We start from the raw sequence: 52,692 nt of genomic DNA on the forward strand, positions 1-52,692 counted from the left end.
CTCCTCTTGGATACACGAGGGCAAGGGCCATTCACATAAAATCTGCTTTGTTATCATGTTTACGCCATGAAAAAAAAAAACACTAAACTTGATAAGCATCAATAAAATGTGTTTCAGTTTTGGAGTGGACAGTGGTTGAAAAGGCACATGGACTCCAAAGTAAAACAATTCTTTAAGACTTAGAAGTTCAGAGCAGATTTTCACATTAAACTTTAACTTGTTTAAAGCTCCAAATGCGCATGTAAATATGTAGTCTGTAAGTGGAAAATGATTTTTTATTTTTTATTTTTGACAATGATAAGTGTGCGTGCAGGGCTGATATAAAAATGTAGAGAGAGCCACACCCCAGTCCAATGCTGAAATACCATGTTTCAGAACCTACTTCTGCAAGTTGGTATTGCTAGAGTAAAAAAAGAGGAAAAGAAAGCCGGGATAACCATAATCCACAGTTTCCTGTGTGGTACATCAATTTACTTGTTTTTTTAACATCTGCCTGAATGCCCAACTCAAAGCTAAACTCTTTCTTTTGTAATGGCAGATGATTTGAATAAATTTTGTCTGTTGGCGGTGAACTGTGAGCACAAAGCTTTTGTCTTCATCGGACACACCCAACCATATGAAAGTTTGTTGAACACACTTGATCATTTGTTGTTGAAATTTCCCCACACCTGCTGCCCGGCGTTTCTTTGTTTGTCGCAGCATTGTCTGTTACAAGTGGTTGCAGGTGAAATGGTGCACCTGGACGAGCCCGTGTAATGAATGCAGATTATTCAGGCACATATTGATTTAACTTCCCTTTAATATCAAACATGTGACACATTTAGTACGCTTGACTGTGGTTTGATCACTGAAGTGTTGCGCATTAAACTTTATAACTTCTCGGGTGGATGCAGGGGCTTTCTTTCTGACGCACTCATCCACACACTCATGGGAGATGCACAGGAGAGGACTCTCATCTCAGAGTGAGTCAGATGTGTGATTTTTTTCCTACTTGCTAAGCGTGATTCAAGATCATTTTGGCGCAACCATCTTCCACCATGGTGTGGAATCAGGGAAGCCATTTTAGTTTGTTCTGTAGTCTCATGGAAATCAGAAAATGGAAATGTTCCCACAACAGCCAAGCACCCAAGTCCTTGAACACATGACTCACTCATCCTGTGGATCACGGTGGAAGAGGGCTGTAACTTGAGCAAATAACTTTGACTTCACTCGCACCACAGCGGCAGTTACAAAAGTGCTGAAGGATAACCCTTTGATTGCTGAAGGAGTGGCGTTACCAAAGCTGTTTTGTAAGTCAAATATGAAATGACTCTGAGCAGAACCCATGCAGTTTTAATCGTTTTGAGGCAAGCTTCCTGCCAGATGGAGGCAGCATCAAGTCCACACAATATGCTGTGCCTGCTTTGTATTTAGAAGCCTCAGAGTTAAAAAACCAAACTGAAGCAAGCCACGAGAACAATGAGCTGTCTTATGCTGAAGGATAACCCTTTGATTGCTGAAGGAGTGGCGTTACCAAAGCTGTTTTGTAAGTCAAATATGAAATGACTCTGAGCAGAACCCATGCAGTTTTAATCGTTTTGAGGCAAGCTTCCTGCCAGATGGAGGCAGCATCAAGTCCACACAATATGCTGTGCCTGCTTTGTATTTAGAAGCCTCAGAGTTAAAAAACCAAACTGAAGCAAGCCACGAGAACAATGAGCTGTCTTATGCCAAAGAGCAACATTTTCTCTTCCAGTCCTGCCAACCTTCCTCCCCCTGGTCTTTATTTCTTACTTGGCCACACACTCACTACTTTTTCCTTCCTCTACTGATCCTCGTTTTCTGGACATTTTTTTTCTCTCTCTTCTGTGTGCTCGCATGAGGAGGGGTGGGGATTCTTGAAAGCAGTTGGATCAGCGAGGAGCCCTGTAAGGGAGGAACACAGAGAGCTGATGTATTGTTTCACCACACAAGGTCCCTGTGTGGCTGTCAGCTCGCAGTAGGAGCTCTGGGCATGGTATGCATGTGCTGAGCATCTGGTGTTGCGAGACACACATCTGGAAAAGGGTTAGGTAGTCAGTGGAGGGCTTGGAACAGCAAGGTGAAGCAATCTGACACAGTTTTCATGAAAGGAAAGCTACCACTGACATTCCTGTTGTGTGGGTTAAGCATGTCTATGGATTATGAGTGTGTAGATTTTGTGTCTTTAAGTTATCGTTAAAGGCCTTACATGTGTCTATTTTACACAAATCTGGACATATTTACAGCTCTGCTTATTGTCACAGGCCAGCTGGCCAAAACAAGAGCACATCACTCTTGTCACAGTTGGAGGGACATCTCTGGGCGGATAGAAACAACACTCAGCCACCACATAATCCCACCCTTAGACTTTTATGGGGTTTCCCTACACTCTAGTATGTTGCTGGGTTTTAAATTCCTCTAACACACTCACACGCACACACACAATAAATTTGAGCAATAAAAATGAGGTCAGGAAGATGGATTCTTAGTCAGCACCCAGCGCGACTTCAAGTCAAATGTCCTCTATTTTTGAGGCAGGGCCAAGAATGAAAATATGAAGTTTAAAGACTGCAACACATTACAGATAGTTACACATGCATATATACATGCTGTATATCATATTATATCCTCTTAGATTAGAAATGTGACCTTGAGATCTTCTGTTTGGTGAAAGGGTCTTTTCATGGCTTTAGTGCAGTCAAAGTGTGCGAGCTGCACATTTCTCTGCAGCTCTATAGCTCTAAAACGCAGCCCTAGAATGGAATGAGGGAGGTCAAAGGTGAGTATGTTGAGGGGAAATAGCTAAAGGAGGCAGGGAAAGAAAAGATTAGATCTTTTGCAGTAGTGACGAAGCACTTCGGACAACATAACACGAAACATCCGCTGCAAGTACCAGCTTTAAGTTGAAGCAGTTATTGTCATCCGTGAAGAGATTATTAATAAGTTGTTTGTTGGTGAGTTTGTGTTGCCCTGCAACAGAGTTTGTCGGTGTGAAAGTAGAGAAGAAAGTGCGTGACACAAGTCAAGAGAGAGGTATGGAGAGAAAACAGTCAGCCCCTGCACTTTTGGACATGAAACCCCAGAGTTGCTTCTGTCTCATGTTACCAGAATCTGGAGGTGGGGCGTGTTGTCAAACTAAGCCAAACTACAATAATGCACTGCCATGACTACTAAGGCAGAAATATTGCATGTTGGAAAAACATTCAAAATAAATAAAAATGTGTTCTCTTTAATAAACCTTTATAGTTGGTTCGCTACCCTACAAGGCTAGAGGACGGTGCATTAGGAAATATTACTTTCAAATGTTAGTCATAATAGCTCCACAGTTGTGGTTTGGGTGTGTACTCAACGTTCAGTGTTTAAAATAGCCCTAGGCTATCTTCACACGAAAAAACAAATGTGCGTTGCTAGAAATGTATTTTTTGCAGAACTAAAAACAGGTACCACTGTTGTCTCACTTCAGTTCAAAACGTTCTGTTAAGAAAGAAGTCGTTTAGACTTGTATTAGCAGAGGGGTACCCCCCACTTCACTCATCTGTTCTTCATGTACTGACTTGCTGGCCGTTTACATTATACTCATGTGAGTGAGCGCATCAACATTTTTAGCTATGACTGGAATGTGCAGCTTGGGATCATATCTGCCTGCACAACGGATGGAAGTGGAGTGAGAGATCAATAGCTGAAAACAGTTGATAGTGAATAGCTGTGAGACTCTGTGAAGAAAATGATCACAGTAATCTAATCAGATTCACAAAGGTGTGCATCAGTAATGTGTCAGATCACTTGCTTAATTTTCTGGGGGCAATGCATTACAACACTTGAACAACATAAATTTACCGGAGGTTTCCAGGAACTTATTAAGCCTGCTGTAGGGTGGTGACAACAAGACCAAACGTGCGGAAGGCGTTCCAAGCATCGGGCTGTTTAGATGACTCTTCTGTGCAGACAAAAAGGTCTGTTCAGGCTGAAATAGAAAGACAAGACGGGAGGGGGATAATCATCTTCTTTAAAAACTGTTATAATACTTTGTGTAAAAAAGTGGGGCAGAGTTCCTTACTACATAACAAACTGCTTTTTGGGCATGTGATATTTATCCATACACACACACAGGGCATTGCTATGGAAACATCCCTGCAAGTACCTGCCCCCTTGCTTATTATGTTGCTATAGTAGCCATCCCAGAATAGTCTTTTTTTTTTTTTTTGACTCACTCCCTCGTGTTTGTGACTCATAGCTTGCAGTGGAAACCACAACTCGATCTGTCTCTTATTCCCCTTTTTTCCTGACATTCTCTTCTCTACCAAAGGAACAGCTTGCCATTCTGAGTCATCAGCATGTGCTCGTTTGTGCCCTGTAAGTCAGCGTGTGCATGCGAGAGAGCAGGAACTGAGGGGAATTCCAAAAAGATTACCAATAGACGAGTTACTATGGTGATAGCAAATAACAGGCAGCGTGACCCGTGTGTTGCAAGATAGTTTATCTTGAGTACTGCACATTCATGAGCTGCCAGTGATTTCTTTCTAGTGTATCTCCACATAGGTACACTCTGCTCTCAATGATTTGCATACGTGGTAATACATTGCATCTGACGTAACAAATGATGCATGTGTTAATTCAGTTATGGGGAAACTTCTTAATGATGGGGTGATCAGTTTTCATTCCATAGGTTCGCTAATTTGCCAACAAGATGAAATTCAATTATCTGTGCTAATTAAATTGGTTAAATAGGTTTTTAAACAGGACTTTACCCAGTACTCAACTTGCAAAGCAATTTGAAAGGCGAGGAATTACATTCTACTTTTATTACAAGGATTTAAACTTCCCTGGCTTGAACAGTCTCAACACAGTTGAAGACAGTAGAGTGATTTTAATCTTGTTGAATTGCAGATATGTTTGGAAATAATATAAGCATTAGAATAAGCCATGTACACCGTCCTTACAGAAGTAACAGCAGGCATCATCCCAGTATTCAAATATTCCCTTACAAGTACATGGTTTGTATGTAAAAGTTCTTACCATGACAATGACAGTGTGAAGGCTAACTGCAGAGCATTATTATGAAGGTACAGCCCCCTTAGCTTTATGACAGTTTAGCATGAGCTCCCACTCACTGCTTACATTTTTGTTTCCTCATAGTACTGCTTTCATAGTATCATTTTCAACAGTAGCAGGTATCTGTTTCCTCAGCAATAGCCCTGTAAATGCATTACATATTACCTGCTCATCAAGTAACAGACAGACACATACATCTGTAGCCAGTCTGCAGCTCCACTACCATGGAACATTTAACAGCTAAGGACAAAACTTAAAAGATGAAAATTTGTGCTGTATATCCAAAGTTCAAATACAACCCCAATTCTTAAAATGTTGGGATGCTGTGTGAAATGTAAATAAAAACAGAATGCAATGACTGTCAAATCTCATAAACAAATATTTTTTTTCCACAATAATTCAAAGAAAGCTGAGACCATTACCGTTACCAAAAGTATTAGCTAATTTATGACCCCTATTTCAGTTGGGTTGGGGTTAACAAAAGACTGCAAAGGTAAGTGGCACTGCTGGAGGAATTTTTTTGCATCTACAGTTGTGGTCAAAAGTTTACATACACTTGTAAAGAATATAATATAATGGCTCTACCGAGTGTCCCGTTATTTCTAAAACTCTGATTTTTCTCTGATAGAGTGATTGGAACAGATACTTCTTTGTCACAAAAAACATTCATGAAGTTTGGTTCTTTAATGACTTTATTATGGGTTAACAGAAAAAAGTGATCACATTTGCTGGGTCAAAAATATACATACAGCAACATGAATTAGCAATTTTGGTGACTTACAAAGTTGTCAGTGAACTGAGCTTCATAGCATGGCCTCTTAACTTCTTGTGAGTGATTATGAGTGACTACAGCTGCTGACTTCTCTTAGGCCAGTTAAATAGGGCTCATTGGATACAAACGCCCACAAACGCTACAATGGGAAAGTCAAAGGAGCTTAGCATGGATCTGAAAAAGCGAATTATTAACTTGAACAAGTCAGGAAAGTCACTTGGGGCCATTTCAAAGCAGCTGCATGTCCCAAGAGCAACAGTGCAAACAATTGTTTGTAAGTATAAAGTGCATGGCACTGTTTCGTCACTGCCAAGATCAGGAAGAAAACGCAAGCTATCACCTGCTGCTGAGAGAAAATTGGTCAGGAGGGTGAAGAGTCAACCAAGAATCACCAAAAAGCAGATCTGCCAAGAATTAGAAGCTGCTGGAACACAGGTGTTATTGTCCACAGTCATACGTGTTTTGCATCTCCATGGACTGAGAGGCTGCCGTGCAAGAAGGAAGCCCTAGTTCCAAAAGCGGCACCTTAAGGTTCGACTGAAGTTTGCTGCTGATCACATGGACAAAGATAAGACCTTCTGGAGGAAAGTTCTGTGGTCAGACGAAACAAAAATCGAGCTTTTTGGCCACAATGCCCAGCGATATGTTTGGAGGAGAAAAGGTGAGGCCTTTAACCCCAAGAACACCGTGCCTACAATCAAGCATGGTGGTGGGAGTATTATGCTGTGGGGCTGTTTTGCTGCCAATGGAACTGGTGCTTTACAGAGAGTAAATGGGACAATGAAGAAGGAGGATTACCTTCACATTCTTCAACATAACCTAAAATCATCAGCACGAAGGTTGGGTCTTGGGCACAGTTGGGTGTTCCAACAGGACAATGATCCCAAACACACATCAAAAGTGGTAAAGGAATGGCTAAGTCAGGCTAGAATAAGGGTTTTAGAATGGCCTTCCCAAAGTCCTGACTTAAACCCCATTGAAAACATGTGGACAATGCTGAAGAAACAAGTCCATGTCAGAAAGCCATCAAATTTAACTAAACTGCACTAATTCTGTCAAGAGGAGTGGTCAAAGATTCAACCAGAAGCTTGTGGATGGCTACCAAAAGCGCCTAATTGAAGTGAAAATGGCTAAGGGACATGTAACCAAATATTAGTACTGCTGTATGTATATTTTTGACCCAGCATGTGTGATCACTTTTTTCTGTTAACCCATAATAAAGTCATAAAAGAACCAAACTTCATGAATGTTTTTTGTGACAAAGAAGTATCTGTTCCAATCACTCTATCAGAGAAAAATCAGAGTTTTAGAAATAACGGGACACTCGGTAGAGCCATTATATTATATTCTTTACAAGTGTATGTAAACTTTTGACCACAACTGTAGGTTCATCGGTAAAAGGTCAGTGAGATGACCTTAGAGAGGCAGAATTTCTCCCAAATAAAGATGGGCAGAGGGTCAGCAATATTCAAAAAACTGTCCACTAAGTCTGGAACAATTTCAGAATAATGTTTATCAAAAATCATAAAGTGTTTGAAAAACTCATTTATGACAGTACGATAAGATCAGCAGAAAATGTTGTGCACAAGGCAAGGCAGAAAATCAGTACTGGATGCCTGTGATCCTCGTGCCCTTAAGCAGCAGGCATGATTCTGTCATGGAAATCAGTGAATGGGCTCAAGAATACTTCCAAAAGTTATTTTTTTCTATGCAAAGATTTCACTATCCCACCTACAAATGCAGGCTAAAGCTCTGCCATGCAAAGAAGAAGCCATAATTGAACGCAATCCCAAAACATTGCCACCTTCTCTGACCCAAAGCTCATTCAAAATGGACTGAGGTAAAGTGGAAAACTGTTTTGTGCTCAAATGAACTGAATTTAGAAATGTATTTTCGAAAACATCAACATCACATCCTCTCGACTTAAAGAAGAGAAACAGTCATCTGGCTTGTCAATCACTACTCAAAAGCCTACATCTCTGCTGGTATGGGGATACATCAGTGCCTATGGAATTGGCAGCTTGCATCTGGAAAAGGCACCATCAATGCTGAAAGTTACATACAGGTTTTAGAGCAACATATACTCCCATCCCACCAATGCAATGCTAAACTGCACACTGCAGCTAATACAAACAGCATAGCTTTATGGATGAAGAATCAGGCTGCTGAACTGTCTTGCGTGCATTTCCCAGTGACTCTGAAAAATTGGTTTATGCATGTATTACTTCTAGGCTGGACTACTGTAATTTGTCATTATCAGGATGCCCTAAAAACTCCCTGAAAAGCCCTGAGTGGATCCAAAATGCTGCAGCAAGAGTACTGACGGGACTAGAAAGAGAAGAAATATTTCTCCTGTCTTCATTGGCTCCCTGTTAAATCCAGAATTGAAGTCAAAATCCTGCTCCTCACATGCAAGGTCTTAAATAATCAGGCCCCGTCTAATCTTAATGACCTAATGGTGCCATATCACCCCATTAGAACTCTTCGCTCTGAGATTGCTTTTAAAGTTAGGCTTAAAACTTTCCTTTTTTGCTAAAGCATATAGTTATGGCTGGATCAGGTGGCCCTGAATCCTCCCTTAGTTACGCTGCAATACTTCTAGGCTGCTGGGGGATTCCCATGATGCATTGAATGCTTTCTCTTTAGTCATCTTTTTCACTCACTATGTGTTTATACATCTCTCTGTATTTAATTATTTGTTATTATTAGTCTCTGTCTCTCTTCCACAGCAAGACTTTGTCCTGTCTTCCCCTCACCCCCAACCGGTTGCGGCAGATGGCTGCTCCCCCCTGAGCCTAATTCTGCTGGAGGTTTCTTCCTGTTAAAAGGGAGGTTTTCCTTCCTACTGTCACCAAAGCACTTGCTCACAAGGGGTCATATGATTGTTGGGCTTATCTCTGTTTTCTTTGTATTTGTAATCGTTTTCTTTGTAGGCTCTTTACCTTAGAATATAAAGCACCTTGAGGCAACTGTTGTTGTGATTTGGTGCTATATAAATAAAATAGTATTTAATTGAAAACATTTGATGCATCATGAAATGAAGGGCTGCTTATCTTCCAGATGACTATGGACCGTTGTTAATAGTTACAGTGCCATGAAAAGGTATTTTCCCCCTTACCTAGTTATAATTTTTGTCATAATTAAATGTTTCAGATGATCAAACACATTTTAATATTAGACAGAGATAAACTGAGTAAATACAAAATGCTGTTTTTCATTTATTAAATGGGAAAATGCAATCCAAACCCACCTGGGCATATGTGGAAAAGTAATTGCCCCTTAAAGCTAATAACTGGTTGTGCCACCCTTGGTGCCAAGAACTGCAATGTTTGCAATAACCAGTGATGAGTCTTTCACATCACTGTGAAGGAATTTTTGCCCAATCTTCTTTGAAGGATTTTTCTCATTCAGCCAATTTTGAGGGTGTTCGATCACAAATGCCCCATTTAAGATTGTCTTTTGCCCTTCTCCCCCGTCCCTCTTCTCAGCTGTTTCTCTTTCCCTCTTTCTTTCTCCCCTTCTTTCCCCCAGTCAAGTCTGTCCCGTATTCAGTAAGTGAAAATAAAATAAACAATAAAAGGTGAATCAAATGGACCATTACGGCAAGGCTGGGATGGTCAGTTTGGTAAAGTAAATCCGTTGGGCATCTTTCTTTGCCTTTAGACAACAATTCTGATGGCAAAAGAGCCAAACGGGACAGGCCAAAAAAAAAAAAAAAGAAAAAAAAGAAAAAAAAGAAATAAAGAACATGTTAACTTAAAAAAAAAAAATAAAAAAAAAGATTAGGCAGACGCATCTATTTTTGCTGAATCTCTAAGCAAATGAGGCCTGCTGTTCTTTGGATGTTGCCCTCGGTTCTTTTGTGACTTTCTGGATGAGTCATTGATGTGCTCTTTGAGTAATTTTGGTAGGACAGCCAATCTTGGGAAGGTTAATCAGTGTTCCCAGTTTTCTGCATTTCTGCATAATGGCTCTCACAGTGATTCCCTCAAGTCCCAAAGCCTAATAAATGGCTTTGTAAGCCTTTCCAGACTGATAGATGTCAGTCCCTTGGTGATCTGTTCTCGAGTTTCCTTAGATTGTGGTGTGATGGGTGTTTTTTCCCCCCCTCAAGCTTTTAGCCAACTTCACGTTGTCAAACAGGTTCTATTGAAATGATTTCTTGATTCAGCAGGTGTGGCAGTAATCAAGCCCGGGTTTGGCAAGTGAAACTGTATTCAGCTTTTTAAAAAATATGGTTAATTCATTCTCAGTTGTGGTTATTTGCATGACATCTCATTTAACTTTTTGCTTTGGCTGATACTGAAAACACATTCTAGTGGAATTTCATAAGTTCAAAGCTTGGTAAGAAGCTAAAATTCCCAGTCTAATCACTCAGCCTGATCATTCACATTCATCTAGAGTTAAATCTGCAGCAACTCTAGCGAATCCTCCGCAGCTAAGTTTGCAGCACTTGCACCAACACATTCAAGTTAGTTTTCTCATTATATTGCATCCCACTCCTGTAAGCAGAAGGTGAGGATTCCTCTCTTTAGCTCATGTGGCAGTAGTCCACATGTTCTGTATGAGTAGCCAACTAAAAAGTGGGCAAATTCGGCTCAAGTCACTTTGCTATTCAAAACCTTACAGATAGGACATATAGTGAAATCTAGCCATAGTTATAAAGGTGCAGACCCTGTCCACCATTGTAGAGGCAAGAGGGGTGTTCAGGTTAGACATTCTCTTGCCTGCAGTGGTTTTTCTTTACTAAAGCATGAACTGTGTCTGCTCAGCATTCGCAACATACCCCCATTTGTTTCAAATTTTTCAGTTGGGTCATGCCTTAAACTAACTGTGCAGATAAATGCCTTTTTTTTTTTTTTTTTTTTAAATCTCTGAGAGTCATGAGTTGTATTTAGCAAAGCTAGACCCGGATAGGTCAGGTCAGGCTTTGGTCTTTGCAATAATTACTGACGTTTCAGTTTTTCAATACCAAGTAATATGAAACTGATCAAAGTTTATGTGTGGAATTCAGGTGAGGGGGCGGAGCCTGTTTTCTTTTTTCTTAATAGGGTGATATGTTTAGCTTTGATTTTTACATCTGCATAAGCCATTTATACGGAAGTTCATTCAGTCCACTATAGTGAACCTTATATAATAAAAAAAAACCCAAACAAACAAACAAAACCCTTAGCCTCTTTCTGTTATTCCAGGAAGCTTTGGTTAGGTAAATCTCTCTTGTCGTTCACATGTTGGTGATTATCGGCTTACTGTTTCCTGTCTTGCAACTTTCAGCCTTTTGCAGGCCCTCTGCTCTCTGTTGGCCAGCCCGCGCCTCCATGCAGGCTCTTTTCTCTCCTGTCTGTGCAACTCTCAGTCTTATTGTAGGCTCTCTGCTCTCTATTGGCCAACAGCGGCTCTGAGTCTTAATGCAGGCTCTTCTCTTTCCTGCATTTTGCAACCCTTTCTTGTCTCCTATCATCTTTCTGCTGCAGGTTGGCCTCCAGTGCCCCTAAGCTGGCAGCCTCTCCTCTCTGCCCTTCAATCTCTCCTGTCTCCTTTGCCAGCTCTCAGCCTTATCACTAACTCTCTGTATCTCTCCTGTCGTACCTCAGCTCTGAGCCAAATCAAAGGATCTACGTCCCTGTCTTAGCTCTAGTCTGTCCTCATGCCTTATTACAATTTCTCTCCACCCTCCTGGCCCCCGATGGCCCTCGAGTCTTGTCGCAGGCTCAATTTCTACTCTGCTGCTTCATAAATTCATATGTTCCATTCCCTATAGATCAGATCTTCCTGCCACGGCAAGAATGCGTTCTTTTCTTTGGGTATCCTGCCCTAATACCTATCACTTCTGGGATTCTGTTCTGCTGTAATTGGCCATCGAAGTCTGACAGTCAAATACCTCAAATTGTATTTTCTACATCAATAAATCATGTTCAGTTCCTTCTAATGATCTCTCCTTATTGAAATGAAGCTTATGCATTAGTTCAATAAAGAATTCAAAATTCAAATTCAAATTTTATTTGTCACACACACACACAACCATACACAGTATGACATGGGGGTGAAATGCTTGTAGCTGTACAAGAAGATCTGTAGTCACACATCTGACTGCTTCCCAGGTATTGGCAGTCAAGGTGACGGTGACATCACTGGTCTACCCCAATCATCTTTCTGCCGGCCTTCTTCAGGCCAATCAGCTTTCACTCTGCGTGCTTTAAATCTTCCTGCGCATCCATCATTCTTCCTTGCAGACGCCTTTGTGCAACACACCTCTTTCCCCATCACCCTCTTTCCCTCATCACTGAGGCTCCATTCATGCCTCCATCTCCACCACCAGCGTCTAGACTCTGGTGGGTCCTGCCCTAATCAAAATCACAGCTGGGATGGCCATTGGAGTCTAACTGGCAAATACCTCAAATTTAATTCTATACATCAATAAATCATGTTTAATTCCTTCTCATGATCTCTCTTTATTAAACTAAACTTAACAAATATTGTCATTATACTTAATTATTTTTTGCGCACAGTATAATTGCAGAGGGTGCCTATATTAATAACTTATTAAAAAAACTTTTATTCTTTAGCAGTGCAATAGAATACAATTCTTTTAGATTTAGTGGGTGTTTTCCTTAAAGAAGTTCTTACTTCAATTTGATTTGCTTTCAGAATCAAACCATAGAAAAAGATAAAACATCCTAAATAAGTAAATAAAAAGAAACTGGCAGCAGCTGTAGGAACATAAGACAGGTCAGTGTTTGTTCTAATTATTTTTGCAGTTATTTTGAACTCATCTTCTACAATAGTGCATTCATTCACCAAAAACACAAGTGGAATTTGTGGTGAATTTCTTTTGACATTCTCCACTACTGACAATGCCTCTTTGACAATGTTTATCTCACTCTGTCTTCAGCATTGGCTGGAAAAACACTCAACACAATATCGACAATGTTGCATTGTGTAAAAAAAATCTAATGAAGCTACAAAGAACTTCTATTTGCTCACTTTCTGCGTACTGACCGCCTGCTTTTGATAAGCTCTCTGAATGCAAACCAGGCTTTTAAAATACTTTTGAGCAAACTTTTCAAGCAAGCAAAACTACAGAAAGTAATCTTGTCGTCAAATAGATGCGTTGAATTTCTTTTTTTCTCATTTTTTCTGGGATTACTGCCAGGGATGGTTAGTCATTACACTGAATACTCCATCCATCCATCCATCCATCCATCCATCCATCCATCCATCCATCTTCGTCCACTTATTTAACAGAAGTTTGAAAAAATCATAACAGAAGCATTTTGACAATGTCTCTAGAAATAAAAAGCAGCAAACATTGAGTTATATTCTTAAATGTGCTCTGGAATAGACATTTATCATATCTTGAAAATCATCTCAATACCTACAAACAAGATACTTACAGTACACTGCTGGCATGGTCTGAATCTAAGATCATAGTTTCCTTCAATATTTGTGATTTATTTTTTACAGATATACTATAAAATCTTTCTCTTTTTCCATCGTATACTACATTTTATTTGCAGCTTTCAAAGCCATTATACCATCCATTCAAATCAAATCAAATCAAAATTTATTTATATAGCACATATTAAAACAACAGTGTTGACCATAGTGCTTCACAGTCAGTAAAAACACGAGACAATTAAAACAAACAATAAAACAGGACAACAAACAATAGGTAACAACACAATAACCTAAAACAGCCAACTAGTTAGAATCAAAAGCCAAAGTAAAAAGATAAGTTTTAAGACGTGATTTAAAAGACTGGATAGACATTTAGAAAAAAAAAAAAAAAAAAAAAAAGACTGGATAGACTCGGCAGTACGAATATGTACAGGGAGGTTATTCCAGAATCTGGGTGCCACGGTTGCAAAGGCCCGGTCTCCTCTCGACTTCATTCGAGACCTAGGTTGTGCAAGGAGCATGTGATTGGATGATCTAAGTGCTCTGTTGGGATTGTATAAGTGGAGTAGTTCAGAGAGATAGGCGGGCGCTAAATTATTTAGAATTTTAAAAGTGAACAAAAGAATTTTAAAATCTATGCAATATTTAACAGGGAGCCAATGTAGTTTGGCTAAAATTGGAGTTATGTGTTCATTCAGTTTAAAAACCTGATATGTGGTTGGAAATCATTGATTGAGATCAGTCCATTGTGTATGATTAAGCCTGTGTTGCACAATCAGGTGTTCTACTCACACCTTCTTACCTATAGGCAGGTCCAAACAGCTGCTGAAAGAAATTTGATAGATTAAAAGTTATTTTGTCTGGTTGTTATGTTACTTTTATTCAGTCATATCACAAGTTACAGTTAGGCCAGTGGCATGTGACTTCCCTTATCCTGCGGGAGAAATTATTCATAACACGCACACAAACAATCACACGCAGACACACACACATACGCACACAAGCACACACACATTTATTCAACCGTCCATCCCAATCTAATCCTCTGATTTTACTCCTCTCTGCAGTCTGAGCTGCCCATGTTTTCATTGTAGTCATGGGCTGTGACTCATCGTGCGTCTGAGCCAAGCTATTTGCGCTGGTTCACACTGGCTGACACACCTAGAGCCAGGAAACACACCCATTCCCACATATCCTTGTATTCAAGTGAGTGATCTGCAACAAAACAGTGATACACAGAGGACATTGACTTTGCAAGAGCATGGAAGATATTTAGCACATTTCACAATTATCCAGTTTGAACAGTCCACATTTGAGTTGTCCCAGAGCTAACTGACTGCTCTGCTTATCTTTGTCTCCCTCTGACCTGCTGCAGTGAGTTCATTTAGAATAAAAGCAGATATATTTATAAGAAATTTATATGTGAACACCTGTATTATAGATAAACGTCATGAGTATCTGAAAAAATAACCAATGATATGATTTACTGATGAGTTATTAAATAACTGTAAACATTTAACTCCTACTGAAAAGTTTGTGAGCAGTGCATCGTTTTTGACAGGAGTAATCCTGATTGCTAGCAGACACATAACAGGAGTTGTCTGTCTGGAATCAGCATTTTCTGGTAGCTAAGACTGTTCTTTAAAGGCCACACCCCGTTGGCAAGAAAGGGAATCAAATAGGCGCTGTACTTCGAAAGTGGGTGAAATCTTATTCTGTTCAAGTTAAAACGTTAAATTCTGTGGAAAATACTATAAGCACTAGATGATTGCTTTAGTAGTTGTGCACTCATACACACAGTATACTTTAAACACTAAAGTAACGTTTTTCTTTTTGAAACTTTTGAAAAAAACTCTTTTGAAACTTCCCCTGAACATTTTTAAACACTGTTCCATCCCAAAGAGTAAAGCTTTACCCCACTTTATACACAGTTCTTTAGGATCTCTGCATGTCTTGCACATGTTTGGTGTTATTTCTCCACTTTTATCTCAGTGTGCTCACAATTACAGACATCTACACACGTCTGCGCACAAACAGCGGGCCTTCTTTTTTGTGGGAGAGCTGCACCCTGTTTTCGCAACAAAACAAAATCTGAGATCTCCTGACTCAAAGTTTCTAGTGTAGTAACATTAAAATATGCGTGTGTGCGCGCACAAGCACAAGCGTGTGAGTACCACTCCCCGGTTCACTCCCAACAAAAACAACACAGTAACTTCCTCTGTATGTAATCTATTCCTTGCATGTTGCCTTCATCTCGCTGAGTATGGGTGTGGCATATTGAGAAGGACACTGCAGGAATTTCAAAGACACTAGACACTGTTGTGAGAAGGGGAGACGCACATGTGTACACTTAAAACACACATGTGCATCCACAACCCACATATGAATTCTATTTTCAAAACTGGATGCACACATATACTCCCCCTAAAAAACCCAAACAAAAAATCCCATCCATCCATTTTCTTCCGCTTATCTGGGGCGGGGTCACGGGGGCAGCAGCCCAAGCAGAGAAACCCAGACTTCCCTCTCCCCAGCCACCTCCTCCAGCTTGTCCGTGGAAACAGCAAGGTGTTCCCAGGCTAGCCGAGAGATATAATCTCTCCAGCGTGTCCTGGGTCTGCCCTGGGGCCTCCTCCCTGCCTCCTGTCCTCCGTGAATCGCTACCTTATCGTGGTGGAGGGGTTTGTGTGTCCCAGGGATCACAGGGGCTATGTTGTCTGGGGGCTTTTGCCCCCTGGTAGGGTCTCCCATGACAAATTGGTCCTGGGTGAGGGACAAGACAAAGAGCGATTCAGAGGGAGCAGTTCACCCTCCCTGCCCTGGAGCCAGGCCTGGGGAGGGTACCCGAGGGCGAGCGTCTGGTGGCCGGGCCTTAGTCCATGGGGCCCGGCCGGGCACAGCCCGAAAAAGGGACATGGACTCATCTTCCTGCAGGCCCAACACCCGCAGGAGGCACCGTAGCCGTGTGGCGGCCAGGAGTTGAGGTCCTGACGGAGGTCCCCAGCTACCAAGACTGGCAAAAAATCCACAACCCTCCAAAATTACTGTTACTGATAAAAGCATGTGGCACAAAATATCCATAGCTATATACAGCTATGCTAGATGGTAAAAGCAGCCAAGAGTAATAAGATAAGATAAGATAAAATAACCTTTATTAGTCTCACACGTGGGAAATTTGTTTTGTCTAGCAGAAAGTGAACAGTGCAAAGTTATATATAGTTGTATATAAAATTAGAGAACACTGGAATACAATAAGAATAAGATACTGTACACAACTGTACAGAATAGAATAGAATGGAATAGAATAAAATACTATATACAATAGAATGAAATGAAATAAAATTATATATACAATAGGATAAAAATAAAAATAATGGATAAGTGATGGTAAAGGTTAGCTTGTGGTGAGCTACAAGAAACCAGCACATAAGTTATAAATTCTGCTCTGCTAAACACTGTAGTAACAGCTTTCACACTTGCATTAGTAGCGTTAGGAACGCCCAAATAAACACTTTTCGAAACATGTCCTTGAGGGGAGTACTTAAGTTCATTTAACAAAGCTGCTGGTGTACACTGGGAACAAAAATGGATGGGAATACCTTTTTTTAAAACATAGTGTTAGTCATGGCTTATCAGATGTTCTCATCTATAAGCCTGTTGGTGACACAGCCATACCCATAATCCCAGTATGATTTGTCAGAGGAACCACCCAGTGACTCTCGTAACAAGCTATCATGCCATCGCTTTGCGTGTCTGCATACCACATTGAAACATTTCATAGCTATGATCATTTAGAATGTTTTGGTTTTAATTCATAACGTTCAGTGTTTGGCTTTGCAGTACTTTTAACACAGTGGGATGTAAAAGAAGTACTCTGACATTAATCTAGGACTTTAAGCTTAACATTAGCAGTTTCACTCTAAAAATAAACTTTCATGTGACACACTCAACATACAGCACACAGACAATTACAGCAATGACTACTGCAACTACAGTTTTCAGCGTATGAAAGTGAGCTAAAAACAACAACAACCTGTGTAAAGCACAGTGAAAATGTGGAATACATTTTAATGTCCAAATTAGATGCAAAAATTATTTAATATAAATTATATTGCTACTGCAGTTCACTAGCACAGGGTGGGCCCCATTAAAGCGACAGACTTCTGTAAATCCTGTCTTGTAAATAGACACCTTGCCTTTTGTGTTTAACTAAAGGCCGTCCTCCCGAACCATTTTGGTAATGATAGCTTTGTGTCAGTTTATGTGCGGCAGTGTAAATGTTTTAATAACATGTTGATGTCATTGTCTGTCATGATAACCATTTTGTGGAGTGCATCTCTTCTTCTCTGTGTACTTCATTGTTATACTGTAGAACAAAAACTGAAGTGGGCAAAAAGCTGTTTTAAACAGAAAAATCATGATAAAAACAGTACAAGTTTCTTGCCTGAATAATTTGTTACATAGTGCTGATTACATTCGGATAACAAGAGTTTGAAAACCTGACATTTAAGTGTTGAAAGTTCTTTTTTTCAAGCAGAGCTCACTTTTCCTGTTGCATGTCTTTGCAACCATCTTTGTGAAGCAGTGGGTGGTCCCATGAACACTAAGGACCACTCCCCGTACACGGGTCCCCTCCCCTGGATTCCCCTCCCTCTGCTAACCAGGAGCCCAGCCCAGCTCCCTGTCCAACCACTCTGCTCAGCCCAGACTAGCAGCCACTCAGAAAAAAAGAGGTTAAAATCAACTCAGAACGGTGGAGGGAGGGAGAGAGAGGGGGCAGAAAACGCCCTGGAAATCTGGTTGATCAAGAAATCGAAAAAGACTGACAGAGTCCTAGCAGACTGCGAAGGCGTGACAGTGTGAAAGTGTTTTTCTTGGAGTGAGGAGAAGTGGAGAAGTTTTCAAGGATGCTCAAGCAGGCGTGAGGCTTCTAGGGCGCTAAGGCTGCGCACAGGTAAAGCTGCACACTTTTTTATTTTCTTTAATTGAAGTTAAAAGTTTTTTTTTAAACTGTTCTTTCGGTTTCTGAACTTTAACAACTCTGCTGCAAGACAACAAATCAGTCGTTCCAACTTGGCCAGAGTTTAAATAACTAACTTGCAAAGGCGTCACAGTTATCTGTCCAGCATTCTTGTTCATAGCACCAGGCACTTGCAGTGAGCGTGTTTATCATTGTAAGATTATTATGAGTTGTTTTATATGACTAGAAAACTTGTCTCCAGAGTTTTTCAAGGACTTTTTATTTTCCCCTAAGGGAATGTTTTTGCATAGGAGCATCTTGCCTAAACAGTGTTATTTGTTTTCATTGTAAATATGTAGAGTGGCAGTAACTTTGTGTGAAAACATTCATACATGATAAATATTTAATTAAAATAGAGCAGGACAGGAGATGAGGGTGTGGGTACACACCCACCACATGAATGCAGACTAGATTGAAGTTGTGCAGTTTACTAAGATGCATATAAGTCATTCATGGCTATATACTTTATTGCCTTTAGATGATTTTGATCCTTCTTAGAGATAACAAATAAGAATAGCTACATTTGTGTAGTTATTTCACCTTTGTGCAGTGTGGATGTGTAGATGTACTTTGCATAGTGAGTGGGACTTTTTCTTTTGTACAGGACCTCAATAACCCACATTTTAAAGTTATATCAAAGAGGTGCCGAAATGATTGTTGACAGTGTTGATGTTATCGCTCAGATGTCTCTCTTATCTAATCCAATGTCGTTTGCCAAGAAATGGAAGTTTAAAAAGTTACTACTACTTCCCTATGAGAGTGTACAGCAACAACTTTGGGTGTGGATCCCCCCTCTCTCCTCCCCCTTCTTTTTTTCTCTCCCTCCCTTTTTGTTTGCTGTCTCCTCACAGTGGCACACCCTTTAGTGCCAGTGAAAAAAAGGAAAACCATCCACGCTACAGACAGTTTTTTGCAGCGGGTCTCAGCAAATTACATTTAAATGTCCTTTGTGGGATACTAAGGGTGTGCTGGCGAAGACAGAAAAGTCATGATTATGGCTTTTTCTATGTCTTTTCACTGGATTCACTGTGTTGTTGGTTGGTGGTCTCTCTCTCTCTCTCTCTCTCTCTCTCTCTCTCTCTATATATATATATATATATATATATATATATATAGAGAGAGATACAAAAAGTATTATATTTTTAAATGCAAACTGCTTCCGTTTATTGGCTAAATATGTATCAGCTTTTGAACAAAACCTTTTTGGTTTGTGTTGCGCAACATGAAGTTGAAAACTTTCACTGCTGCTTGGCTCTGAGGCATATATGCATTTCATGACTTACTTTTTAAGGTCTTGAGCAGAGAAAGATTTGTCTTTGTCTATTTTACCATGGGTCTCTCAACCTGGGCTCCTGGCCAGGGTGTGCAGGGGGAGAAGAAGGGAGGAAGACAGGGAAAGAGAGTCATGGAGTGAGTTGGTGAGGGGGGGATGGGCGGGGCAGGGGGTTGAGGAGGGGAGTAATGGAATGTAGTGGTTTGGAAAGACAAGCTAATTGAAACCAGGTTTGAGGCAGAGCAGGGGGAAGAGCTGAGACTTTGCACGTTTGGGGAAAAGAAAAAGAGGCATTTCTGAAACCCTAAAGTCAGGGGATTATTTTCTTTCCCATAATATATTTAAAGCCTAAAATGGCATCATTTCAGCTGTGGTTTAAAGTAGAATCACTGCATGTAGTGCTGCCTATATTTTATGTGAAGTGGGTGTATAAGTTGAGAATCAGGAGTTCAGAAAGATCCTTTGTTTAATCTCACTTGGAAGTCAAATTTCATTGTGCTGTTGCGTGTCCTCTGCAGCTCCCTCCTGCCACACCCAAAAGTCACTTTAGAGGAGGGTTAGCGAGAGCTGATTTTTGCCCTGCTCTGCGTAGTCTTTTCTACAACGTGCACTTAACTCACACTGGGTGACCCACAGCTGTACATGTGTGGCATTTCTCAAATTGCTCTAGTCAAGGTGATTGATTATAACACAGGCTGCTTAAAGGGCCAAATGTAGTGATTGTCATTTAATCGGCATTATGTTTAGCGTTTTTAGCTTTACTTGGTGATAATACGGTGTGAATAACCAAACTAAACACGATATTTCAGGTGTAGAGTTTTGCTTCAAGAGAGGGTGTGGACCTTAAACATAATAAATTTGAAGCGTGATTTATATTTCAGCTGCTCAAACATTCAGAGCTGCTCCTAACCGCCCCAAAGCTGAAATGCTCGTCAGTTAACAGGGCCTCATCTTGGCCTGGGGTGGATACTGTTTGTCTAAATACTTGCTCTGTCTACCAGTGCAGCAGTACAGAGGGTACATTATTTTGTCACCTAGCAATGTAGGTCACTTGGAATTCCAAAAAGCACACCTTGAAATTTTAAAGCTTCATTGATCACATTTTTCTTTTTCTTTCACTCCGATGTTGCGGCTCTTCTCACCCATGTGACAACCAGCGTCGTTAGTAGGAAGAACTGGAAGAAGAGCATGCCGCATGACAGTTTGGAGCCTTGACAGTGTTGAGATGCTTATCGCAGTTCTCTGCCAGCGCAACTGCGTATTCTCGCAGTGTTGACTGACAGCACAGGCGCGAGGAATGGTGTTACTCATATGTTCCAGTATAAAATGCAAGGAAACTGGTCTCTGGCATGCTTCCTCTGCTATTTCCTCATGGGTTTGTTGAGCGGGTGGTTGAAGAGGTGGGGCGGGGGGTGTTCAGTAAGCTGAAAGAAAGCGTGGTGGTTTCGAACAAACTATAGCGTATCCTTTTCACACTTGGCTTTCATTACGAAACCAAGCATTCCGGACGACTCCGTAGACGCACACCCTGGATATTGGTTGGATAAAACAATGCAAAATGTATAGAGTGAGAAGATTTTCAATGAGCAACATTTTTCTTCCCTAAAGTTGCAAATAAAAATTTAACCATAGTGTGCAATTTCAGAACGTCTTTCTAGGCAATCCACCCAGCAGCCACGCCCTTCTCACTCACCCACTGCTGGAATGTTTCAGTGTGTACTCAGTATTCTCTGTGGAGCGCCTATCATTAGCTTGTCTTGTTTTTGAGAAACAGTTATTTTAAATTTGCGATGAAATAGTCACAATAAGTCACAAATAATTCTGTGGCAACCACGCACCTGCATGCAATTCAGACTATTTCACTGTAGATTTTAGCAATGTGGGACCTTCCCAAGCATGGAGCTCAAAAAGGGCGTGAATCATTTCTGTCTGATAAAGCAAGAACTCGCACCAGTACTCCTCCAAACATCTCCTATATAAAAATATCAAAAGCCATCTGTTACTAAGCACTACTTGGAGATACATGCCCTAAATGTCAGGGCAACCATGCTTGGAATGTAAACTGAGAAATACATTCAACATGGTTTTTCTTTATCTGGCACAAGATATTCGAGGATGGAACTCTCGTGTGGTCTAAATAGAAGTGTGAATTGAAAGTACAATCCTGATGCTCTGTTTATGCTTCAGGTTCTTACAGCAAAGGAAGTCTCACATCTATATATACATTCTGCTGCTATGGTTGCCACCTAACTCCTACTCATAACCTTGTCCCCTGTTCCGTGAATGGACTTGTATTTGCTCTCATTCAAGCAGCAGCTGAATATATTGCCATGTTAAACTAAGCGTGGCAATTTTTTGGCGTGACCTGTTTAATGTGTCAGTAAGCCTCTTGTGATGTTCTTTTTATATGGCTGATCTGTTCAAACTTGGCGCTTCTCTTTGGTCTAACTTGTTATGCCAGTTCAAAATTTACATCCTAGCTGCTTGATAGTCATGCCACTGAAACTATTGTTGGGCATTAGCCCAGGATCACTTCTCATTTAATAGCAGAACAGATCTTAAAAAATAGTTTGAATAAGCTTTTTTTTTTCAAATCAAATCAAGTTTTTTGTCTATAGCACAGTGTTACATATACAATCTCAAAGGCAGTTCTTGGTGTAATAATAGGAATGCAAAAAATAGGAATGCAAAGGAACAGGATCTCTAAAAAACCTGTAAGAACCCTCGAGAGAGGAAATTAAAACTGAGGTCTTAAATGTCTTGGTGTGTAATAGAGAACAAGCAGTTATGACAGAACTGTGCAGAGCTTAAAAAGTATGTGAAAATCAAGGCAAAGCTGAAGTATGCTTCAAATGCAACCCCTCATTTCTGATTTTTTAAGAGCAAGAGAGGAGGATTTTAAGAGTTTCTTCAATTTTTCCATTTGGTGCATGACTCCTGCCAAAGTCACAATGGCTTAATCAGAAGCAGGCCAAGTTAGCGTCAGTGGGCAGGCTTTAGTCTTATGTTGGACTTGTGGTTTGCTTCAGGGCTATGTGGACTATGGAGTGCAGAAAACAACCAATTATTTTGACTCTCGTTCCTTTTATACACGTCACACGTGCACGTCCTATCTGCTTTTGTGAAGGAACATTGAAGGCCAGATACTGCTGTCTTCTTTGGTATTTCTTCGCTTTTGCTGTGTCTAAATACAATGCAGCAGGGGGGGAAAGAGAGTCTGTTTTGTTTTGACAACAAGACTGATTAGGTCACTGGTCTTCTCTCCGTATCTGCCTTGCTGTACTGAGGTCTTTTTATCTGCTCATAATCAAATTTTATCAGAGCTCCACTCTGTGTGATACACTCTGAAATTGAGCCTTAATCATTGTCACATTGCTCCTCTTTTCTCATTACTAAATTGATTGGATTTGGCAATCAAATTGGTAGACGGACTAAAGCTGCTTTGATCAGTTTCCAGAATGTATTGACCTACTTAAGCACAAAGTATGAAAGTTAACAGTCCAGGTTTGGAGGCATGTCTCTTTTTAAGTGATGGGGTGATGAGCTGGCTGCTGTTTACTGCGTCAGTGAAGCGCATGTTAAGCCAAAAGACACCAATGTAACCTCTCAATGCACATTTGACACACGTCTTAGGGTGCCATCACAGATGCACTGCTGACTTAACGTTGCATTTTTGCTTGTTTGAGTGGAACCTGGAGGTTGGGGGTGTGTGGTGGACTCATTGCAGGTGGGTGGGCACCCAGCTGTGTGCGGGGTGGGCAGCACAAAATAAAGCTAGAGTTAGTGTCAGAAGGAGGACATTTCTTTGGAGTTAGTCACTGTAGAAGAGGTTGGGCTTTCTTCCAGCTGGCCTGAGGGCTCTATCAAGGAATGTGTGACTGGAGGCCTGGGTGGGGCTGTGCACTGTGCTACTCCCTCTGCAAGTAAAGCTGAGAGGCAAAGCGACACGATCTGTGTCGTGGACTGTGGTATGGTACTTCTGGGCACTGCGTGTTTTTATTTGCTTCCTTCACTGTTTGTTGACCACATTTTATCTTCCAGAAATACCTGCAGATGTGCTATGTGTGTGTGGTCTTACCAAGACACTGAGTAAAGAGGGTGGGGCAAACTGTCTCATATATTTTGATTTTGTTAAATCCGATATGCCTATTTCGTCATTTTCTATCATGACGTTGTAGCACAACACCTAAAAGCTTACACATATAATAACTTTATCACTAAGGCAAACACAGTGTCACATTTTCTTTAGTCTACCTTGTTGTATTCTGTGACATAACAGTCCGAATCAGTAACAGGGGCATGAGTATACACAGCTGCTGTGGTGCAAGTCTCACTTCACACATGTAATGCGAACCCATTACTGGCTGGTATTTTATCTCAGCTATGTATTCTATTGGTGCAACAGAAAACAGGCCAAACTTTACTACGTTTTTTAAACTTTGCATCACTGTTAGGGGCTTTGTTACATTGCACAGGTATTAAAATCTGACTGTTCCATCTCACAAATATAGTAATGAGCAGTTTAGGTTATTGAACATAAAATGTTGGGAAGGGGGAAGTTAATGATGGGGTTGAAGAAGAATTTTCCTGAAGGGCATGTTCCCACTGGTGCTGCATGTCTCTGCGCACATCAAGTCTGGTTCTGTTTGTACTGAGACTGACAAAAAGAGGGCTTTGTTTCACAATAACACAATAATTGGCATAAGACCTGTAAGATGTTGGGCTAGTTACAGCACGTGTCTCACATTTTCAGCTTTGCCTTGATTTTCACAAACACAAGACTGACTTAGTGTAAAGAATGATGCTCAGAATTTAAATGATAGATTCAATTTAGGCAACAAACTTTGCTGCTATATTTGCTATTATTGCTTCGCATTTCTGCCTTTCTGTTGTGGTTTGATATTTTTACAGTCTTCCATGAAGCAGTGAAACTAAGGCAGATCAATGCATTAGCATTTTTAATAGTATACTTCCTCTCTGAATTCCTCTATAGCCAAATTTTCTTCATTTTTAATCAATTTCTAGCAAACCTACTTGTTGTAGTTTGGCTAGTTTAGAGACAAACAAGTGGTTAAATTGATTTAAAAAGACATATTTCCTTACCAGTGTCAACACTGCTTCCAGCTACTTGTTGGTTAATTATTAAAGCCTCTTAAGGTGATGATTGATCAGCATCAGTAGTCTACTACATTAGACTACTTTATAAACGTATCTAAAAAGAAGTAAAGGAATGAATACCTGTGATTAAGTCTAGTCATGAAAGTAAAAAGTGCAGGGGCTTTTTTGTAAATATTTTCTTATGCATAAGTATGGTAAGCTTGTAAGCTTCTAAAGTGAATCCCCACTTTTTCAGTTCTGCCTTTCCCATCTCTTAATGTGTAGGCTAACATTCTATAGCACAGCTAAATTTCATCACTTAGTACTGAATCCTACCACAGCATTTGACTTTATCATTCATATGGAGATGCACCTCGTAACATAGCAGGGACTTCTATGTGGAAAAGACATGCATAGCTTTTTGTCATCTGTCAAGCATGTGACTGAAACTCAACTTTACATAGCAACATGGAATGTTATTGCAAAAGAGAGCAGCAAAGGTTTCTTTGCTGTCTTAGCAATACTTAATCTGTGTACAAATCATACTAATTGTGTTTTTTTTTCTCAACAGAAGTCAAGAATACAAGAACAGAAGCAATAAACTGAAGCTCCTTGGCTTTGCTTGAGCAATCCAAGGTAAGTGAGTGCCCTTAAGTATATTGGAAACGATACAAAGAAAATCTATGATAGACTACATAACCATCACTTTGCTCAAACACTAACTAGTCAGTGTTACCACAGAGCAGCATCTATTTTATGGTCAGACTGCAAACCGCTTTTGGAATGTTTGCTGCAAAGCCTCCAACGTAACTGGAAGGTCATGCCGCCGTCATTCAGCTGTGAAAGGCCTGCCTTGTGGAAACCTGATACCTGGGTGCTTCTGCTCCATGTGTCTCCTTTTGGTATCCCGTCCCTCCTCCCAAAGTGACCACCTGCTTCACTCAAGTCCCTTTTCCCTTCTTGAGAAACGACCATGTCAAGAGCCCGCCAAAGATAATTTACTTCTTTTGTGTGTAGGGAAAAACTAGCAGTACTTTGACTGATTAGTGTTAAATCTGTAGGCCAATGATACTGTATAAATGATCCATATCCAGAAATGCTCTGTGGTTGCATTCGAGGTAACAGAAGCTTTTGTTTGTCTGGCTGGCTGCTCATATCCCCTTCTGGACAGACATACCAAGCCATAATAAAACATGACAGACAAGCCCGTTGATCTACCTTCGTATTTGGCATTGGATCAGCGGTACTCAGGCACGTTATAGAAATGAAAGAGAAAGAATACAGAGCTGAATGACTGTCATGTACTGTCAACTCCTGGAGTCCCAGACCATTTGCTATGATTTCAAGAACAAGGGCTCATTCATTTGGCATATGTTTATAATCATAAGGTCTTTTTGGGTTAATTGTTAATTTTCCTAATTTAGTTTATACTTAATTACACTACTTTCTAAGTTTATCTTAAAATAAGCAAAGAAATTAATAATTGTGATTAAGTTGAGTAATGACAGTAAAAAGTGCAGGGACTTTTTGCAAATATTCTCTTATGCATATCTCTGAACTTGTAAGCTTCTGAGGAGAATCCCCACTTTTTCAGTTCTGCTTGGATGCCTTTCTTTAATGTTCTATAACATAGCTTGACAACACCCCCCCCCCCCCCTTTTTAATTGCCTCACTTTAATTTTTTTTAACATACTCTTTTCCTTATATCTCTTTCTGTGTGTTTCAAATTCCCCCTTGATTTCTGTTGCATGCCTCAGCTTCCCCCCACAGCTTGCTGCCAGAAATATGTCAGAACGTCTAGGACACAATGGCCCAAATAGTTCAAACATGGTAAGCCTGTGTGCTAGGCCAAAATCAAAATATTTATCAAAACTATATGATTATGCTTGAAAATAAACCTTTGAAGGGATAAAGGGATAGTTGTGTCCCACGATTATGCGTATGAATGTGGATGCATTCTTAACTTCCCACCCTGTTTTTATAAACCCAATAATATTTCTTATGCTTTTCCCCTGTGAACATTTTTTCTGAACAATTATCTCATCTAGCAGTAATCTGTACAATGCCAATAAGACTAGCAAAAGAGAAAAACAAGATCATGTGAAAGGTTTGTCAGTTATTTGGGTCTGTTTTTATTGACTGGATTAGGACAGGATATATTCGGGCAAAATGAGCTGTGTTCGAGCCCATGGGGAAGACAAATTCCCTTTGATTTCTCCCAAATGCTGTGAGTGTGGGATCTGAAGGACACTTTAAAGATTTTGTAAATGGCTGCATCAGTTGGCCTGATTTGAATTTGCTCTACCCAAGATAATTAAATAAAGCTGTGTTTTTTGGTACTGTTTTTTTTTTTACCCCTTCAGTTTTCACACATTTCAACTATAACTGATGCATATAATGTTGCAGCTTGAGGTCTTGATAGATTCGTGTTTCAAGGTACTATGAGGCCATGCGGAAAAGCACAATGTGATAGAAAGAAGGGAGGAGGACAGATGAAGCAACAAAGTGAAGATCAGGTTTTATATACCTGCAAGCGGCTGGAATCACCTTTGGAATGAGCATTATCCTATTCTCCGGCATAATCATGCTCAGTGGCTAAATGCTATTTTTTCAAAGAATTTTAATTTTACCTCAAAGCATTGCATGCTTTCTTCAGTATTCCCAACCATGCAGATCCAGTCTATTTATTGACTTGTGTTAATTTGCAGAGGGCTTGTTATGTGACCTAGGACTGGCATCAACAGACTACAAATAACTGAGACAATAGTTCATATTACACAGAACTGTATGCACCACCTAGATCTGCAGTCTTAATTTGGACATTGCAGGAAACACCAGAACTGTTTTCTTCTAACGATCTCATTTGTTTGAAACACTGCATTTTAGCTGCATGGCAGGAGTGGTATATGGCTGCTGAATAAGTGATGCATATTACAAAACCTCTTAAAACTGTTGCTTCTTTAGCTTCGTCTCAGGTTCCTCTTGTTTCCAGCAACTTGTTATCTTGCATAACAGAGAGGCAGTATCAGTGAATGAGGAAGGGATTCGTGGCCTGTGTGGTAACTATGTTCTTGACTGTGGTGTAAAATTATATTAATTTTTCTGCTAATATTATTATTTCTAGCACATTGACATTAACATTAAAATACATATATTTGTAAGGTCAGACAAGATTATCAGTCTTATTTTTTTTCCAAGTTATTATTCCTTAAATCTTTGTTTTTAATCATAATCACAATAAACACAGGAAACTAATCACCAAAGTGACTCATATCCTGTTTCATTCATCACAACTATGAATAGGCTTTTGCCATTTTCTGTTGGCCGATAGAACCTTTGTTAAATCCTCCTCAATGGTTACAGTAGGCATTTGTAGTGATTGTCTCACTGAAATGACTGTGGTACTAGAGCTTTGCTACTGTCTTGTGGTGCAACATCATTAATCAAAAAGTACTTCCAATAGTGTTGTCACCAATCACATTACATTCTCTCGAATTTAAAAAAAACAAACAACAACATAAAAATCCCTTTCTATTGGTAGAGACACATCATCGTGGAACAGCTTTGTATATTTCGAGGAGTGGGTGGTGGAGAGCTTGGTACTAACAAAACAATAGGTTCTGTGTTCCAAAAAGGAGAGTGGGTATTACCAGTCAGCATGTTTGTGGACACATGTCTAGTAATGTTGTCAACAAACTTTATCATTGATGTGATGATCTTTTTACATTGCAAACAGCGATAGTGACAGTTGTTGAAAAGCTAAGCATGAATTTCAGTTGGCCTAATTTAAAGTGATATAAATATGGTAAATTTGGTAATTATTTGAAGGTATAATGTATACCTTATGTACTCTGATGGCCTCACCCAACCTAATGTGTGCTACTACAGCGTAAAGAGGTAGATCATTGTCATCAGCTTTGTAAAAACTTTCAGCTGTAGTGATAAAAAAATTAATAACAAATCTATGGTTAATTGCTGAAAAGGAATTCATAGCTCTTGTTATTGAACAGAACTACAAGCTTAATGTGGGATCCTATACAAGGGTGCAACTGTTTTCCTATTAGATTAGTGTTTGTGGTTGTACATCTGTATTAGAGTAGTAACTCTTTTAGGTGATGTATTTGTTACCATACATTTCTCCACCTTGGTGTGTTTTTGGTTTTTTTCTTTAAATAAAGTACCTGTGACCCTCACTTTTGTTTCTATTGATGTTTGAGTTGATCTGTACGCAGGGGATTTGGCTGTTTCCTCAGGGCAGGGAGTGGTCTGACTTCAACCAAGTTTCCAAAACGTAGTGCATCCTGGAGGGAAGGGAAGGCACTTATAGTTAGATAGGCTATATTGTCTGAAGGAGTTTTAACACCATCTAGTGTTCACTTTTGGGTCTTTTAACCCAGGCTCCTTACAAAGTGGGATGTGGATAGAATTTGTTCAAAGTCTGTCTTTTGTTTTTGCAGGAAAACAAAGAGAATTTGTGCTACAACGAGGCTTGAATTGAAGAAAACAAAAACAAGGTATTTTAGGAATTTAAGGTTTAAGACTAGTATTCCATATTTTATGCTGTAAAGAGTTTTTGCCAACTAACTATGATTTTTTTCTGTTGAACCTGCTATTTTTATGGCTATGTTTACAGATGGCTGACGAAGAGGAGACAAGGGAGGTACTCTTTCCAGATTGGGAAGGTGCTGACAAAACTGGCATGACCATTGAACAGACAAGTGGAGGACAGCTCTTTGTTAAGGAGGTGAAAGGAGAGTCACCAGCAGCACGGTCTGGAAAAGTATATGAAGGTAACAAATTCAGTTTTTGTTCAAATATGTAGCTTTCACCAAATGTTTAGTAAGATGTGCACGCTGACTTTTGCTCTTTTGTTTTTTTGTGCTGCTTCCACTTAAATCATAGGTGACCAAATTGTGGGTGCCACTATCTACTTTGAAAATATGAGTTCTGAAGAAACAGCAGAGCTACTAAAGACACTGAACAAACACAAGGTTGGACTGAAACTACAAAACAAAGGAGACAAATCCCCTTACTACTCACCGCTGAGCACACCATGTCGTTCACCAGTCAGCACCCTTACATGGGAAGGAAAGACCCGCTTTGGAGATTCCAGTCCAGATATCATTCTTGTAAGTTCTTTTTAAAAAACAAAAAAGGGGAAAAAGCCCCCCAAACAAACGAAAGAAAAACCAACTACATTATCACTCATATGTCTGCAGGAAAGCTAGTGGACTAAAACAGGGTGTGCTGTAACACTTGCATGTTTGTGTCATTCAATCAACAGAGTGGGGATGATGAAGATTATAAGCGAATATACACAAGAAAGATAAAACCAAGGCTGAAATCTGAAGACCTTGCAGAGGGAGTGGATGTTCGCACGGAGCGGCACAGCAGCACAAGCAGCGATGGCAGCACAATTACTACCATCACTCGTCGTATCACTACTTACACAGTAGATATGCCAAGTGGCATAAGTGAGCAACTTGAACTTTCAAGCCCAGACGTCAAAGGGCTAAGGCACGAATCTGGAGATGGATCTTCTCATATCAGAATCTCACATGGCAGCCCTTCAGGTAAAATGGGAGCAGAAGAAGGTGTTTTTGAGTCAGGCGACATAACTTACACTGGGCCAAATATCACTTCCACTGTGACACGCTGGGGCAATGGTGGGGTTCAAACTACAACGCATATAGGAGAGGAAAAAGAAAGAAGTGATCTTAGATTTAAGGTTCCTAGCTTTGGAGTAACAGGTAGTAAATGCCATGAAGGCACTGAAACTTCAAGAGGGAGTAGTGAGCAAGGAGATGAAAGTGTTCAGGATTCAGAAATGACTGTGACACTAAGAGACAACAAAAACACTGCTGGCAGCCATGTTACAGCTGGGTCAGGGGGTGCTGGGATAATTTCAACTGACGAAAACGGAGGGTCGGGTAGACTGTCTTTACCAGGAAAAGGAATGAAAATTTTGACTGCAACCACAGAGAAAACACAGATGGGAAGTTCAGACAGTACTTTAGATGAGAGGACAAAAGTTAAGATATCTGGAATTACAATCAGTCCCCTGCAGACGAAAGGATCAGGTAGTACTGACATTCCACATATCAGAATAGGAGGGTCGACAGATACTGGTGCAAATTTGAAAGATGGCAGGATAGAAAAATCAACAATAACATTAGATAATGTTACCTCGGGACTTTCTTCAAAAAAATCTGAACTGGTCATCAAAGGAGCCGGTGTTCAGATCAAGGGCCCCAGAGCCAACACTGAAGGGTCAGTTTTGAGTGTAAGACATTCAGAGTCTGAAAGTGACATCGGAAGTGCTGAAATCAACTCTAATATTCAAATCAAACTCCCAACAACTGATAGCAAATACAAAATGGATGTTAATGTTCCATCCATATCTGGGCTGAACAAGGTTGAGGGAAAAGGTGATTTAACTGGTGAGAGAAAAACAGCAGGACTGAAATTTGACATTAAAGGTTCAAATACAGACACTGAGAGGAAAGAGGGAACAAACGCTCATGTACAAATTCCTGAAGCTGACATTAAAGCAATAAAACCTTCTATTGACAGTAAGGATGTAAAAATTAAAGGACCCAGTGTTGATATTAAAAGAACACAAGTAAATGTCACAGTGCCTGCTGCAGAATTTGGAGTTCCAAAAGCAGAGCGTCTAGATGTTGATCTAAAACTTTCCAAATCCAAAACTGACACCAAAATACCTAAAGTTGAAAATAAAGCAGGGATAAAAGGGGAGATAAAAACACACGAGATTGATGTCAAAGGTCTAGAGATAAACCTTCCCAGGACTGGTATTGATGTTAAAGCACCTGATTTTGATATTACAGGACCGCAAGTGGACACAGAAGACCTTGATGTGAATCTCAAAGGATCAAAAATAGAACTACCATCATTGTCGGGAACTAAACTGAAAGATTTGGACATGAGTGTGAAAGGTCCCAAAATGAAGGGAAATGTTGATGTACCAAACCTTGAGAGGGATATAAAAACTCCAAAAATGAAGATTGAAGGAAAAGAAATTGACAGTGAAGGCCAAACCAGTGGACTTATTATGTCCAATATTAAAATGCCATCTCTTTGCATAAAAGGTCCAAAGCCTGAAGGTCAGGATGTGAATATTAACCTTTCCAAGACTGAAATTAATGTTAAAGCACCTGAAGTCGATGTATCATCATCACGGGGACCCAAATTGGAGGAGTTCAACAACACTGTAAAAGGGCCAAAACTCAAGGGAGATGTTACTGTATCAGCTCCAAAGATTGAGGGAGACCTACAAGCTCCAAAAGTGGACATTGAAGGAAGATATGTTAATATTGAGGGCCATAAAGGAGGACTTAAAATGCCCAAAGTTGAAATGTCATCCTTTGGTGTGAAAGGTCCAAAGGTTGAAGGTCCAGATGTTGATGTCAGCCTTCCTAAAGGTGATATTGAAATCAAAGCACCCAACATTGATATTAAAGGAGCGGACATTGATGTTGAGGGTCCGAGTGGAAAGATCAAAGGACCACAATTCAAGATGTCAGGTATATCCGGGCCCAAAGTTTCCATGCCTGATGTGGATTTCAATCTGAAAGGCCCCAAAGTTGAAGGTGAGGTGGATATTCCAAAGATTGAAGGAAAAGTGAAAGCACCGGGAGTTGACATTGAGGGACCGAAAGTTGACATCGAAGGTCCAAAAGGTGGATTTGAAATGCCCAAAATTAAAATGCCAACATTTGGCTTTAAAGGTCCAAAGGTGGAGGGTCCAGATGTTGACATAAACCTTCCCAAAGCTGATGTCAATATCAAAGCACCTGAAGTTGATATTAGAGGACCAGAAATAGAAGGCCCTGATGCCAAACTCAAAGGACCCAAATTCAAACTGCCATCACTGTCAGGACCCAGCCTACCAGATTTTGACATTAATTTGAAAGGCCCAAAACTCAAGGGAGATGTTGATGTGTCCGCTCCAAAGATTGAGAGAGACATAAAGGCACCCAAGGTGGACATTGAGGGACCAGATGTTGACATTGAGGGCCACAAAGGAGGACTTAAAATGCCCAAATTCAAAATGCCAGGCTTTGGTATGAAGGGTCCAAAAGTTGAAGGTCCAGATGTTGATGTCAGCCTTCCTAAAGGGGATATTGACATCAATGCACCCGACGTTGACATTAAAGGAGGAGACATTGATGTCGAGGGTCCGAGTGGAAAGATCAAAGGACCAAAATTCAAGATGTCAGGTATGTCCGGGCCTAAAATTTCCATGCCTGATGTCGATTTCAATCTGAAAGGCCCCAAAGTTGAAGGTGAGGTGGATGTTCCAAAGATTGAAGGAAAAGTGAAAGCACCGGGAGTTGACATTGAGGGACCAAAAGTTGATATTGAAGGTCCAAAAGGTGGATTTGAAATGCCCAAAATTAAAATGCCAACATTTGGCTTTAAAGGTCCAAAAGTAGAGGGTCCAGATGTTGACATAAACCTTCCCAAAGCTGATTTCAATGTGAAAGGACCTGAAGTTGATATTAAAGGACCAGAAATCGAAGGCCCTGATGCCAAACTCAAAGGACCCAAATTCAAACTGCCATCACTGTCAGGACCCAGCCTACCAGATTTTGACATTAATTTGAAAGGGCCCAAACTCAAGGGAGATGTTGATGTGTCCGCTCCAAAGATTGAGGGAGACATAAAGGCACCCAAGGTGGACATTGAGGGACCAGATGTTGACATTGAGGGCCACAAAGGAGGACTTAAAATGCCCAAATTCAAAATGCCAGGCTTTGGTATGAAGGGTCCAAAAGTTGAAGGTCCAGATGTTGATGTCAGCCTTCCTAAAGGGGATATTGACATCAAAGCACCCGGCGTTGACATTAAAGGAGCTGACATTGATGTCGAGGGTCCGAGTGGAAAGATCAAAGGACCAAAATTCAAGATGCCAGGAATATCTGGGCCTAAAATTTCAATGCCTGATGTGGATTTCAATCTGAAAGGCCCCAAAGTTGAAGGTGAGGTGGATGTTCCAAAGATTGAAGGAAAAGTGAAAGCACCAGGAGTCGACATTGAGGGACCAAAAGTTGACATCGAAGGTCCAAAAGGTGGATTTGAAATGCCCAAAATAAAAATGCCAACATTTGGCCTTAAAGGTCCAAAGGTGGAGGGTCCAGATGTTGACATAAACCTTCCCAAAGCTGATGTCAATGTCAAAGGACCTGAAATTGATATTAGTGGACCAGAAATAGAAGGCCCTGATGGAAAACTAAAAGGACCCAAATTCAAACTGCCATCACTGTCAGGACCCAGCCTACCAGATTTTGACATTAATTTGAAAGGGCCCAAACTCAAGGGAGATGTTGATGTGTCAGTTCCAAAGATTGAGGGAGACATAAAGGCACCCAAGGTGGACATTGAGGGACCAGATGTTGACATTGAGGGCCACAAAGGAGGACTTAAAATGCCCAAATTCAAAATGCCAGGCTTTGGTATGAAGGGTCCAAAAGTTGAAGGTCCAGATGTTGATGTCAGCCTTCCTAAAGGGGATATTGACATCAAAGCCCCTGAAGTTGACATTAAAGGAGTGGACATTGATGTCGAGGGTCCGAGTGGAAAGATCAAAGGACCAAAATTCAAGATGCCAGGGATATCTGGGCCTAAAATTTCAATGCCTGATGTAGATTTCAATCTGAAAGGCCCCAAAGTTGAAGGTGAGGTGGATGTTCCAAAGATTGAAGGAAAAGTGAAAGCACCAGGAGTCGACATTGGGGGACCAAAAGTTGATATTGAAGGTCCAAAAGGTGGATTTGAAATGCCCAAAATTAAAATGCCAACATTTGGCCTTAAAGGTCCAAAGGTGGAGGGTCCAGATGTTGACATAAACCTTCCCAAAGCTGATGTCAATGTGAAAGGACCTGAAGTTGATATTAGTGGACCAGAAATCGAAGGCCCTGATGCCAAACTAAAAGGACCCAAATTTAAACTGCCATCACTGTCAGGACCCAGCCTACCAGATTTTGACATTAATTTGAAAGGGCCCAAACTCAAGGGAGATGTTGATGTGTCCGCTCCAAAGATTGAGGGAGACATAAAGGCACCCAAGGTGGACATTGAGGGACCAGATGTTGACATTGAGGGCCACAAAGGAGGGCTAAAAATGCCCAAATTCAAAATGCCAGGCTTTGGTATGAAGGGTCCAAAAGTTGAAGGTCCAGATGTTGATGTCAGCCTTCCTAAAGGGAATATTGACATCAAAGCACCCGAAGTTGACATTAAAGGAGCAGACATTGATGTCGAGGGTCCGAGTGGAAAGATCAAAGGATCAAAATTCAAGATGCCAAGTTTATCCGGGCCCAAAATTTCCATGCCTGATGTAGATTTCAATCTGAAAGGCCCCAAAGTTGAAGGTGAGGTGGATATTCCAAAGATTGAAGGAAAAGTGAAAGCACCGGGAGTTGACATTGAGGGACCAAAAGTTGACATCGAAGGTCCAAAAGGTGGATTTGAAATGCCCAAAATTAAAATGCCAACATTTGGCTTTAAAGGTCCAAAGGTGGAGGGTCCAGATGTTGACATAAACCTTCCCAAAGCTGATGTCAATATCAAAGCACCTGAAATTGATATTAGTGGACCAGAAATCGAAGGCCCTGATGCCAAACTCAAAGGACCCAAGTTCAAACTGCCATCACTGTCAGGACCCAGCCTACCAGACTTTGACATTAATTTGAAAGGGCCCAAAATCAAGGGAGATGTTGATGTGTCCGTTCCAAAGATTGAGGGAGACATAAAGGCACCCAAGGTGGACATTGAAGTACCAGATGTTGACATTGAGGGCCACAAAGGAGGACTTAAAATGCCCAAATTCAAAATGCCAGGCTTTGGTATGAAGGGTCCAAAAGTTGAAGGTCCAGATGTTGATGTCAGCCTTCCTAAAGGGGATATTGACATCAAAGCACCCGACGTTGACATTAAAGGAGCTGACATTGATGTCGAGGGTCCGAGTGGAAAGATCAAAGGACCAAAATTCAAGATGCCAAGTTTATCCGGGCCCAAAATTTCAATGCCTGATGTAGATTTCAATCTGAAAGGCCCCAAAGTTGAAGGTGAGGTGGATATTCCAAAGATTGAAGGAAAAGTGAAAGCACCGGGAGTTGACATTGAGGGACCAAAAGTTGACATCGAAGGTCCAAAAGGTGGATTTGAAATGCCCAAAATTAAAATGCCAACATTTGGCTTTAAAGGTCCAAAGGTGGAGGGTCCAGATGTTGACATAAACCTTCCCAAAGCTGATGTCAATATCAAAGCACCTGAAATTGATATTAGTGGATCAGAAATCGAAGGCCCTGATGCCAAACTCAAAGGACCCAAGTTCAAACTGCCATCACTGTCAGGACCCAGCCTACCAGACTTTGACATTAATTTGAAAGGGCCCAAACTCAAGGGAGATGTTGATGTGTCCGTTCCAAAGATTGAGGGAGACATAAAGGCACCCAAGGTGGACGTTGAGGGCCCAGATGTTGACATTGAGGGCCACAAAGGAGGACTTAAAATGCCCAAATTCAAAATGCCAGGCTTTGGTATGAAGGGTCCAAAAGTTGAAGGTCCAGATGTTGATGTCAGCCTTCCTAAAGGGGATATTGACATCAAAGCCCCCGACGTTGACATTAAAGGAGCTGACATTGATGTCGAGGGTCCGAGTGGAAAGATCAAAGGACCAAAATTCAAGATGCCAAGTTTATCCGGGCCCAAAATTTCAATGCCTGATGTGGATTTCAATCTGAAAGGCCCCAAAGTTGAAGGTGAGGTGGATATTCCAAAGATTGAAGGAAAAGTGAAAGCACCGGGAGTTGACATTGAGGGACCAAAAGTTGACATCGAAGGTCCAAAAGGTGGATTTGAAATGCCCAAAATTAAAATGCCAACATTTGGCTTTAAAGGTCCAAAGGTGGAGGGTCCAGATGTTGACATAAACCTTCCCAAAGCTGATGTCAATATCAAAGCACCTGAAATTGATATTAGTGGACCAGAAATCGAAGGCCCTGATGCCAAACTCAAAGGACCCAAGTTCAAACTGCCATCACTGTCAGGACCCAGCCTACCAGACTTTGACATTAATTTGAAAGGGCCCAAAATCAAGGGAGATGTTGATGTGTCCGTTCCAAAGATTGAGGGAGACATAAAGGCACCCAAGGTGGACATTGAAGGACCAGATGTTGACATTGAGGGCCATAAAGGAGGACTTAAAATGCCCAAATTCAAAATGCCAGGCTTTGGTATGAAGGGTCCAAAAGTTGAAGGTCCAGATGTTGATGTCAGCCTTCCTAAAGGTGATATTGACATCAAAGCCCCCGAAGTTGACATTAAAGGAGCTGACATTGATGTCGAGGGTCCGAGTGGAAAGATTAAAGGACCAAAATTCAAGATGCCAAGTTTATCTGGGCCTAAAATTTCAATGCCTGATGTGGATTTCAATCTGAAAGGCCCCAAAGTTGAAGGTGAGGTGGATATTCCAAAGATTGAAGGAAAAGTGAAAGCACCGGGAGTTGACATTGAGGGACCAAAAGTTGACATCGAAGGTCCAAAAGGTGGATTTGAAATGCCCAAAATTAAAATGCCAACATTTGGTTTTAAAGGTCCAAAGGTGGAGGGTCCAGATGTTGACATAAACCTTCCCAAAGCTGATGTCAATGTCAAAGGACCTGAAGTTGATATTAGTGGACTAGAAATAGAAGGCCCTGATGCCAAACTCAAAGGACCCAAATTCAAACTGCCATCACTGTCAGGACCCAGCCTACCAGATTTTGACATTAATTTGAAAGGGCCCAAACTCAAGGGAGATGTTGATGTGTCAGTTCCAAAGATTGAGGGAGACATAAAGGCACCCAAGGTGGACGTTGAGGGCCCAGATGTTGACATTGAGGGCCACAAAGGAGGACTTAAAATGCCCAAATTCAAAATGCCAGGCTTTGGTATGAAGGGTCCAAAAGTTGAAGGTCCAGATGTTGATGTCAGCCTTCCTAAAGGGGATATTGACATCAAAGCACCCGACGTTGACATTAAAGGAGCAGACATTGATGTCGAGGGTCCGAGTGGAAAGATCAAAGGACCAAAATTCAAGATGCCAAGTTTATCCGGGCCCAAAATTTCAATGCCTGATGTGGATTTCAATCTGAAAGGCCCCAAAGTTGAAGGTGAGGTGGATATTCCAAAGATTGAAGGAAAAATGAAAGCACCGGGAGTCGACATTGAGGGACCAAAGGTTGACATTGAAGGTCCAAAAGGTGGATTTGAAATGCCCAAAATTAAAATGCCAACCTTTGGCTTTAAAGGTCCAAAGGTGGAGGGTCCAGATGTTGACATAAACCTTCCCAAAGCTGATTTCAATGTCAAAGGACCTGGAGTTGATATTAGTGGACCAGAAATCGAAGGCCCTGATGCCAAACTCAAAGGACCCAAATTTAAACTGCCATCACTGTCAGGACCCAGCCTACCAGACTTTGACATTAATTTGAAAGGGCCCAAACTCAAGGGAGATGTTGATGTGTCCGTTCCAAAGATTGAGGGAGATATAAAGGCACCCAAGGTCGACATTGAGGGACCAGATGTTGACATTGAGGGCCATAAAGGAGGACTTAAAATGCCCAAATTCAAAATGCCATCCTTTGGTATGAAGGGTCCAAAAGTTGAAGGTCCAGATGTTGATGTCAGCCTTCCTAAGGGGGATATTGACATCAAAGCCCCCGAAGTTGACATTAAAGGAGCAGATATTGATGTCGAGGGTCCGAGTGGAAAAATCAAAGGACCAAAATTCAAGATGCCAAGTTTATCCGGGTCGAAAATTTCAATGCCTGATGTGGATTTCAATCTGAAAGGCCCCAAAGTTGAAGGTGAGGTGGATATTCCAAAGATTGAAGGAAAAGTGAAAGCACCGGGAGTTGACATTGAGGGACCAAAGGTTGACATCGAAGGTCCAAAAGGTGGATTTGAAATGCCCAAAATTAAAATGCCAACATTTGGCTTTAAAGGTCCAAAGGTGGAGGGTCCAGATGTTGACATAAACCTTCCCAAAGCTGATTTCAATGTGAAAGGACCTGAAGTTGATATTAGTGGACCAGAAGTCGAAGGCCCTGATGCCAAACTCAAAGGACCCAAGTTCAAACTGCCATCACTGTCAGGACCCAGCCTACCAGACTTTGACATTAATTTGAAAGGCCCAAAACTCAAGGGAGATGTTGATGTGTCCGTTCCAAAGATTGAGGGAGATATAAAGGCACCCAAGGTGGACATCGAGGGACCAGATTTTGACATTGAGGGCCACAAAGGAGGACTTAAAATGCCCAAATTCAAAATGCCAGGCTTTGGTATGAAGGGTCCAAAAGTTGAAGGTCCATATGTTGATGTCAGCCTTCCTAAAGGGAATATTGACATCAAAGCCCCCGAAGTTGACATTAAAGGAGCTGACATTGAAGTCGAGGGTCCGAGTGGAAAGATCAAAGGACCAAAATTCAAGATGCCAAGTTTATCCGGGCCCAAAATTTCAATGCCTGATGTGGATTTCAATCTGAAAGGCCCCAAAGTTGAAGGTGATTTAGATGTTCCAAAGATTGAAGGAAAAGTGAAAGCACCAGGAGTTGACATTGAGGGACCAAAAGTTGACATCGAAGGTCCAAAAGGTGGATTTGAAATGCCCAAAATTAAAATGCCAACATTTGGTTTTAAAGGTCCAAAGGTGGAGGGTCCAGATGTTGACATAAACCTTCCCAAAGCTGATTTCAATGTGAAAGGACCTGAAGTTGATATTAGTGGACCAGAAATCGAAGGCCCTGATGCCAAACTCAAAGGACCCAAATTTAAACTGCCATCACTGTCAGGACCCAGCCTACCAGACTTTGACATTAATTTGAAAGGGCCCAAACTCAAGGGAGATGTTGATGTGTCCGTTCCAAAGATTGAGGGTGATATAAAGGCACCCAAGGTGGACATCGAGGGACCAGATGTTGACATTGAGGGCCACAAAGGAGGACTTAAAATGCCCAAATTCAAAATGCCAGGCTTTGGCATGAAGGGTCCAAAAGTTGAAGGTCCAGATGTTGATGTCAGCCTTCCTAAAGGGAATATTGACATCAAAGCACCCGGCGTTGACATTAAAGGAGCAGACATTGATGTCGAGGGTCCGAGTGGAAAGATCAAAGGACCAAAATTCAAGATGCCAAGTTTATCCGGGCCCAAAATTTCAATGCCTGATGTGGATTTCAATCTGAAAGGCCCCAAAGTTGAAGGTGAGGTGGATATTCCAAAGATTGAAGGAAAAGTGAAAGCACCAGGAGTTGACATTGAGGGACCGAAAGTTGACATCGAAGGTCCAAAAGGTGGATTTGAAATGCCCAAAATTAAAATGCCAACATTTGGCTTTAAAGGTCCAAAGGTGGAGGGTCCAGATGTTGACATAAACCTTCCCAAAGCTGATTTCAATGTCAAAGGACCTGAAGTTGATATTAGTGGACCAGAAGTCGAAGTCCCTGATGCCAAACTCAAAGGACCCAAGTTCAAACTGCCATCACTGTCAGGACCCAGCCTACCAGACTTTGACATTAATTTGAAAGGCCCAAAACTCAAGGGAGATGTTGATGTGTCCGTTCCAAAGATTGAGGGAGATATAAAGGCACCCAAGGTGGACATCGAGGGACCAGATTTTGACATTGAGGGCCACAAAGGAGGACTTAAAATGCCCAAATTCAAAATGCCAGGCTTTGGTATGAAGGGTCCAAAAGTTGAAGGTCCAGATGTTGATGTCAGCCTTCCTAAAGGGAATATTGACATCAAAGCCCCCGAAGTTGACATTAAAGGAGCTGACATTGAAGTCGAGGGTCCGAGTGGAAAGATCAAAGGACCAAAATTCAAGATGCCAGGGATATCTGGGCCCAAAATTTCAATGCCTGATGTGGATTTCAATCTGAAAGGCCCCAAAGTTGAAGGTGATTTAGATGTTCCAAAGATTGAAGGAAAAGTGAAAGCACCAGGAGTTGACATTGAGGGACCAAAAGTTGACATCGAAGGTCCAAAAGGTGGATTTGAAATGCCCAAAATTAAAATGCCAACATTTGGTTTTAAAGGTCCAAAGGTGGAGGGTCCAGATGTTGACATAAACCTTCCCAAAGCTGATTTCAATGTGAAAGGACCTGAAGTTGATATTAGTGGACCAGAAATCGAAGGCCCTGATGCCAAACTCAAAGGACCCAAATTTAAACTGCCATCACTGTCAGGACCCAGCCTACCAGACTTTGACATTAATTTTAAAGGGCCAAAACTCAAGGGAGATGTTGATGTGTCCGTTCCAAAGATTGAGGGAGATATAAAGGCACCCAAGGTGGACATCGAGGGACCAGATGTTGACATTGAGGGCCACAAAGGAGGACTTAAAATGCCCAAATTCAAAATGCCAGGCTTTGGCATGAAGGGTCCAAAAGTTGAAGGTCCAGATGTTGATGTCAGCCTTCCTAAAGGGAATATTGACATCAAAGCACCCGAAGTTGACATTAAAGGAGCAGACATTGATGTCGAGGGTCCGAGTGGAAAGATCAAAGGACCAAAATTCAAGATGCCAAGTTTATCCGGGCCCAAAATTTCAATGCCTGATGTGGATTTCAATCTGAAAGGCCCCAAAGTTGAAGGTGAGGTGGATATTCCAAAGATTGAAGGAAAAGTGAAAGCACCAGGAGTTGACATTGAGGGACCGAAAGTTGACATCGAAGGTCCAAAAGGTGGATTTGAAATGCCCAAAATTAAAATGCCAACATTTGGCTTTAAAGGTCCAAAGGTGGAGGGTCCAGATGTTGACATAAACCTTCCCAAAGCTGATTTCAATGTGAAAGGACCTGAAGTTGATATTAGTGGACCAGAAATCGAAGGCCCTGATGCCAAACTCAAAGGACCCAAATTTAAACTGCCATCACTGTCAGGACCCAGCCTACCAGACTTTGACATTAATTTGAAAGGGCCCAAACTCAAGGGAGATGTTGATGTGTCAGTTCCAAAGATTGAGGGAGATATAAAGGCACCCAAGGTGGACATTGAGGGACCAGATGTTGACATTGAGGGCCACAAAGGAGGGCTTAAAATGCCCAAATTCAAAATGCCAGGCTTTGGTATGAAAGGTCCAAAGGTTGAAGGTCCAGATGTTGATGTCAGCCTTCCTAAAGGGGATATTGACATCAAAGCCCCCGAAGTTGACATTAAAGGAGTGGACATTGATGTCGAGGGTCCGAGTGGAAAGATTAAAGGACCAAAATTCAAGATGCCAGGAATATCTGGGCCTAAAATTTCAATGCCTGATGTGGATTTCAATCTGAAAGGCCCCAAAGTTGAAGGTGAGGTGGATGTTCCAAAGATTGAAGGAAAAGTGAAAGCACCGGGAGTCGACATTGAGGGACCAAAGGTTGACATCGAAGGTCCAAAAGGTGGATTTGAAATGCCCAAAATTAAAATGCCAACATTTGGCTTTAAAGGTCCAAAGGTGGAGGGTCCAGATGTTGACATAAACCTTCCCAAAGCTGATTTCAATGTCAAAGCACCTGAAGTTGATATTAGTGGACCAGAAATCGAAGGCCCTGATGCCAAACTCAAAGGACCCAAGTTCAAACTGCCATCACTGTCAGGACCCAGCCTACCCGACTTTGACATTAATTTGAAAGGGCCCAAACTCAAGGGAGATGTTGATGTGTCAGCTCCAAAGATTGAAGGCGATATTAAAATCCCTGAAGTAGATGTCCACGGTCCCAAGATGGACATTGGCTCTCCACAGGGAAAATTTTCAGGGCCCAAGGTAAAGTTTCCAACAATAAGTGGACCCAAAATGTCCCTGCCAGATGTTGACATCAATTTAAAGGGACCAAAGTTGAAAGGAGATATGAAGGGGGATTTTCAACTATCAAAACCTGAAATTGAGGGACCAGATGCTTCAATTGATATTCCAGAAACTGGTTCAAAGAAAATGAAATTCAAACTGCCAAGGTTTGGTTTCAAGGGTCCAAAGCTAAATGCACCAGACAGTGAGTTGAAATTGCCACAAGGCGACATCAACCTCAAAGGAAAAACTGGCAGCCTTGAGGGTGTTGACCTTGATTTGGAACTGTCTACACCAAAAGCCAAAGGATCTAAATTCAAAATGCCAAAATTTGGATTTAAAAGTCCAAAAGTTGAAGGTCCAGATGCTGATATAAATGTTTCAACACCTAAGACTGAAATAGAGACACCGGAAGTGAAAATAGAAGCACCTGATATTGACGTTGAGGGTCCAAGTGGGAAGATCAAAGGATCAAAATTCAAGATGCCAAATATCTCAGGACCAAAGATTTCCATGCCAGACGTAGATTTCAAACTAAAAGGTCCTAAATTTGAAGGTGATGTTGATATACCAAAGGCTGAAGGAAAGATAAAGGTACCTAAGGTGGATATAAAAGGCTCAGAGATTGACTTGGAAGGCCCAAAAGGTGGACTGGATATGCCCAAAATTAAAATGCCAACATTTGGTTTCAAAGGTCCAAAGGTTGAGGGTCCAGATGTTGACATAAACCTTCCCAAAGCTGATGTCAATGTCAAAGCACCTGAAATTGATATTAGTCTACCAGAAGTTGAAGGCCCTGATGGAAAACTCAAAGGACCCAAGTTTACACTGCCATCACTGTCAGGACCCAGCCTACCCGACTTTGACATTAATTTGAAAGGGCCCAAACTCAAGGGAGATGTTGATGTGTCCGTTCCAAAGATTGAGGGAGACATAAAGGCACCCAAGGTGGACATCGAAGGACCAGATATTGACATTGAGGGCCACAAGGGAGGACTTAAAATGCCCAAATTCAAAATGCCAGGCTTTGGTATGAAGGGTCCAAAAGTTGAAGGTCCAGATGTTGATGTCAGCCTTCCTAAAGGGGATATTGACATTAAAGCCCCGGAAGTTGACATTAAAGGAGCAGACATTGATGTGGAGGGTCCGAGTGGAAAGATCAAAGGACCAAAATTCAAGATGCCAGGTATATCCGGGCCAAAAATCTCCATGCCGGATGTGGATTTTAACTTGAAAAGTCCTAAACTTGAAGGTGACATCAAAATTCCAAAAATGCAAGGAGAAATAAAGGTACCGGAAGTAGATATCGAAGGTCCAGAGTTTGATGCTAAGGGCCCCAAAGGTGGATTTGAAATGCCCAAAATTAAAATGCCAACATTTGGTTTCAAGGGTCCAAAGGTGGAGGGTCCAGATGTTGACGTAAACCTTCCCAAAGCTGATTTCAATGTGAAAGGACCTGAAGTTGATATTAGTGGACCAGAAATCGAAGGCCCTGATGCCAAACTAAAAGGACCCAAATTTAAACTGCCATCACTGTCAGGACCCAGCCTACCCGACTTTGACATTAATTTGAAAGGGCCCAAAATCAAGGGAGATGTTGATGTGTCCGTTCCAAAGATTGAGGGAGACATAAAGGCACCCAAGGTGGACATTGAGGGACCAGATGTTGACATTGAGGGCCACAAAGGAGGACTTAAAATGCCCAAATTCAAAATGCCAGGCTTTGGTATGAAGGGTCCAAAAGTTGAAGGTCCAGATGTTGATGTCAGCCTTCCTAAAGGGGATATTGACATCAAAGCCCCCGACGTTGACATTAAAGGAGCAGACATTGATGTGGAGGGTCCGAGTGGAAAGATCAAAGGACCAAAATTCAAGATGCCAGGTATATCTGGGCCCAAAATCTCAATGCCTGATGTGGATTTCAATCTGAAAGGCCCCAAAGTTGAAGGTGATTTAGATGTTCCAAAGATTGAAGGAAAGTTCAAAACACCTGAACTTGACATCAAAGGTCCCCAGGTTGATATTGAAGGTCCAAAAGGTGGATTTGAAATGCCACATATTAAGATGCCATCTTTTGGCTTTAAAGGTCCAAAGGTGGAGGGTCCAGATGTTGACATAAACCTTCCCAAAGCTGATGTCAATATCAAAGCACCTGAAGTTGATATTAGTGGACTAGAAGTTGAAGGGCCTGATGGAAAACTGAAAGGGCCCAAGTTCAAACTGCCATCACTGTCAGGACCCAGCCTACCAGATTTTGACATTAATTTGAAAGGGCCCAAACTCAAAGGAGACGTTGATGTGTCTGCTCCAAAGATTGAGGGAGACATAAAAGCACCCAAGGTGGACATTGAAGGACCAAATATTGACATTGAGGGCCACAAAGGAGGACTTAAAATGCCCAAATTCAAAATGCCAGGCTTTGGTATGAAGGGTCCAAAAGTTGAAGGTCCAGATGTTGATGTCAGCCTTCCTAAAGGGGATATTGACATCAAAGCACCCGACGTTGACATTAAAGGAGCTGACATTGATGTCGAGGGTCCGAGTGGAAAGATCAAAGGACCAAAATTCAAGATGCCAAGTTTATCCGGGCCCAAAATTTCAATGCCTGATGTGGATTTCAATCTGAAAGGCCCCAAAGTTGAAGGTGAGGTGGATATTCCAAAGATTGAAGGAAAAGTGAAAGCACCGGGAGTTGACATTGAGGGACCAAAAGTTGACATCGAAGGTCCAAAAGGTGGATTTGAAATGCCCAAAATTAAAATGCCAACATTTGGCTTTAAAGGTCCAAAGGTGGAGGGTCCAGATGTTGACATAAACCTTCCCAAAGCTGATTTCAATGTGAAAGGACCTGAAGTTGATATTAGTGGACCAGAAATCGAAGGCCCTGATGCCAAACTCAAAGGACCCAAGTTCAAACTGCCATCACTGTCAGGACCCAGCCTACCAGACTTTGACATTAATTTGAAAGGGCCCAAACTCAAGGGAGATGTTGATGTGTCCGTTCCAAAGATTGAGGGAGACATAAAGGCACCCAAGGTGGACATTGAGGGACCAGATGTTGACATTGAGGGCCACAAGGGAGGACTTAAAATGCCCAAATTCAAAATGCCAGGCTTTGGTATGAAGGGCCCAAAAGTTGAAGGTCCAGATGTTGATGTCAGCCTTCCTAAAGGGGATATTGACATCAAAGCCCCGGAAGTTGACTTTAAAGGAGTCGATATTGATGTGGAGGGTCCGAGTGGAAAAATCAAAGGACCAAAATTCAAGATGCCAAGTTTATCCGGGCCCAAAATCTCCATGCCGGATATGGATTTCAATCTGAAAGGCCCCAAAGTTGAAGGTGAGGTGGATATTCCAAAGATTGAAGGAAAAGTGAAAGCACCAGGAGTCGACTTTGAGGGACCGAAAGTTGACATTGAAGGTCCAAAAGGTGGATTTGAAATGCCAAAAATTAAAATGCCAACATTTGGCTTTAAAGGTCCAAAGGTGGAGGGTCCAGATGTTGACGTAAACCTTCCCAAAGCTGATTTCAATGTGAAAGGACCTGAAGTTGATATTAGTGGACCAGAAATCGAAGGCCCTGATGCCAAACTAAAAGGACCCAAATTTAAACTGCCATCACTGTCAGGACCCAGCCTACCCGACTTTGACATTAATTTGAAAGGGCCCAAACTCAAGGGAGATGTTGATGTGTCCGTTCCAAAGATTGAGGGAGACATAAAGGCACCCAAGGTGGACATTGAGGGACCAGATGTTGACATTGAGGGCCACAAAGGAGGACTTAAAATGCCCAAATTCAAAATGCCAGGCTTTGGTATGAAGGGTCCAAAAGTTGAAGGTCCAGATGTTGATGTCAGCCTTCCTAAGCGGGATATTGACATCAAAGCCCCGGAAGTTGACATTAAAGGAGCGGACATTGATGTCGAGGGTCCGAGTGGAAAGATCAAAGGACCAAAATTCAAGATGCCAAGTATATCTGGGCCCAAAATGTCCATGCCAGATATGGATTTCAATCTGAAAGGCCCCAAAGTTGAAGGTGAGGTGGATATTCCAAAGATTGAAGGAAAAGTGAAAGGACCGGGAGTCGACTTTGAGGGACCGAAAGTTGACATTGAAGGTCCAAAAGGTGGATTTGAAATGCCCCACATTAAAATGCCAACATTTGGCTTTAAAGGTCCAAAGGTGGAGGGTCCAGATGTTGACATAAACCTTCCCAAAGCTGATTTCAATGTCAAAGGACCTGAAGTTGATATTAGTGGACCAGAAGTCGAAGGGCCTGATGGAAAACTGAAAGGTCCCAAGTTCAAACTTCCATCACTGTCAGGACCCAACCTACCAGACTTTGACATTAATTTGAAAGGCCCAAAACTGAAGGGAGATGTTGACGTGTCCGCTCCAAAGATTGAGGGAGACATAAAGGCACCCAAGGTGAACATTGAGGGACCAGATATTGACATTGAGGGCCACAAGGGAGGACTTAAAATGCCCAAATTCAAAATGCCAGGCTTTGGTATGAAGGGCCCAAAAGTTGAAGGTCCAGATGTTGATGTCAGCCTTCCTAAAGGGGATATTGACATCAAAGCCCCGGAAGTTGACATTAAAGGAGCGGACTTCGATATCGAGGGTCCGAGTGGAAAGATCAAAGGACCAAAATTCAAGATGCCAGGTATTTCCGGGCCCAAAATCTCCATGCCTGATGTGGATTTCAATCTGAAAGGCCCCAAAGTTGAAGGTGAGGTGGATGTTCCAAAGATTGAAGGAAGAGTGAAAGCACCGGGAGTTGATATTAGTGGACCAGACCTTGAAGGTCCTGATGTAAAATTGAAAGGGCCAAAGTTCAACCTTCCATCACTTTCAGGACCAAGTCTACCAGACTTCGACATTAATTTGAAAGGCCCCAAAGTTAAGGGAGATGTCTCAGCTCCAAAGGTTGAGGGAGACATCAAAGGCCCCAAGATGGATATCCAAGGTCCAGAGATTGACATTCAAGGACCCAAAAGTGCACTTAATATGCCCAGTATTAAAATGCCATCTTTTGGTTTGAAAGGTCCAAAGGTTGAGGGTCCAGATGCCGACATACACCTTCCCAAGGCCGATATCAATGTAAAAACACCGAAAGTTGATATTACAGTGCCTGAAGTTGAATGTTCCTATGCAAAACCAAAAGGACCCAAAATGAAACTTCCATCATTGTCTGGACCTAAGTTGCAGGGCCCCGACATTAACATTAACATTCCCAAACCCAACAATGAATTTAAAACATCCGATATTGGAATTGACCTAAAAGGGCCTAAAGTTAAAGGTGAAGTGGATGCATCGGTGCCCATGTTTGAAAGTGACATAAAAGGTCCAAATGCTAACATCTCTAATGATGATGAAAAGACTGCTGTTACCTTTCCTAAGTTTAAAGGTCCTAAGTTTGCAATGAAAACCCCAATTCTCGAAGAGTCTAAATCCAATATCAAGATGCCCAGTACAGCACCAAAAAGTCTCAAAACAGAAGTTAGTTTCCCAGACACTGACGCAAGTGTTGATGCCCCTGATATTGACATCAATGTAAAAGGGAAAAAAGGAAAATTTAAACTTCCAAAAGTTAAAGGAAAGGCAAAGAAACCTGATGTTGACATAGAAACACCATCAACAGAAATCAATGCAGACATAACAAACAGTTATGCTAAAGGAACAAAAACAAAGAAGTCTCGGTTTGGAAAGCTTCATTTTCCTGATGTAGAATTAGATATAAAATCACCAAAACTAAAAGGAGATGGATCTTTATCTGCCATTGATGGCTCTGGCAGTCATAGTGCAAATGTTAACTTGGAAGGGTCGAACATGAAAGTAAAATCTTCTAATATTAAAATGCAAAGCGGGACTGATTCAGAAATAAACGCAAGTGCTTCAGGAGGAAGTGCAAGTGGTGGCCTTCAGTACCCAGAGGGTAAAGTCACATTTACCAAAATCACAATGCCAAAGTTTGGCATTGTGTTGCCACAGGTGGAAACCAAAGAAAGTGGAGGAAATATTGAATCAGAACCTGCAGCTAGTGTAGACATCAAGACAGAATCTCCATCTATTAGTTGCCAAGTCAGTTCTCAAAATATTGAGGTTCCCAGTCCAGAGCTGAGACAAGAAGGCAAAGTTAAGGTAAAGATGCCAAAAATTTTTGGCAAATCAAAAGCGAAGGGCAGTAGCGTAAGTGACCTTCACGGATCAGAGGCAGAATTAAGTAGCAGTGGAAAAGCAGGTAAGACCTCTAAAGAGCTAAGTGTACATTCTGGGGAAATGATGGGTGGAAAAATAGAATTAGAGGGTGATCCTGGACTGGGTTTGTCAACTAAAGGCAAATCGGCCTCACTTGATCTTTTTAAGAAATCAAGACATCGATCTTCCTCTTTCAGTGATGAGGGGGGAGTTAGTTCTCCTTCAGCTCAATTAGAGGCTGAAGGTGGTGACATTTCTTTAGATCTCGGAAGCAAGGTCAAGGGAAAGAAAGGCAAGCTTAAGTTTGGTACTTTTGGAGGTTTTGGTTCAAAGTCAAAGGGCTCATATGAAGTGACACTGGGAGATGACAGTGAAGCACGAATGGAGGGGAGTGCAGGTGTTTCGCTACCTGCTAAAAAATCAAGACTGTCTTCATCCTCTAGCAGTGATAGTGGTTCAAGAGGTGGTTTCAGGTTCCCCAAAGTTGAGCTATCAGTTTCACCCACAAAGTGATAAAGAGACAAATTAAAACCTCAATTGCAACCAAATGTTTTCTCCTAATATTGAAAATTGCTCTTTGTTTCTTTAAAACCTAAGGAGACATGCACAATCATCTCAGTGTGGTTAATTATGAATATCTTTTAGTAATCAAACAGAAGTGCATGAGATTGTTTAAAATCCCTTCAAACTGTAAATAAGATTAATTTGTAATAATAAATATTGTTTTTTGTATATAGTCCAGATTTAATAAATATATGCCATCTCACATCAATAGTTTGTTACAGGGTTTTCTCACTGTGTTCTTTTTCATTCTATTAAATAAATGTTAATGAATGGTTGTGGTATATTTGTGTCCAGGGGTCTATTGCACAGAACCAATATGTTTTTTTTAAAGATTAAAATGTTGTTTATTCACTCAAATACAGTTACCTTTTTAAGTAGGGAGTGATTTTATTTTCAAACTTTAATAATATATAATCAGTAAGTAAAGATGCCTTTTTATAACACATTGTAAAGAGTGATAATGTATATACCAATACTGCAACTGTTTTTACATTTTCAAGTGCTGTCAGTAGTATTCTGTTCATTTTAAACAAAATGTATTTGCTTAAATTTGCCGTTTACCACAAATATTCATTTGGTTCAGTTATTTTAAACAGGATCTCTTTCCTAATCATGTGTTATTGTCACTCATTAATGGTCTGTTTAATGATTTTATTTCATTCTGTCACTCTCTCTCTTTGTATACACACCATATGCTTGCATTAAGTGTCACAAATAGTACCCCCTTGATGTTAATTTGTTTGCATACAAATTCTTTGTTGATAGACAAAGAAATAGTATTGACTAGATGCAAGAGAGATCATTATTTGGGTCTATTTTTTTGTGTGCAATCTGCCAAATAAACTAAATAAAAAAACTTTTTGAATTCAAAGTGTTTTAAAAGAAAATCAGTATATGTTGCTATTTAGGGTAACACAACCATTCACACGTATGGGCAATTTAGAATCGTCAATTAACCTAACCCCACTAACGGCATGTCTTCGGACTATGGGAGGAAGTCGGAGTACCTGGAGTGAACCCACACAAACATGGGGAGAACATGCAAATTCCACACAGAAAGACACACACAGAAAATATATTTCTAATAGTGTTTGTTTAATCATTATAATAAAAAAAAAATCGTAATAAGGGTGAATAAAACATAATGAAACAGAGAGTAGTTTTTACAGATATGTAATATCTTAACTTGCTTATATACTTCATTGGAAAAGCTAACAACTGAAATTCTTATCTTCGTAGGGCTCTGTATCTTTTTTTTATTCACCCAGCGTTCACAGGTCTGACAGATCACCAGTTTTGTTGGGGTATTAAAGCAGTTCAGCTATTTAAAAAAGGAAATGTCAACTTTTACTCAGTTACATAATTATTATTACAAAATCCTGCTCCTCACATACAAGGTCTTGAATAATCAAGTCCCATCTTATCTGAATGACCTTATAGTACTGTATCACCCCATTAGAGCACTTCGCTCTTGCACTGTTGTTCCTAGAGTATTTAAAAGAAGAATGGGAGGCAGAGCCTTCAGTTTTCAGGCATCACTTCTATGGAACAAGTTTCCAGTTTGGATTTGGGAGACAGACACTATCTCTACTTTTAAGATTAGGCTTAAAACTTTCCTTTTTGCTAAAGCATATAGTTAGGGCTGGATCAGGTGACCCTGAATCCTCTCTTAGTTATGCTGCAATTGGTGTATGTTGCTGGGGGATTCCCATGATGCATTGAGTATTTCTTCTTTACTCACCTATGGCTCTGGCTCCCTTTTATCCTGTCTTCCTTCTCTCACCCCAGCCAGTGGCAGATGGCCACCTCGCCCTGAGCCTGGTTCTGCCAGAGGTTTCTTCTTGTTAAAAGGGAGTTTTTCCTTCCCACCGTCGCCAAAGTGCTTGCTCATAGGAGGTCATATGATTGTTGGGGTTTTTCTCTGTATGCATTATTGTAGGGTCAACCTTACAATATGAAGCATCTTGAGGCGACTGTTGTTGTGATTTGGCACGGAATAAATATAATCGAATTGAATTAGAGAGTTGACAGTAAAATGATTCTTATGTAATTATTCTTATATATTCTACTGATATACTTAAACTATAAGTTACATTAATTTAAAAAACACAATAATTAAAAAAAACACCTATGTCACTGATAAGTTGCTGAAGTGGAAGCTTAGCTTCATTATTTAGTTAACAGTAGTTTTTTTTTTTTAAATAATGGAGGGTTTTGCACCAAATGCCTCCTGTCACATTTAGTTTATATTGGCTTTTGCCAACTCTGTTAATTTAAATTGCATTGTGTCGACCAGCTGAGGGAGAGAGAGTCAACAGATTAGCACATATATATACTATATATATAATGTACTTCCTCTACCCCCCCCCCCCCCCCCCCCTTTTTTTTTGTTTTTTGCACATGTCGAGGAGCGTGTCAGGTTACATTTCACTGTGTGTTATACTTGTATAACTATGCATGTGACAAATAAAGAACCTTGAACCTTGAACATATACTGTACAACTCAATATCACTAAAACAAAACAAAAACAAAAAATCTGACTTTTATTTGTTTTATATCCATTATATATAAATTCAAATATTTCCAACTTTTTTTAATTTTTATTTTAATTTAAATTTTAAATACGACCCGCAAAAAAAAAAAAAAACTTTAGTAAAAATGATGAGCTTTTCAAAAATTGATGTAAAAACAAAACACAACAAATTTATACCTGACTCCAGAGTTCTTAATTCAAATTTAGAAGGTCTGTAATGTGTCTTCAATTTTTATTACTAGTTTGGAGTTATTCTCAAAATGAAGCTTACCAAAGTACACACATTTACTCTTCAACAAAACCAAAGGCCTTTTGCATTAATGAAAAAAGTAAATAATTGCAGACCTGTGTCACTGCTTGTGATACTATGGATTGTACAGAAAGCAGAAATATATAATAAAATAAAATAAAACTGTTTTACTTAAAAGCTCCTTACCTGCCTCAACTGTGTTTCACAAAACACCAAAAACAAACAAATAAGCAAAAAATACTGAGGTTTTACTTTTAGGGGTCTCTTTCCCCATTTTCCTTTAAAAAAGCCCCCCCCCCCCCCCCCCAAAAAAAAAACCAAAAAACAAAAAACAAAAAACAAAACAAACAACAACAAACAAAAAAACAAAAAGCAAAAAACAAACAAAAAAACCCAATTACATTAACTTATGCAGCACACCTTAACAAATCAAACACAGCTACAACACTGTAACATGTGTTGACGCTGGTAGTAACCTATTATGCTAACATGTATTATCATCTGGAAGTAGCATTTGTTCAAAGAGTTCAAATCACAATGCCATATTTATCATCTAGCAACAAAAAATGGAATTATATACATTTTTATTAATAATGAATAATGAAAAAATATGAATAATGAAGAATTTTTTCCATCTTTATATTTAACACTTTAAAATAGCTCAACACTGTACTGAAACACTGCAAGTGAACTTGTGTGGT

General features: G+C 40.8%; 1 protein-coding gene across 2 annotated transcripts; it reads left to right on the plus strand.

Moving 5' to 3' along the window:
• Positions 1-17,931: 17,931 nt before the first annotated feature.
• Positions 17,932-50,078, plus strand: ahnak (AHNAK nucleoprotein). Of its 2 annotated transcripts, XM_080900601.1 has the most exons (7): positions 17,933-18,176; positions 25,184-25,248; positions 29,070-29,126; positions 29,246-29,402; positions 29,515-29,741; positions 29,897-30,185; positions 31,461-50,078. In XM_080900601.1, the coding sequence occupies exons 4-7, from the start codon at positions 29,246-29,248 to the stop codon at positions 49,154-49,156; spliced, it is 18,369 nt and encodes a 6,122-aa protein (XP_080756727.1). In that variant the 5' UTR covers positions 17,933-18,176; positions 25,184-25,248; positions 29,070-29,126; the 3' UTR covers positions 49,157-50,078. The 2 variants fall into 2 exon arrangements, with proteins under 2 accessions (XP_080756726.1, XP_080756727.1); XM_080900600.1 differs by having other exon boundaries at positions 17,932-18,176; positions 29,897-50,078.
• Positions 50,079-52,692: the final 2,614 nt, after the last annotated feature.

This window comes from Rhamphochromis sp. 'chilingali' (assembly GCF_963969265.1).
Source record: "Rhamphochromis sp. 'chilingali' genome assembly, chromosome: 13".
NCBI classification, from domain to species: domain Eukaryota; kingdom Metazoa; phylum Chordata; class Actinopteri; order Cichliformes; family Cichlidae; genus Rhamphochromis; species Rhamphochromis sp. 'chilingali'.

What these genes read in the sequence shown, in the direction of transcription:
- ahnak (XM_080900600.1), top strand. Translation starts at nt 29,246, where the DNA reads ATGGCTGACGAAGAGGAGACAAGGGAGGTACTCTTTCCAGATTGGGAA. An exon ending in GTCTGGAAAAGTATATGAAG is followed by an intron (nt 29,403 to 29,514) that starts GTAACAAATTCA and finishes CTTAAATCATAG; the next exon opens with GTGACCAAATTGTGGGTGCC. An exon ending in CCAGTCCAGATATCATTCTT is followed by an intron (nt 29,742 to 29,896) that starts GTAAGTTCTTTT and finishes TTCAATCAACAG; the next exon opens with AGTGGGGATGATGAAGATTA.